This window comes from Elephas maximus, chromosome 4, assembly GCF_024166365.1.
Source record: "Elephas maximus indicus isolate mEleMax1 chromosome 4, mEleMax1 primary haplotype, whole genome shotgun sequence".
NCBI lineage: Eukaryota > Metazoa > Chordata > Mammalia > Proboscidea > Elephantidae > Elephas > Elephas maximus.
The window spans coordinates 76,373,583-76,445,671 of record NC_064822.1 but is presented as its reverse complement, the minus strand read 5'-3'; positions in this window follow the sequence as shown (position 1 = coordinate 76,445,671).

Here is a 72,089-nt window from a genome sequence, read left to right as displayed (position 1 = left end):
CAGGGTAATTACTCTCACAAAATCCCATGGTACTTGCAAACCTTACTTTTTGCCAATTTTTCTTTTCTGGTTTGTAATACAGAGGTGGCCTTTCACTCACAGGAGAGCATTCCATGAATCACTAGAGTGTGTACTCTGCTATGGGAGGGGGACCACAGTCCACGTTTTTTTTTTTTTCTTTTTCAGGGTGGTAAGTGAGAAGAGGGCATGCTGTACATAGCATGTGACTTCCCTTGAACAAATTAGCCCCTGGGAATTGTATAAGGGAACAAATCTAATTTTAGTGAACAAAAGGGCCTGAGAGATGCTGAGTGTAATTTTTATGTAAAAATAGGAAGTCTCCAAAGATATCTTTCTTTAAACAGATGAATGCAAATTACTAAAGTCATCTAAATTGAGAACGGTGATTTATGCATTTTCCATTGTACCCTTCAACAAAAAGAAAGCTTTTTTCTGTTTTCAAATAGCATGCATTTGGGGTAAAGTTTCACTTTATGCACCAACGAAGGCTGAGAGAAGAGAGATCCAAGGCAGTCATGTAGAGAAATTGTTTCTTTCTCTCTCTTTTTATTTTTTTTCAAACAGAGCTTCTGCCAAATAGGCTGTCCAACTGTCTACTGAATCCACATTTAGCTACTTGAATTTTAATCAAAAAGTAAAAATTTCTGTGTCATGTATCAGAATATATGATTAATTTTCCACTGATACCCTATGTCTTCAGCAGAGGGCAGACATGATAAGAAAAAAAAAAAATCAAATTCTGCATGAACATAGACAACAGCTGAATTCCCAAATCAACACCATCTATTTTAGAAGATTTATTCAATGTCCCTCTCATCATCATCAGTGCTTATAGTTTAGATATATCTTTTGGTATATAAATCTCTTAAAACCACTAGTGAATTTTTAGTTACTAACAATATATATGCAAATGATTGTCCTGTTTAAGACAATATACAATTTGTATGGTTTTCTCATATCCTTATTCCTAGAGTTTCTTCTTTTCCCTGCTCTGTTTTCAACATGGGTTCTACTAATACTTTAAAATTTGCACAGTAATCTATAGGCGGCTGGGTGGTGCAAGTGGTTTGTGATCGACTGGTAACTTAAAGGCTGGTAGTTTGAACCCACCTGGAGGATCTGTGAAAAAAATGCTTGGTGAACTGCTTCCATAAAGATTACAGACAAAGAAAATCCTATGGAGCGGGTCTACTTTATCACACGACATCAACATGAGTCAGGCCCCAACTCAAAGGCAGCTGACAACAACATAGTTCTATAACAAGAGTGAAGATGCTTTGATTTCTATTTCTCTGTTTACATATCCTTGAGTGTATGTGTGTGTGTATTTATTCAATTATCCATGGATTTATATATTAATTCAACAAGCATTTACTTAGTGCCAACTACCTGTCAGTTACTATTCTAAGCACTGAAGATATTTCAGATAAAATCTCTTTTCCATAGCTTAAAGACTAGCTGGTTGCATTTGTTATTACTGAAAGAATACTTCTAACTGATTGACTGACACTTTTTCTTGTTTGTCTTTGCTAGCCTTGTGCTGTATTTGCACCTTAAAACCCAGGTTCTAACCATACGCAACTATTTGTTGGGGTCTTCACATAGAACACTCTTTCACATTTTATGCTTTTGTAGTCTCTCCCTTCTGTCTAGATTGCCTTTCCTCCTTTAAGTAAGTAAATATATTGCCTCCAAATTCTCTGTCTAGAGTTACTGTTTTCTTTAATATTCAAATAAAACAGCCTCAGTGTTTAATTACATAGATATGGGACATCTATTGCCCACCCTCTCTCCAAAGGTAACTGTTGTTGTTGTTAGGTCCCATAAATCGGTTCAACTCACACAACAGAAGGAAACACTGCCCACTCCTGCGCTACCCTCACGATCATTGCTATGCGTGAGCCCATTGTTGCAGACACTGTGTCAGTCTATCTCATTGAGGGTTTTCCTCATTTTTGCTGACCCTTTACCAAGTATGATGTCCTTCTCCAAGGACAGGTCCCTCCTGAAAACATGCCCAAAGTATGTGAGATGAAGTCTGATTATCCTTGCTTCTAACTAGCATTCTGGCTGTACTTCTTCCAGGACAGATTTATTTGTTCTTCTTGCAGTCCATGGTATATTCAGTGTTCTTTGCCAACACCCCAATTCAAAGGCATCAATTTTTCTTCCATCTTCCTTATTCATCGTCCAGCTTTCACATGCCTATGAGATGATTGAAAACATCATGGCTTGGGTCAACCACATCTGAGACCTCAAGTTGACGTCTCTGCTTTTTAACACTTTTAAAGAGATCTTTTGGAGCAGATTTGCCCAAGGCAATGTGTCATTTGATTTCTTGACTGCTGCTCCCGTGGACATTGATTGTGGATCCAAGTAAAATGAAATCCTTGGCAACTTCAATATTTTCTCAGTTTATCATAATGTTGCTTGCTGGCCTAGTTGTAAGGATTTTTGTTTTCCTTATGTGGCGGTGTAATCCATGCAGGAAGCTATGGTCTTTGATCCTCATCAGTAAGTATTTCAAATCCTCTTCACTTTCAGCAAGCAAAGTTCTGTCATCTGCATATCCTAGGTTGTTAATGAGTCTTCCTTCAATCCTGATGCCTTGTTCTTCTTCATTTAGTCCAGTTTCTTGGATTATTTGCTCAAAATACAGGTTGAATAAGTATGGTAAGGATACAACCTGACACACACCTTTCCTGACTTTAAACCATGCAGTATCCCCTTGTTCTGTTCGACAACTGCCTCTTGGTCTACGTACACGTTCCTCATGAGCACAATTAAGTGTTCTGGAATTCCCACTCTTTGCAATATTATCCATAATTTGTTATGATCCACACAGTCAAATACCTTTGCATAGCCAATAAAACGTAGGTAAACATTTTTCTGGTATTCTCTGCTTTTAGCCATGATCCATCTGACATCAGCAATGATATCCCTTGTTTCATCTCCTCCTCTGAATCTGGCTTCAATTTCTGGAATTTCCCTATCTATGTACTGGTGCAACTGCTTTTGAATGATCTTCAGCAAAATTTTACTTGTGTGTGATATTAATGATATTGTTTGATAATTTCCACATTCTGTTGAATCACCTTTGTTTGGAATGGGCACAAATATGGATCTCTTCCAGTCAGTTCGCCAGAGAGCTGTCTTCCAAATTTCTTGGCATAGACGAATGAACACTTACAGTGCTGCTTCTAATTGTTGAAACATCTTAATTGGTGTTCCATCAATTCCTGGAGTCTTATTTTTCACCAATACTTTCAGTGCAGCTTGGACTTCTTCCTTCAGTATCATTGGTTCTTGATTATATGCTACCTACTGAAATGTTTGAGTGTCAACCAGTTCTTTTCAGTACCATGATTCCGTGTATTCCTTCCATCTTTTTTTGATGCTTCCTGCCTCGGTTAGTATTTTCCACATAGAATCCTTCAATACTGCAACTCGAGGCTTGAATTTTTTCTTCTTTCAGCTTGAGAAATGCTGGTTTTCTGTATGATGATCTTTTCACATTTCATTATTGTACTTTATCTTCTTCAGCCACCCTTTGAAATCTTTTGTACAGCTCTTTTACTTCATCCTTTTTTCTGTTTGCTTTAGTTACTGTATGTTCAAGAGCAACTTTTGGAGTCTCTTCTGACATCCGTGTTGGTATTTTCTTTCTTTGCTTTCTTTTTACCAACCTTTTGCTTTCTTAATAAATGATGTCCTTGATGTCATTCTGCAGCTCATCTGGTCTTTGGTCATTAGTGTTTTATACATCAAATCTATTCTTGAGATGGTGTCTAAATTCTGGTGGGGTATACTCAAGGTCATACTTTGGCTCTAGTGGTCTTCTAACTTTCTTCAGGTTCAACTCGAACTTGCATACAAGTAATTAATGGTTTGTTCCACAGTCAGCCCCTGGCCTTGGTCTGACTGATGATATTGAGCTTTTCCATCATATCTTTCCACAGATGTAGTTGTTTCGATTCCTGTGTATTTCATCTGTTAAGGCCCACATGTACAGTCACCATTTATGTTGTTGAAGAAAGGTACATGCAATGAAGAAGTCGTTGGTCTTGCAAAATTCTATCATGTGATCTCCGGCCTCGTTTCTATCACCAAGGCCATATTTTCCAACTACCAATCCTTCTTCTTTGTTTCTGACTTTTGCATTCTGATTTCCAGTAATTATCAATGCAACTTGATTGCATGTTCCATCAATTTTAGACTGCAGAAATTGGTAAAAATCTTCAACCGTTTCCTCTTTGGCTTTAGTAGTTGGTGCACAGATATGAAAAATGGCCATATTAACTGGTTGTACTTATAGGCGTGTGGATATTATCCTATCTCTGACAGCATTGTACATCTGGATAGATCTTGAAATGTTCTTTTTGATGATGAATGCAACATCAATCCTCTTCAAGTTGTTATTCTTGGCAAAGTTGACCATATGATTGGCAGATTCAAAATGGCCAATACCGGTCCATTTCATCTCACTAGTGCCTAGGATATCAATGTTTATATGTTCTGTTTCGTTTTTGATGATTTCCAATTTTCCCAGATTCATACTTCATACATTCCACCTTCCTTTATTCCACAACAGCAAATGAAGGTCCTGAAAGCTTGACTCCACCCATGTCATTAAGAGTGACTCTACTTTGAGGAAGCAGCTCTTCACCAGTTGTCTTTTGAGTGCCTTCTAACCTGAGCTGCTCATCTTCTGGCACTGTATCAGACAAAGTTCCATTGCTATTCATAACATGTTCACTGGCTAATTTTTTTTTTTTTTTCAGAAATCGACAGCCAGGTCCTTCTTCCTAGTCTGTCTTAGTCTGAAAGCTGAGCTGAAACCTGTCCACCATGGGTGGCCCTGCTGTTATTTGAATACTGGTGGCACAGCTTCCAGCATCACAATACCACGTAAGCCCCCACCGTATGACAAACTGACAGACAAGTGGAAGTTGAGGTAACGAGAAGCTTAAAGTTCCATGGTCACCTCTTCTTACAAATTTATGTTGCTTCTGGATTCTCAGTGCATATTTTTTAAATAAAATCCTATGGCCACTGTCTTTTGTTCTTCCTCTTCTTTTTTTTTTTTTTAGTATACTCTTGGAATTTATCATTTCTTCCTCTTTATTTTATAAAAGTCATTTCATGTAACATGTTTTTACTAAATTTTGGATATAATGATAAAGGATGACTGCAGCAAAGCGCAATCCAGTTTTCAATTTCATATTCTCAATATTATGCATCAATTTTGCAAAGGCTATGCTATTTCTGCCATGGTGTGGGGTGTGAGGATGTTCTACAGCCCCAGATCATGTTGTTAAGCCTGTTGCCCCTCTTTCCCAAAACCAAATCTTCTTCTCCTCATTTCAAATTATTTTTTTTTTTCCAGTCTTTGATTTAACTCTCAGTTCTCATCCTGACTCATAATGACACTGTAGGATAGATTTGAACTGCCCAATAGTGTTTCCAAGGCTGTAATAATTACAGAAGCAGACTGCCACATCTTTCTCCCATGGAGCCACTGGTGGGCTCAAACCACTGAGCTTTTGGTTAGCAGCCGAGTGCTCAACCACTGCACTAAACTCAGTTTAACATTTATTTTTATGTGTTTTGCTGAACAAAGGGGCGATCTATACTGAATTTTCACTGTTACTCATAGTGCAGGCAGAAGCTAGGAAACATGTTTGTTTGTGCCTTACTTGATCCAGATTAAATTCTAAAATCAGCTTCTGTCTTGCTCAAACAGGAACTGTTGGGAGGGGATCTACTTATAATTCCAGTTCAAATTCATGTACTCTCTCTCTGATTTCTGCTTTCTCCTCCCCAAAGAAGAATGGTTATCTCTCCTACAGCTGAGCTTTGCAAGCTCTTATCACATGTACCTATTTACTTATCACACTGCACTCTGCTTTCTTCTAATGAATTTACCTCCTTTCCCATCCCTAGCATAAATTAGGAGTTCAGTAAACGTTTATTGAATAAAGAAATGAGTAAAAATAAAAGAAGGCGTAAAATCAAAGTAAAGACCTATACATTGATATTAATAATATCTACATTCATAATAGCCAAAAATTGAAACAATTCAATGAGCACCAACTTAAAAGTGGACAAATGAATAGTTCCATATACTGGAATGCCCTTCAGTGGCTGAAAAGTTTGTTGAATGAGCCATCAAATGTTTATTAATTTTCTTCTAGTAGGCACTTTACATTTTTAATTTGCCATGACTGTTTGTAGTTCTATTATAAGTTTTTGAGATTTGGAGGAGGGCTTTATTTAGTTTTCCTCATAAAAAAGGCAAAAAAAAAAAAATAATAAAGGCTTCTGTATGTTTTGATCTGAAGGTATAGAAAGCAATTCCTCGCCTCAACATACCTTCTCCAACACCTTTCGATTTCTCTAAAACTGCACCATGCAAGGCCCATTCCAAGAATCTTCAAGAATTTTAGATCAGGGTATTTTTTGATTACATGAATGCAAACTATTTGGAGTTAAAAATTTAAATACTTAAAACATATTTGAATAATAAATGCCACTGCTTTTTAAGCTTCTTTGGACCTATGTCATTAGAAGGAGAAATGCATTTAAATTCATTCATTAACTTTAATTTACTAACATTATTGAGCTTCCATTTTGTGGCAAGAATTGTGCCAAGTATCTGAAATATAATATGAATAAATATGAAAAAAAATCACAGTTTATGTATCCAAAAAACTTATAGGGAGTAGGGAATTCCATCAGTTATCTTTGGCTACTTAACAAGTCAATAGTATAAAAACCCATTGCTCTTGAGTTGATTCTAACTCATAGCAATCCTATAGGACAGAGTAGAACTGCCCCATAGGGTTTCCAAGGAGCAGCTCGTGGATTAGAACTGCTGAACTTTTGGTTAGCAGCCGTAGCTCTTATGCAGGGTTTCCTCAATAGTATACTGAGTTAAAATAGCAAGAGTCATTTCCTGTATTTCATGATTTCTGTGGATAATAAATTCAGGAATGACTCCACTGGGTGTATCTAGCTTGGGGTCTTCTAAGGTTACAGTCAGATGTTGATTAGGAAGCTTTGAGAGAGAAAGGAGGATTCTCTTCCAAGATGACTCACTCATGGCTGGCAAGTTGGGGATGGCTGTTGGCTGATGACTGCTGTTCCTTTCCATATGAACGTGTCTACTGGGCTGCTTGAGTTTGCTCATGGCATGGCAGCTGGCTTTCTCTACAGCAAGTAATTAAAAAAAAAAAAGGCAGAAGCTTCACTATCTCTTATGACATAGCCTGTAAAGTCAAACGCACTCACTTTCTTTATAAGTACTTTGTCACATGCGGAGCTGTGATTCAGTACAGAAAAGGAATACATGAGATGAGCAATCATACAGTCTTGGAGCTGTATGGTTTCTCAATTAAATCCTATAGCCAAATTGGTGAAATGTTTAGCCCAAGGTTACATTCCCAGTTTGTACAAATAGAATGAGACCAGGTTTCCCTGTTTTCATTCTTATTACTCTTTCAACATTTACTTCTAATGATGATGGCAGCTATCATTTAAATACACATCATTAGGTAAAGAACATAAATGTCAATAAAACATTTTCTATTAAGTAGCAGGCTGATAGCACCATAAAAATGAAAAATTTTCAAGTTGTAAAATATAGTCAAAGTCATAATGGAGTACATTAATAAGTTTGGCAATCTCTCAGTATTCCTTGGTGAACTGAGAAAGAGCTTTAATTAAAAGTGATTTTGATTGCTTCAATTTCATACTGCAAAAAATGTAAATGTTTTCTAGGAAACTATTCTTCACATAAAACTAAGTTAGATAGATGTATAGAACCTCTCAAGTAGATTCCTTCTTTCTTTCTGAATTAAAAAAATATATATATTTTATTGGTATTTGTTTGAATTTATGTCACACATGAAACTTAAGGGCTTGAATTTATATGTGTTCATTAGTGAAACATTAAGCCCACTTCAGGTCCTATGTGTCTGACAGCATTTGCAAAAGGGACATTTTCTATGTTTGGTCCAAGCGTTTGCCAAAGGAGCTGACATAGGAACACAATACCAAGTTTGTGTTTTTACTTCCTATATTGTCTCATCAATAACACTAATATATGATTCTCCAAATTTGCTCACTATCATTCACATTGCATTTTCTATAAGTAAAGATCTTCACAGAATTTTCTTCATTTTTTAAATTCTTATTCATGTGTGCTTTTAACTATATGTTATCCAGAAATAACTAAATTATTAAAAAATAATTGTTGCTACAGACAACTATAACTTCAAAGAAATTTTGTTTGGAATGGAAAAATAAAGCAGATGTTTCAAGTATAAGTCAGGTAGCTTTACTATTCCTAGTCTTGACAAAAGCATTGATTCATCATGAAAAATAGAGATCAGAGTTTATATTAATTTAGGAGACGTTTTTCTTCAATATTCTATAATTCAAGAAATATTCATATTTCAAGGGTATATGACAAAAATAACCTAAAATTAGATGCATAAAAATGAAATATTAAGCTGAATCAATGTACTAGTTTTATGGGACTGCCATAATAAAGCACCACAAACTGAGTGGCTTATAAGAACAAAAATTTACTATCTTACAGTTCTGGAGGCTAGGCGTCTGGAATCAGGGTGTCAGTTGTGTTGATTGCTTTTGAGAGTTCTGAGGGAATATCTGTTCCACATGTTCTCCTAGCTTTTGGTGACAGCCAGCAAGCCTTGGTGTTAGGTGACTTGTAGATACGTCACTCTAAAGTCACATACCTAGTTTCTTTAGCAAACTGTTGTCCAGCCATACCCTTGATGTTCTCTCTGGAGTGTGCTTTCTCAATTTTTACAATATGAACAGATTGAGAGTGTCCCAAAACTTCAAGTTCAGGATACTTTTTACAAGGTCATTCCTCATTTTATCTCTTTGCTCTTGTGTTTTACTCTAAGAAGCAAGGTGAAACCAGGTTGCACCTTCTACACTTTGCATACAGATATCCTCAGCTAAATATCCAAGTTCATTGCTTAAAAGTTCTACATTCCACAAAACCCTGGGACGTAATTCAGCCAAGGTCTCTGCCACTTTACAACAAGAATCACCTTTCCTCTAGGGTCCAAAGACATGTTCCTTATTTCCTTCTAGACTTCACCGGTAGCACCTTTCATGTTCATATTTCTGGCAACATTCTGTTCATGATGATATATGTATTCCTTACAATACAGAAACTTTCTGTACAACTCTTTTCATTTCTTTGAGGCCTCACAAGTATTGCCTTTGATGTCCATCCTTCTACTGACAGTCACTTTAAGATAATGTAGACTTTTTCCAGCATGTGCCTCAAAATTCTTCAGTCTCCAACCATTATCTAATTCTGAAGTCACTTCCACACTTTTTGTTTTTTTGATATAGCAGCACCCCACTTTTCAGTACCAAAAATCTGTATTAGTTCCCTAAGGCTTCCATAACAAAGTACCACATTCTAGATGGCTTATAAGAATAGAAATTTACTATCTCACAGTTTTGGAGGCTAGGAGTCTAAAATCAGGGCGTCAATGATGTTGACTCCTTCTGAGGTAGAGTTTATTCCATGCCTATCTCCTAGCTTCTGGTGATGGCCTGTTATCTTTGGTGGCCCTTGCCTTGTAGATATGTCACTCCAAAACTCTCTTTTCACATTGCTGTCTTCCCTCTGTGTATCTTACTGATTCTTTTTTCCTCTCTTATGAAAATACTACTCATACTGCATTAGGATCTACCCTACTCCAATATGACTTCATGTTAACTAATAGCATCTTGAAAGAGCCTACTCACAAACAAGTTTACATTCAAAGGTACTGGAGGGTTAGGACTTCAACATATCTTTTAGTGGATACATTTATCTATAACAGTTAGTTTGAGAAAAAATTAAAGGCTTTTATGTGCTATTATATCTGAACTTTCGGAAATATTCCTTTATTCTTTTTGCTCTGTGGTGTTGAGCATTAATACAGAATCTTGAGATAACATCACAAGGAAACTAGATGTACCTGCCACTCGTGAAGACCTAGAAATGATAACCTAAAGATATCAGAAACTACCAAAATAACTGTAGCCCTCTAATAAGTAGCTATTATTTTAAAAAAGTGAATGTAGGAGGCACAGAGGACTAATATTTCAATTAAGATGTGTAGATCACAAATTGTCCCTAGGGAATTAACATATTTGAATTCTTGAGCAAAAAGAAAAAATATATACATATATATGTATGTATGTAAGGTCATCATGACTAGTACATTTAATGGACAAAAATCTTGTATTGACATATATTATCAGATAATTTCCATTTATGAACCATTCATCAATCTAATTCTCATTCCATTATAACAAAAAATGAAATTACTGAACTTTAACAAGTCAAAAAATGTGGTTATTAGGTGCCGTCGAGTCGGTTCTGACTCATAACAATCCTATGCACAACAGAATGAAACACTGCCTAGTCCTGCTCCATCCTCACAATCATTGCTATGTTTGAGCCCATTGCTGCAGCCACTGTGTCAATCCATCTTGTTGAGCGTCTTCCTCCTTTTCACTGACCCTCTATCTAACCAAGCATGATGTTGTTCTCCAGGGGCCAGTCCCTCCAGATAACACGTCCAAAGTATGTGAGACGAAATCTCACCATCCTAGCTTCTAAACAGCATTCCTTAGAAGCTTCCTCTTCCAAGAAGCTGTACTTCTTCCAAGATAAATATGCTTGTTCTTCTGGCAGTCCATGGTATATTCAATATTCTTTGCCAAGATAGATCTGACATCAGCAATGATGCCCTGGTTCAATGTCCTCTTCTGAATCTCACTTAATTTTCTGGCAGTTCTCTGTCGATGTACTGCTGCAACCTCACATATCTCCTTCTCCTAAGCCCTTCGTCAGGTTCAAAATACTCAGACTCTATACTCAACCATTCTATTCACTATCATGTGTTTTTTGAATGTTACCTACCCTCTCTGATACTTGGGTTGCTCCATCTGTAAAATGGGAATATAATTAATGTCTAAAGAAAAAGTTCAAAACCATAAACATTTTTATAACACTTCCAAGGTTAATATTTATAATTATATATTTTAAAATTATTATGCAGTGTTACAACCAAGACCGTAATTAGAAATCTTTCTCAAGATGTAAATTTGGTGAGGTGATAATGAAGTAAAAACCACTTAACTATGCTAACTATGATAGATTGTGTTCATCAGTTACATATGAGAAGAATAGAGACAATATATAATATTTATGTAAGGCAAGCCGAGCAAACTTTTTATTTTTATTCCAGCAGAAATAAAATTCCTGTTGCAAATAAGTTATTTTTATACTCAGTAACAAAAAAAGTTGGTATCTCTATTTTGGATATATTTCTTAAATTGAATGAGTCAGGAAAATATTGCAATGTTAGGTGTGTAGTAGTTGGTCGAAATTGCTTATAAAATTGAATTTAAAGACTCTTGAAAGGGTCATATATCTAACATCTCACCCATTCTTGGAATTTCAACTATTACCTCATCACATTGGTATCAAATGGGAGTCCTCATAGGTGATAAGAAGCTTACTACTTCACAAGAAGGGCTGTTACTTTATTAACCAATTCCTGTTGAGTCATTTCTGACTAATGGCGATCCCATGTGCTTCAGAATAGAACTGGGCTCCCTAGGGTTTTCAATGGCTGATTTTTCAGAAGTAAATCACCAGGCCTTTCTTTCGAAGCATCTCTGGTTAGACTCAAACTTCTAAATTTTGGATTAGCAGCTGAGTGTGTTAACCATTTGTACAAGACAGGGCCTCCATTGCGTTATTATACATGTCTAATTATTGATGAATTCTACCTGAAATTGAATTCAAATACTGTGTGTCTTCTAATAGCTTCCACCCCTGAGTTGTATTAACTCCCTGTGGAGAAATAGATAACAGTTACTTCTTTTTCTATACAATACTGCTTTCGATATTTGAAGGTAACTTCCATGTCTCCCTTAAGTTATTCTGTACTTTAAAAAAACAAAGGTTTTAATATGTATTAAATTGGTCTTGGTTATTTTGCAGCCGGGATCAATTTTTAAACTTTATTTTATAGAGAACAGATATATATTGCTAAAGTGATTTATAATTGATGTTGTTAACGAGCAAAGGACTAAGAAAGAGAATAAATCTGAAACTGTGAAAAAACTGCTGGTGTACTCATTAAAATGTGATTAAATGTTTAAACTTCCAGAACATTAACACTGACATTTTGTCTTTTAAACAGTGTCAGGTAATGAAGGTCAATACAAGCAAGAGTTCTGTTTTTGGCCCTTAGTTAGAAGCACACTGTACTTGGACTTCACAGCAGGGAACTGTCAGACACTGTTCTCCTCTGTGCTGCTTCTCTCTGAGTACTAGCTTGCAGCTGGCTCCAGCATATGGCATTGTATGGAGATATTTTCCGGGGTCTACTGCCTCAATCGCTATTAATGATTAATTACTGCAACCTGATGTCAGGGTGAGACAGTCAATGCTTCAGGTAGAAATCTTAACTATTGAAAATGACAGCAGGCAGGGTTTTGAAAGCTGAGTTAACTTTGTATTTCTACTAATGAATTATCTGATTTTTCAATCCGTTTGTAAAGAGGAAGGTGAAAAAAGACAAAATCGTCAAGTAGCGAACACCAACAATGAGAGGGGTGGTATTCAGCAGAATAGTCTCTGATTGTCAGTCACAATAAGAATAGTGCAGATAGATACACAATAAGTAACTCTCTACTGGAAACCAAGCAAACAACTTTCAATTGACATTCTAGGACATAATGGCTCTGAGCTGTGAAAAGAGTCTGACAATGTTCCTGGTAAGCAAATAAGGGTGAGATGTATTTTCTACCAAGAAATAGTTTTTTGAACTATGCGTATACTGAAGAAAGAGAACAATAGTCCTTAGCACGGTTTATACTTAGTTATAAAAGGAATAACCCAGTAAAAGATCCAACCTGATGTTAAATTAAAGTGGTAAATATTTTCATTTTTACTTTGCAATAATTGTATAAAGTTTGGATCACTTATACTGAAAAAAAGTTTAGTTTAAAAAATGAAGCATTAATTTGATAGCTAATCCCACATGAATCATGCAAGCCAAAATACAATCTTTGGATTCTGAGAAATTTAGATCACAATTTAAAATAATCTAGAATTATTCAAATCATCTGTGTACAAAATTAATACATGTTTTTATTCATAAATTTTAATAATTGTTAGTCTTTTACAAAGAAAATTATTTGGCTTATTTTCTAATTCAGTGTCTAATTTTCTTAATTATACTAACTATGAAACAAACTCAAAATATTTGTGGGGAACTAGAAGTATTAAAAAAATTAATTTTATTAAATAACTGTCAGGCAATGGCTTTGATTAATATTTTTTACATGTAACTTGCTAATGGACTAATAAATAATTGGAAATATTTAAATGATTTAAATATTTTAATTTCATTGTATATCACTATTCTTCATTTTTAGGGTCAGTTAGCAAGTTCCTAGAAAGATGAGAAAAAAGGAACTTCGAACTCCAAACTTAGGTTATAAGAATTGGATGATTTGACCTGGTAGGATTTCTAGACTGTTTTGAATTTTCTCACAATGCTGTCATGGTTCAGCTCTGAAATGCTATTACTTGGAACAACCACAAGACACATGCTGGTCCTATGTTAGGCACACAAGAAAATAAAGGTGAGGAAGTAGGTGAAGAAAAGGATTTGGAGCATGCCTGGTGCTCTGTGGCCCTCCACTGTTTTTATCTCTTGTAAGATGTGACCTGAGCAAGGGTGTTACTTCCCACCTTAATCCTCTTTAACATAATCTAATCTTGCCTCATTAACCATAAGCAGAGATTAGGATTTATAACACATAGGAAAATTATATCAATCACAAAATGGAGGACAACCACACAATACTGGGAATCATGGCCTAACCAAGTTGACGCATATTTTGGGGGGACACAATTCAAGCCATGACAGTACCTAACCACAAATATTTTTAAAAAGTTACCAAATTCATTCAGCTCCTTCTAAACCCTGAAATAGGAGTATTCCAATTTCCTTTGGTTGGTCTGGAATATTTATATCCCTAATTTAATGCAGCCTGAAGAGTCAAAGTAAGTAGTGTTATGATCAGTTAACACCACAGCTTTGATTACTCACCATCCAAATAGCAAAATTTCCTAATATCATTTTATGGGACTTAAAAGACATTAAACTAAATATGATTGCTGCTCCATAAAATGCTAGAATAGTTTTCCAGATACTGCATATATGCAAATACAATATCCCATCTCAACCTCCAGTGCCCATAGTAAGTTACCCTTACAGTGTAGATTGAATAACTATTATTGGTTTACATGCCTTTAAATCTTTCTTTTTGTGTAACTAAGACAGAGCTTTCAAAAAATAGAACAATGAGTTATATACAGACCATCTTGTTTAAAAGTTTTCCCCCATTATACGAGGTATCCTTACCCATTTGAAATAAATTAACAATACCTACTGAGGACAATGCATATGGCCTGAAAATTACATAGGAATCTTCCGAATGTCAAATATTTCATATACCTCTCATTGCTTCAGAAAAATACTGGGCTAGGGATGAGAGATTCAGAAGTGAAGGGAATTATAATCTAAAAGTACAAACTTCAGTGAGTATATACTGTAGGGATGTTCGATTTCTAGTTTTTAAGAGCAGCAGTAAATGTATAAATCATTATTTCATCAACCACTCAGGAGTCCCCAGATTACAAAGCTCTCTTAGAGTTATGAACATCAGTATATACACCTCAGAACTGCAGGGAATTCTTGTGAAATTCATTCATTTCCCAAGTGAAAATCTATATTGATCATTTTTTGTTTGTTTTCCCAAAAATTAGTTGTTGTAAACAGAGTTATGTACAGGTAGTTCATGACATGTTCACAAGATAAGGCCCAAAAACGTAGCTAGAAGATATACCCTCAATTACAAGAAATGTCTTCCCCTTCTCCCACCCCTTGTGATATGCTCAGTAAACTTTCCTTTATGGTTTTCTCTACTTTTTTTTCATGGATATGATGACAACCATGACAATCGTATTTTATAGTGCTATGCTCTTTAATGCACTGATGTGTAAAATAGGTTTACTGTACTCAAAGCCACTCTTTACTAAACAGACTATGTCACAATTACTTGACTATAATGATAGCCAAAACTCAAAATAGCCTCACTTTAAATACACAACACAAATTGGGGTACATGTCTGGACTACCTAATTTTGCCAAACTCCTTTCTCCTTTGTCTCCCTAATATAGATTCTCCGGCCAAATTTCTATTATCACTGATGGCAACTAAATTTCTATTTTTCTTGCCAGCCTTTCTCATTATACCTTGACTCTTATTCTTAAGAGGGGATGATATTTATTTTGTATATAAGTAAAATTGAAGACTGTAACTCTCTTTCTGAGTCTGAAAAAGAGCATCGTCCCATACTTAAACTTAACTACATTGGATTATATGGCACACCATCAGAATTTAAAATACTAAATGATCTAGATATCAGATAGAAATTAAGTGTTTAAGGTAGGAGCCAATATGGCGCTATAGACTAAAGCACCATGTCATCCCTTCACAGCAAAGACACAAAAAACTAAGTAAAACAGAGACAAACATCAATCCTGGAAAACTACATGTCCAATGAAGAGATAAGGAACTCAGCCAAGCACTGAATGGAATAAAAAACTGAAAGAACAGAGTGAGGAAAGATACGTGTGGAGGTCGCCTACAGTTAATGCAGCACAGATTCACCATCTTGGACTCCTGTTGGAGATCAGCAGACAGGGAATACAGGAAAACAGCTTCACGGAGCTCTCAGCAGGAGGCAGAACACCCAATAGCCAGCGATATACGCTTTCCACTCCCCATCCTCCTCCCTGCTGCTCATCCTCCACTGCTTCCTTGCTAGCTGCAGTTGCTTGGCCAGCTGGAAAGTGCACGCTCCATGCTGCTTGGATTTACTGTACCCACATTGGAGACCAGTGGACAGGGAGTATGAGAAAGCAGCTTCATGGAGCTCCCAACAGGAGACAGAGCGCTTGGTCTTGCTATATACGCTTTCTCACCCCCTACCCTTTTTCCACCCACTGGGTGTCCACCGCTTCCCGCTGCCTGAAGTCTCTTGGCTGGGAAGAACCAACTCGGGCTCCTTGCCACTTGGATTTGCCCCACTACCCACACTGGCTGGCTGCCTCAGTGCCATTTCTTTGTTGCTGATGTTACCATTTTCCAGTTCTTTTGGTTTCTTCCCTCCCTCTCACCTCCTCCACCTGCTTTCTCTCAAACACCTGGCTCTGTGTGCCATCTCTGCATCTTCTTGAAAGGCTCTGAGGTGCCACTTGGCTGGGGAACTGCTTCCTGGCCCGCACTGCCACATTGGTGGGATCCCCAAGGCCTTTGTTTTGTTCTGTCCTATTCAGTTTTTTTTTTTTCTTTTAACAGCTTGGGAGCCTCTTCTAAGCAAGCTGTACTGCGTACCTTGGGGGGCCATTTCCCTGGCCTGTGAAGCCATGTTGGTGGGATCCCTGGGGGCATTTCTTTCTTTTTTCTTTTTCTTTTTTTTCCTTTTTGTCGTTCTTCATTTCTCAGTTTCTTGTTTCTATGTTTACCTTCTTTTCCTGTCTCCTGAATATCTGGCACTGTGTGACATCTCTGCCCCTTCCACCAGGCTCCATTGTATGGCCTCGGAGCCATTTCCTTGGTACCACAACCACACCAGTGGAATCCCTGCAGACTTTGTTTTTCTTTTTATTTTAAATTTTTATTTATTTTATTTTTTCCATTTTATTTTTCTGCATTTTGCACTTTCTTGCCTCTCCACTGCAATGGCAAGCTCCCTTAGCACTCTTCTTTCTTTCTTTATTTTTTTCTTCTGTTTCTCTCTCTCCTTCCCTATATCCATCTTCACTCCACACATCACAACCTACCCCTTCCTTCTTGCCTACATGCAAGGTGCACTGAACATCACACCTCAGAGCAGCACAGGCAGAGCCTACCGGATACTGCCCTGCACTAACTCCTGGCCTGCCCTGTTGTCCCTAGTATGTGCCACAAAAAAACCCATCCCAGTCCCTTCCCTTCAGCTGGACCTGCCCTGCTGCACCATAGTTGAGAGACTGGCCCTGCCTATTGGACAAGGAGCTGAAAAGTATCATGCCCACAGATAAGCAAACAACAAAGAATGCACAGCCTGCTTGCCCAGATATAACCAACTAAAACAAAAAAAGCAGAATGAAACAAACAAATCTACGATGAATAAAACAAAGAAAATAACTACTGAATGTTCCAAAGACAGCAGGCAATATCAGTACATATTTAAAACAAACGAACAAAAAGGACAGGATTGTTCCAGTAGGCTTCCAAAATGAAACTCCAAATGACTTTCTAATAGAAGAAAAGGCACTAGAACAACCTGATAGGGAATTCAAATCTCCAATATTCAGACCTATCCAAGAGTTGGAAACCCTAGTGGCGTAGTGGTTAAGTGCTATGGCTGCTAATCAAAGGGTCAGCAATTTGAATCCACCAGGCACTCCTTGGAAACTCTGTGGGGCAGTTCTACTCTGTCCTATAGGGTCACTATGAGTTGGAATCGACTCGACGGCACTGGGTTTGGTTTTTGGTTTATTCAAGAGTTGAAGCAAGGAGCAGAGAAAATGAGGAAAAATTAGACAAATTAATGGAAAATACAGACCAAAAAAGGGAAGAATTCAGGAAAATAATACAGGAAAAAAATGCCAAAATAAGGTCGTACAAAAACAATAATTAGAAATCCAAAAGAAAAACAAGATTTCAGAAACGGACAGTGCCATAGAAAGGCTGAGGAGCAAGTCTGAAACAATAGAAGACAGGATCACCAAAATTGAAGACAAATACTTGGATACAACTCTTTTTGAGGAAAAAAATCAGAAAAAAAGAACAAAGAAAAATAAAGAAACCCTGAGAATTATGTAGGAAACAATCAAAAGCAAAATTTTACAAGTGATAGGAGTTCCAGAACGGGGGAGAAAATGGAAAACACATAGAGGATCATTGAAGAATTGATGACAGAACACTTCCCCAATACCATGAAAGATGAAAAGCTGACCATCCAAGAAGCTCAATGAACCCCATATAGGATAGACCTGAAAAGAAAATCACCAAGGTATATCATAATCACACTTGCTAAAACCAAAGACAAAGAAAGAACCCTGAGGTCAGCTCAAGCAAAATGAAGAGTCACTTACAGAGGGGAAACTATAAGTCTAAACTGATTATTTGGCAGAAACCATGAGGCAAGAAGGCAATGTGATGACAAATATAAAACCTTGAAAGAAAGAAAATTGCCAGCCGAGAATAATATATCCTGAAAATTCTCATTCAAATATGATGGTGAAATTATGACATTTCCAGATAAACAGATATTAAGGGAATATGTAAAAACCAAACCAAAAGTAGAAGAATTATTAAAGGGAGTCCTTCAGTTTAAGAACAAACAACATCAGACCACAGCCTGAATCTAGGATGCAAGATTGTACTAGCCAGATAAAAGCCTAGGAAATGAACCTTCAAGGGCTATCCAAAACCAAAAGAATTACAACAGGGAACCAGAGAGGTTAATCTGTAAATGACAGCAACATCAGAACAATAAAAGAGGGAATAAACAGTGTAGGTATAGAACTTTCTAATGGAAAGGAAAGCAAGGCAATACCAAGTAATAATAGACTGGTTGAAACCTAGGAAGATAAGGGTAAATTTCAAGGTAACCTCAAAGAAAGTTAGCAAACCCACTCACCAAAATAAAGAAGAAAAACATTAAGTCTCAGCAAAAACAAAATCTACAAAAATAAAAGAAATAAAAAATCCACAAACAAAAGGAATTCAGCATAGGAAAGTAAGAGGAAAAAAGAAAAAGCACCACAAAAAAGCACTAAAAAATGATAGCAATAAACTCACACCTATCAATAATTACACTGAATGTAAATGGCCTAAATGCACACATAAAGAGACAGAGAGTGACAGAATGGATAAAAAAACAGTATCCATCAATATGCTGTCCACAAGAGACACACCTTAGGAACAAAGAAATAAATTTACTAAAAATGAAAGGATGGAAAAAATATATCAAGCAAACAGCTACCAGAAAAGAGCAGGAGTGGCAATACTAATCTCTGGTAAAATAGACTTTAAAACAAAATTCACCATACAAGACAAAGAAGGGCACTATATAACGACTAATGTGACAACCTATCATAAAGACATAACCATAGTAAACATCTACGCACCCAATGACAGGGCTCCAAAACACATAAAACAAACTCTAACAACACTGAAAAGAGAAATTGACAGCTCCACAATAATAGTAGGAGACTACAATACACCACTCTCGGTCAAAGACAGAACATCTAGAAAGAAACTCAGCAAAGATACAGAAGAGCTAAAGGGCGCAATCAGCCAACTCGAACTCATAGACATACATAGAGCACTCCACCAAAGAGCTGCAAAGTACACATTCTTTTCCAATGCACCTGGAATGTTCGCCAGGATAGACCACATCTTAGGCCACAGAGCAACCCTCAACAAAATCAAAACACTGAGATAATACAAAGTATATCCTCTGACAACGCCACTAAAGTAGAAATTAACAACGGGAAGAACAATGAAAAAAAATCAACTACATAGAAACTGAATAACACCCTGCTTAAAAACCACTGGGTAATAGAAGAAATCAGAGATGGAATAAAAAATTCCTAGAATCAGGGAAAAGAAATCAAATACTTGGAAAATGAACAATACCCTCCTGAAAAAAAGACTGGGTTATAGAAGACATCAAGGAGAGAATAAGGAAATTCATAGAATGCAACGAGAATGAAAATACTTCCTATCAAAACCTCTGGGACACAGCAAAAGCAGTGCTCAGAGGCCAATTTATATCGATAAATGCCCGCATACAAAAAGAGCCAAAAGCAGAGAACTGTCCCTACAACTTGAACAAATAGAAAGTGAGCAACAAAAGAATCCATCAGGCACCAGAAGAAAACAACTCATAAAAATTAGAGCTGAACTAAATGGATTAGAGAACAGAAAACAATTGAAAGAATTAACAAAGCCAAAAGCTGGTTCTTTGAAAAAATTAACAAAATTGATAAACCATTGGCTAGACTGACTAAACAAATACAGGAAAGGAAACAAATAACCCGAATAAGAAACGAGAGGGACCACATCACAACAGAACCAAATGAAATTAAAAGAATCATTTCAGATTATTACAAAAAATTGTACTCTAACAAATTTGAAAGCCTAGAAGAAATGGATGAATTCCTGGAAAAACACTACCTGCCTAAACTAACACAATCAGAAGTAGAACAACTAAATAGACCCATAACAAAAAAAAGAGATTGAAACGGTAATCAAAAAACTCCCAACAAAAAAAAAAGCCCTGGCCCGGACGGCTTCACTGCAGAGTTCTACCAAACTTTCAGAGAAGAGTTAACACCACTACTACTGAAGGTATTTCAAAGCATAGAAAATGACGGAATACTACCCAACTCATTCTATGAAGCCACCATCTCCCTGATACCAAAACCAGGTAAAGACATTACAAAAAAAGAAAATTATAGACCTATATCCCTCATGAACACAGATGCAAAAATCCTCAACAAAATTCTAGCCCATAGAATCCAACAACACATCAAAAAAATAATTCACCATGACAAAGTGGGATTTATACCAGGTATGCAAGGCTGGTTTAATATCAGAAAAACCATTAATGTAATCCATCACATAAATAAAACAAAAGACAAAAACCACATGATCTTATCAATTGATGCAGAAAAGGCATTTGACAAAGTCCAACACCCATTTATGATAAAAACTCTGGGCAAAATAGGAATAGAAGGAAAATTCTTCAACATAATGAAGGGCATCTATGCAAAGCCAACAGCCAATATCACTCTAAATGGAGAGAACCTGAAAGCATTTCCCTTGAGAACGGGAACCAGACAAGGATGCCCTTTATCACCGCTCTTATTCAACATCGTGCTTGAAGTCCCAGCCAGGGCAATTAGGCTAGACAAAGAAATAAAAGGTATCTGGATTGGCAAGGAGGAAGTAAAGTTATCACTATTTGCAGATGACATGATCTTATACACAGAAAACCCTACGGAATCCTCCAGAAAACTACTGAAACTAATAGAAGAGTTTGGCAGAGTCCCAGGTTATAAAATAAATACAAAAATCACTTGGATTTCTCTACATCAACAAAAAGAACACCGAAGAGGAAATAACCAAATCAATACCATTCACAGTAGCCCCCAAGAAGATAAAATACTTAAGAATAAATCTTACCAAGGATGTAAAAGACCTATACAGAGAAAACGACAAAGCTCTACTACAAGAAATTCAAAAGGACATACTTAAGTGGAAAAACATACCTTGCTCATGGATAGGAAGACTTAACATAGTAAAAATGTCTATTCTACCAAAAGCAATCTATACATACAATGCACTTCCGATCCAAATTCCAATGTCATATTTTAAGGTGATAGAGAAACAAATCACCAGTTTCATATGGAAGGGAAAGAAGCCTCAGATAAGCAAAGCATTACTGAAAAAGAAGAAGAAAGTGGGACGCCTCACTCTACCTGATTTCAGAAGCTATTATACAGCCACAGTAGTCAAAACAGCCTGGTACTGGTACAACAACAGGCACATAGACCAATGGAACAGAATTGAGAACCCAGATATAAATCGATCCACGTATGAGCAGCTGATATTTGACAAAGGCCCAGTGTCAGTTAATTGGGGAAAAGATAGTCTTTTTAACAAATGGTGCTGGCATAACTGGATATCCATTTGCAAAAGAATGAAACAGGACCCATACCTCACACCATGCACAAAAACTAACTGCAAATGGATCAAAGACCTAAACATAAAGACTAAAACGATAAAGATCATGGAAGAAAAAATAGGGACAACCCTAGGAGCCCTAACACAAGGCATAAACAGAATACAAAACATTACCAAAAATGATGAAGAGAAACCCGATAACTGGGAGCTCCTAAAAATCAAACACCTATGCTCATCTAAAGACTTCACCAAAAGAGTAAAAAGACCACCTACAGACTGGGAAAGAATTTTCAGCTATGACATCTCCGACCAGCGCCTGATCTCTAAAATCTACATGATTCTGTCAAAACTCAACCACAAAAAGACAAACAACCCAATCAAGAAGTGGGCAAAGGATATGAACACACACTTCACTAAAGAAGATATTCAGGCAGCCAACAGATACATGAGAAAATGCTCTCAATCATTAGCCATTAGAGAAATGCAAATTAAAACTACGATGAGATTCCATCTCACACCAACTAGGCTGGCATTAATCCAAAAAACACAAAATAATCAATGTTGGAGAGGCTGCAGAGAGATTGGAACTCTTATACACTGCTGGTGGGAATGTAAAATGGTACAACCACTTTGGAAATCTATCTGGCGTTATCTTAAACAGTTAGAAATAGAACTACCATACAACCCAGAAATCCCACTCCTCGGAATATACCCTAGAGAAACAAGAGCCTTCACACAAACAGATATATGCACACCCATGTTTATTGCAGCTTTCTTTACAATAGCAAAAAGCTGGAAGCAACCAAGGTGTCCATCAACGGATGAATGGGTAAATAAATTGTGGTATATTCACACATGGAATACTACGCATCGATAAAGAACAGTGACGAATCTGTGAAACATTTCATAACATGGAGGAACCTGGAAGGCATTATGCTGAGCGAAATCAGTCAGAGGCAAAAGGACAAATATTGTATAAGACCACTATTATAAGATCTTGAGAAACAGTAAAAACTGAGAACACATACTTTTGTGGTTATGAGGGGGGAGGGAGGGAGGGTGGGAGAGGGTTTTTTATTGATTAATTAGTAGATAAGAACTGCTTTAGGTGAAGGGAAGGACAACACTCAATACATGGAAGGTCAGCTCAATTGGACTGGACCAAAAGCAAAGAAGTTTCCGGGATAAAATGAATGCTTCAAAGGTCAGCGGAGCAAGGGTGGGGGTCTGGGGACCATGGTTTGAGGAGACTTCTAAGTCAATTGGCAAAATAATTCTATTATGAAAACATTCTGCATCACACTTTGAAATGTGGCATCTGGGGTCTTAAATGCTAACAAGCGGCCATCTAAGATGCATCAATTGGTCTCAACCTACCTGGAGCAAAGGAAAATGAAGAACACCAAGGTCACACAACAACTAAGAGCCCAAGAGACAGAAAGGGCCACATGAACCAGAGACCTACATCATCCTGAGACAAGAAGAACTAGCTGGTGCCCGGCCACAATCGATGACTGCCCTGACAGGGAGCACAACAGACAACTCCTGAGGGAGCAGGAGATCAGTGGGATAAATGCAGACCCCAAATTCTCATAAAAAGACCATACTTAATGGTCTGACTGAGACTAGAGGAATCCCGGCTGCCATGGTCCCCAGACCTTCTGTTGGCACAGGACAGGAACCATCCCTGAAGACAACTCATCAGACATGAAGGGGACTGGTCAGTGGGTGGGAGAGAGATGCTCATGAAGAGTGAGCTAATTATATCAGGTGGACACTTGAGATTGTGTTGGCATCTCTTGTCTGGAGGGGGGATGGGAGGATAGAGAGAGAGGGAAGCTGGCAAAATTGTCACGAAAGGAGAGACTGGAAGGGCTGACTCATTAGGGGGAGAGCAAGTGGGAGTACGGAGTAAGATGTATGTAAACTTATATGTGACAGACTGGATTTGTAAACGTTCACTTGAAGCTTAATAAAAGTCAATAAAAAAAAAAATTCCTAGAATCAAATGAGAATGAAAACATACATCATACCAAAACCTTTGGAATAGAGTAAAGGCAGTCCTCAGAGGTCAATTTACAGCAATACATGCACACATCAAAAAAGAAGAAAGGGAAAAAATCAAAGCATTACCTATATAACTCAAACAAATAGAAAGAGAACAGCAAAAAAAAAAAAAACACAGCCACCAGAAGAAAGGAAATAATAAAGAACAGAACAGAAATAAATGAAATAGAGAACAGAAAAACAAAAGAAAGAACCAACAAAACAAAAACTTGGCTCTTTGAAAGAATCAACAAAATCGACAAACCACTGGCCAAATTGACAAAAGAAAACCAGGAGAGCACACAAATAAACCAAATAAGAAATGAAATGGGGGACATTACAACAGACCTAGCTGAAATAAAAAGGATCATAACAGAGTATTACAAAAAACTATAACAAACCTGAAAACTTAGAGAAAATGGACAAATTTCTAAAAACCCACTACCTATCCAAACTAACAAAAAATGATGTTGAAAATCCAAATAGACTCATAACAAGAGAAGAGATTGAAAAGGCAATTAAAAAAAAAAACTCTCAACAAAAAATAAGCATGGCTCAAATGGCTTCACTGGAAAATTCAACCAAAAATTCAGAGAAGAGCTTACACCAGTACTACTCAAAATATTTCAGAACATAGAAAAGGAAGTAATAGTTCTGAATTCATTCTGTGAAGCCAGCATAATCCTGATACCAAAACCAGGCATAAAAAAAAAACAAAGAAAATTACAGACCAATATCTCTCGTGAATATAGATGCAAAAATTTTCAAAAAAATCCTACCAATAGAATTTAACATCATATCAAAAAAAAAAGAAAGAAAACTACACCACAACTAAGTAGGATTCATGCCAGGTATGCAAGGGTGGGTCAACATTATAAAATCAATCAACCTGATCTACCACATGAATAAAAGGAAAGAAAAAAATCACATGATCATCTCAATCCATGCAGAAAAGGCATTCAACAAAGTCCAGCACCCATTCTTGATAAAAACTCTCAATAAAATAAATATAGAAGGGGAGTTCTCAAAATAATAAAGGACATCTATGCAAAACCAACCAACAGCCAACATCATTCTTAATGGAGAGAAGCTGAAAACATTCCCCATGAGAAAAGGAACAAGACAAGGATGCCCTTTATCACCACTAGTATTTAACATTGTGATGGAAGTTCCAGCTAAAGCAATAAGGCAAGAAAAAGAAATAAAGGGCATCCAAATTGGTAATGAAGAAGTTAAACTGTCCCTATTTGAAGATGATATGATACTATACATAGAAAGCCCAAAGACTCCATGAGGAAAATACTGGAACCAATAGAAAGATTTAGCAGAGAGGCAGGATACAAGATAAATATGGAAAAATCAGTTGTATTCCTATACACCAATAAAGAGAACAACGAAAAAGGAATCCGGAAACCAATGCCATTTATAATAGCCCCTAAAATGATAAAATACTTAGGAATAAATCTAACCAGGGATGTAAAAGACCTATACAAACAAAACCACAAAACGCTACTGCAAGAAACCAAGAGAGAGCTACATAAATGGAAAAACATACAATGTTTATGGATAGGTAGACTCAACATTGTGAAAATGACAATTCTACCCAAAGCAATTTACAAATACAATGCAATGCCCTTCCAAATACCAAGAATATTCTTTAAAGAGATAGAAAAACAATCATTAATTTTATATGGAAAGGGAAGAAGCCCCGGATAAGTAAAGTACTACTGAAGAAGCATAAAGTAGGAAGACTGGCAGTACCTGCCATTAGAATCTACTGTACAGCTTTAGTAGTCAAAACAGCCTGGTACTGGTACAATGACAGATACATTGACTAATGGAACAGAATTAAGAACCCAGATGTAAATCCATCCACCTCCTCTCACCTAATCTTCGACAAGGTCCCAAAGTCCATGAAATAGAAAAAAGAGCCTTTTTAACAAATGATGCTGGTAAAATGGGTATCCATCTGCAAAACAGTGAAACAGGACCCATACCTCACACCATACACAAAAACTAATTCAAAATGGATCAAAGACCTAAATATAAAGCCAAAAAGTATAAAGTTCATAGAAGAAAAAATAGGATCAGTATTAGAGGCCCTAATACATGGCATTAACAGGATACAAACCATAACCAACAATGCACAAACTCCAGAAGATGAGCTAGATAACTGGGATCTTCTAAAAATTAAACATTTTATGCTCATCAAAGTCTTCACCAAAAGAGTAAAAAAAGAACCTACAGACTGGGAAAAAAAAATTTGGTTATTATAAATCAACACCTCTACAACAATAAGACAAATAATCCAATTAAAAAATGGGCAAAGGAAACAGACAGACACTTCTACAAAGAAGACATTCAACCACCCAACAGACACATGAGGAAGTGTTTTCGATCACTAGTCATTTCATTAGAGAAATGAAAATCAAATCCACAATGAGATACCATCTTACCCCGGCATTACTGGCACAACTGAAAAACCAGGAAATAACAAATGTTGGAGAGGCTGAGGGGAGATCAGAGCTCTCATGCAGTGCTGGTAGGAATTCAAAATTATATAACCATTTTTGAACATGCTTCCTTAGAAAGCTAGAAATAGAAATACCATATGATCCAGCAATCCCACTCCTATAAATAGGAATATATCCTAGAAAAATAAGAGTCATCACACAAATAGACATATGCATAGCCATGTTCATTGCAGCTTTGTTCACAATAGCAAAAAAAAAAAAGGAAACAACCTAGATTCCCCTCAACAGATGAATGGATAAACAAACTATGGTACATACACACAATGGAGTATTACACAACGTTAAACAACAATGATGAATCTGGGAAGCATTCTCATAACATGGATGAATCTAGAGGGCATTATGCTGAGTGAAATAAGTCAATCACAAAAGGACAAATATTATATGAGACCACTACTGTAAAAGCTCATGAAAAAATTTACACACACAATCATTGATGGTTATGAAGAAGGGGAGGATGGTTATGAAGATGGAAAAACTCTAAATAGACAATAGATAAGTGGTAACTTTAGTGAAGGGTAAGACAGTGCACAATACTGGGGAAGCCAGCACAACTCATAAGACAAGGTCATGGAAGTTCCACAGACACATCCAAACTCCCTGAGGGGCTGAATTGTTCAGCTGAGTGTTGTGGGGACCATGGTCTTGGGGAATATCTAGCTCAATTAGCATAACATAGTTTATAAAGAAAATGTTCTACATGCTACTTTGGTGACTAGCATCTGGGGTCTTGAAAGCCTGTGAGTGGCCATCTAAGACATTCCATTGGCCTCACACCTTCAGGAGCAAAGTAGAATGAAGAAAAATAAAGATACAAGGGAAATATTAGTCCAAAGAACTAATGGACCACAACCACCACAGTCTCCATCAGACTGAGTCCAGTACAACTAGATGATGCCTGGCTACCACCACTGACTGCTCTGACAGGGATCACAAAACAGGGTCCCAGACAGAGCTGGAGAAAAATATAGAGCAAAATTCTAAAAAAGACCAAAATTCACAAAAAAAGACCAGACTCACTGGTCTGACAGACTGGAGAAACCCCAAGAGTATGGCACCTGGACACCCTTTGAGCCCAGTAATGAAGTTACTTCCGAGGTTCACCCTTCAGCGAAAGATTAGACAGGCCCATGAAACAAAACGAGACTGAAGGGGCACACCAGCCCAGCAGCAAGGACTAGAAGGTGGGAGTGGACAGGAAAGCTGGTAATAGGAACCCAAGGTTGAGAAGGGAGAGTCTTTACATGTCATGGAGCTGTTGATCAATGTCATAAAGCAATATGCGTATTAACTGTTTAATGAGGAACAAGTTTGTTCTGTAAACCTTCAACTAAAGTACAATAAAAAAAAAAAAAGAAATTAAATGTTTAGAAATCTTATCACCAAAATTAAATTAATGGTGCATCAAGTAATGCTAAAAATATTTAATGCTGTAACAAGCAGAGGCTTAAAGAATGGACATTCAACCATGACCTATGCCCTGTAGCTTTATGGTGCTGTAGGAATGAAAGTCAGGGCATTTGTTATTTCAATTTTCCAATAACTTGCTATTTTTAATTTTTTTGACCAGCACAAACATGTACCCTGGTTTTACTCTTTATTTATTGATAGCTAGCCAGGCCAGGAAAAGAGGGTTCCAAATATTACATTGTTTGTCTGAAAATACTTTTATTTTGCCTTTCTTATTAAGATCATTTTTGCTGGGTATCAAATTACAGGTTGGCAATTTATTACTTTTTTCAATCACTTTTCAAATATAATTGTAGCGTCTTTTGGCTTCAATTTTTTTTTTTTGAGAAGTCAGCTTTCATCATTGTCTCTGAAAATTCATTTTTGTCTGAAAATTATTGCTGCCCAATCAGGTCTCTGAAGCCTTAAAAAAAATGCAGTTACATAATTTTCAACATATATAAACACACACATACACATATTTTGGCCATTTTTTTAACTAATTTGAAGTCCTGTGAGGAGAGTGTGGAAACCCTGATGGCATAGTGGTTAAGTGCTATGGCTGCTAACCAAGAGGTCAGCAGTTTAAATCTGCTAGGCACTCCTTGGAAACTCTATGGGGCAGTTCTACTCTGTCCTATAGGGTCGCTATGAGTTGGAATCGACTCGACGGCAATGAATTGGGTGGAGGAGAGTGTTATTGTCTCCACTATTTTGTAAAAGGGAAAACTGACATACAGAGATATTAGGTGGTTTTTCCAGTTTACACATTTGGCAAGGGAAAATCATTCAGTAGACCAAATTTCAGAATCTACAGTCTAGAATTTAGACTGTAGAGCCAGTGGCTTATTAGGAAAAAAACAGAGAAGGTATTTTAAAACTTCAGTTAATAATTTGCTTATATTACACAGTAATGTTAATAAAAATCCAATTTAAGTTATAGTATAAAATGTAAAGGGGTTCTTTATGCTAAATTGTCAAATAAGTAATACACAGCATATATGGAAAAATGAAGAAAGGCAACTAATTATGAGATAAAAAGTTTACTGGCTGCAGTGTTTTATATGTTATCTCTTTAACTGCTTTAACGTCCCATTTTAAATTGTGTGCATTAAATCTTTCCTCAAACAAGCAAATTTGCATTAAGCACTGTAGTTTCTGTAAACTAATTGACTTCAGAGAAAAATAAATGGTACATGGAGATGTGCACTCAGAAATATTTCTGCCCTTGGATTAACACCTTTCAAGTTCAAGTAGATATCAAAATAATTAATTAAGAAATGTAATTTGCACTGGCAAATAAAATAGAAACTGACATAAGACATTAGTTTGTGTGTTACCTAGTTAAGTAGAACAAGTGAAAGTTTGGATCAAATGTATATCAAAACTTAATATAAGGTTCATAATTTTCAGGGCTATCCATAGTTAACTAGTTAAATGGCATTGGGACAATGCTACTAAATTGTTAAAACCCTGACTTTATTTGTTCAATCATAATTTTTAAGATAAAACTGGCTTTAAACTACAATAAGTGAAAAGTATGATTTTGTGCAAATGTTTTTATCACGTTTCAGTTTTTAGAGAAAAAAAGGAAAAACTACAAAGCATTTAGAAACTACAAGCCACCAGCTGCTCCTTGGAAGCCTTAAGGGGCGGTTCTACTCTGTCCTATAGGGTCTTTAGGAGTTGGAATGGAGTAGACAGCAATGGTTTTGGATTTGTTTGTTTGGTTTGAAGAGGACTTCAGGGGATATTTTTGATTTAAGGTTTAAAGATTATCTCAGGGCAATAGCTTCGTGGGTTCATCAAGCCCCTATGGCTCTAGAAAGTCTGGATTCCATGAGAATATGAAATTCTGTTCTTCATTTTTCCCTTTTTTGTTCAGAATTCCTCTGTAAAATCTTTGATCAGAAAGCTCAGTAATAGAGCCAGGCTCCATCCAGTTCTTCTGTTCTCGTGGTAAAAGAGGCAGTTGCACATGAAGGCAATTAGCCATGCATTTCATTTCCTCCCTCTATTCCTGACTCTCCTTCTATTGTTGTACCCTGGATTCTGTTTACAAAGTTTTAAGACCCCAGGCACTACGCAACAAGCTAGGAAGGTAGAACAGGAGCATTAAAAATGATATTAAGCCATTTAACTGGGATATCACATTAACCCATGACCCTAAACCTCCAAACCAAGAAAATAAACCCAAGAGGCCTTTGGTTATATAGAAGCAGCATCAGCAACTGTTCCTTTTTGTTGCTGTTGTTGTAAAAATATGTATCACATATTTGCCAATTCAACTTTTTACAGGTATACAACTTAGTGACATCAATTACATTAATTGGCTGTGCAACCATTACCCTTAATCAATGCAAATTTTTCATCACCATAAACAGTAACTCAGTGTTGCATAAACAATAACTCCCCTCCTCCCTGTCCCTGGTAACTACTTATAAACTTTGGGCTCTATACATTTACCTGTTCTTGTTTTATATAAGTGAGACCATACAATATTTGCCCTTTTGTGATGGACTTATTTCATTCAGCTTTACATCTTCAACCTCCATCCATATTGTACTAGGTGTCAGTACTTCATTTCTCTGTCTGACCTTTCTTACTCTTAAAACTATAAATCTGTACCTAAACAAACTTTCTGCGGTTGCTCTTATAATTTTTCATTCACACCAGTTGTTGCCGAGTCCATCTCCTACAGAGTTTTTTTTTACATCAACAATGCTTTCCTACACTGGGAAAATTGATTAATTTCTACCTCAGTCTTTACATAACTCTCTCTTTGTATATATATAAAGCTGTACATGGCACTTCCTACAGATTAATGGGTCTCTTTCTGTACGTGAGTCCCTTTCTTTCCAACCTATTCTCTTAATTTGTTACCATCAGTCTTAATATTAAGTGCAGTAAATTCTCCATTTATTTTCCTCTTTTTCTCCAAGAATGCTTGACTACTATTGGCCTTTGGAATTTCCAATAACATTTTGAAAGCAGCTTGTGAATTTCTGCAAGAAAAAAAAAATCCTGAAAGGGTGTCAGATTTTGTAAAATGCTTTTTCAGCATCGATTGAGATGATCATCTATTTTTTCTCTTCACTCTTTTAATGTGGTGTATTGTATTGACTGATTTTCACATGTTGAAACAACTTTCTATTCCTGGGATAAATAGCCCTTGATCATTGTGTATAATTCTTTTAATTTGCTTCTGGATATGGTTTGCTAGTATTTTGTTGAGGGTTTCTGCATCTATATCCATTAGGAATATTGTTCTATAGCTTTCTTGTTTTAACTTTCTTATGTTTCCCACTGATACCTTTCTGGTTGGAAAGAATGGAAGTGTGTTGTTATTGCTCGCCATGTAGCATCCATTGACCTCACTTGGAAAGCTGTGAGAGTTGGCCTCCTCCTCTCTGGTAAAATTCCTCACTCTCCACTAGGCCTTTTCCAACAATACCCAAGCAGGTAGGAGGAGGTATTCCTATTAATTTTGAGTGAGGAAGGAAGCCCAGGATCTTCATATAATCTTCATTGATACCTTGGAGGGGAGTGGGGAAGGAAGGAAGGAGCCTTGAAACCACCCAGTGGGAAAGAGTGTGTTAGTTCCCTACAGAGACTTTTCTGACATCTCCCCAGTTAAAGGGCTGGGGAGCTTCATTATAGTTTTGGGGAGGTGAAAGTCTAGGCTTCCCACTTGTGCTTTGATGTCGTGAATAGGGATGGGACCACAGTTACTTCTTTAGCTAGAAGAGAAGAGAGCAATTATTATTTAAAAGTTTGCTGTCATGCTAGACTACAATTTTTCTTGTCTTTTGGATAGAGAGAGTTAGCTTTTGCTGGGGGTTTTTGGTGTACATCCCTTGGCAGTTCTGGGTTACCATTTTCTTCTTCTCCAAGTCTGGAATACATGGGGCTAATGAAAAACAAGGGAACTCACCACAGTAGTGTTCCAAGTCGCTAGCCTGTTTGCTTTCTTCTCTCTACCTTTTCAAGTCTTCTTGTTTTTGTTTTATATGCAATATCCAGGCTTTTTAGTTGTAATTATTGACAAAAATAAAATATGTTGACTCCATCTTCCCTCATCTTTTATTATTACATAGAGACATACTCACTAGTTGTTGCAAGTCTGAACTACTCTGTAAGCTTTCAAGAAGTTGTCCTTCAACTTGCAACTCTTTATACCTCCCATATAGGCAAGGCATACATTTGAGAGATTACATCTAAGCATGATCAAATACACATACACACACACGAAATCATGTAAAAACATATAAGTAACATACTTATTATATGGGTTTGTGGTCCAGGCATCCTATCTATAAGAACCATCATTCAAACCTTGCAATAGCACGTTATCAAGATAGAAACTCAGGAACAATAAAATGATCCAGGTACTAAAAATTAATTAAATATGATCACTTGATTTCAGAAAGTGCTCATATAGAAATATCTCATACGTAAAAACTATAATGTGATGTATGAGCCCAAGGCACGGCAAAACTGTCTCTGAGAATTGGACTAGAATTTTCTGAATCAATAACTCAAGACAAGATTTTCGCAGGTATAGATGAGCCTCCAGTTTCCCAGCTATATCCAAACCAAACCAAACTCATTGCCTTTGAGTCAATTCCAAATCATAGCAACCCTGCAGGACAGAATAAAACTACCTCCACAGGGCTTCCAAGGCTATAAATCCTCATGGAAACTGACTGCCTCATCTTTCTTGGGCAAAGCAGCTGGTGGGTTTGAACCACCAACCTTTCAGTTAGCAGCCAAGGGCTGTAACCACTGCTCCGCCAGGGCTCCAGTTCCCAGCTGCAGGAAGGCAAAAAAGATATTCTGAGTTGAGTCTTCTAAATCTTTGCCAATGTTTCCCACCTACTATCATCACTGTCAAATATGTCTAATAAGTCCAAAACAGTTTTTGTTAGTTGGATTTTGGGCTGGAATGTGAATTGTTTGGTTCTCATAGAGTTGACAAAAATAGGCCATTTAATGAGACTATCCTTTCTCCTTGCAAAGGAACTTTTGTTGCTAAAATGGGAAAATCATTCTGCATGAATTGATAAATTTGGACAATGCATATATATATATATTCTTTTTTTATTAATCAATATAGTCACTGTGCTTGCCCTAGGGTATGAAATGAAAGAAAATAAAAATTGCTGAAATAAATCAGTAGTTATCTATAATTCTTAAAGCATCATCATATGCTTGCATCATTAATAATTTTATCAGGTATTAAAAGTCTGTATTAAAGGTATTGGAAGTGAACATTAATTGTATTCATCAACTAATGGTTATGTTTGAATAATACATGAACATGCTTTCATGCTTTATAATTTTGACTGATTTGATTATTAAATACCCATCACGTATGATACAATTCAAGAATTAAAAAAAAAAATTATCCATATTGAGTTTCAAAAAATTAGAGTAAATGTTTTTATTTTGTAATTTTACTTTTTAACTAAATAAAAGTTGCTGCATCAATTTTAATATCATTTAAAAATATGTCCTTGTACAAGTTGCCATAAATGTCGACATTTTCTGCAGCATAAATTTATAGTGACACTGAATTTTTATTACATTATAAAAGTCCCTACTCATGATGACATCTAGAGCTGCATTTTCAAAGCAATATAAGAATTTGTATCTCGGATGCCTGGCTCCTCCAATCTAATATTTCAAAGAAAGGAAACTGAGGTAACAAATATTTCTGGTCTCCCCAAACAAGTCTAATATGCAAGTCATAGGAATTTCAAGATTCAGTTTCATTTCCTTGATATCTGGCAGCTAAGGAATCTGTGTCTTTTATGTTTATCAATTAGTTGAAGAAGAAGAAGAAAGAAGAGTTTAGCTGGGAACTGGGTGAGTTCATGAATGGAAGCATGACCAGATTTTTACTAGGAGAAATGTGTGACAGGGACAAAAATATTATCATACAAGAATCTAAAGATTTCTGGGTCTGCTGTCTTAATCTGCCTAATCATGAAGACAGTAGAGCTTAAAAATGTTAGAGAAAATGATAGATATTATATATGATTTAAATATTTTCAATAAGTTTGAAATTAAAAAGGAGACAATATTTGTGCTGGGGTAAAAATTCTCAAAATAATTAGTACTTACTGTTCAAGCAAATATTTATATGAAATAGCTTTTACGTTGCCTGCTAACTAAAATCTAAACAAATACTGAGTGGTGGTTATCAAAGAAATGAGTAGAAATATCTAAAACTTAAATTTCCAAAGTCAATGTCCACTGGCTTCAAGCTATCCGGGGGAACAGAAAAATTGTGACTTCTAGGAATAAAATAACTTTTGGCAGGTCACTCATTCTAAAGAAAAAAGTAACTTTACACATCATGAAATATTAATGTGTTAAGAAATCTAACTTTAATTTAGGACCTATAATCAACTCACTGTTAATCAGGAGTCATTTTCTGAAAATCTTCCTAAGTTTGAAGAAAACCTGTGCATAGGAAATATTGATACATATAGACTACACTGGGTGTCACAAATGGTTTGCCCTCCACTACTGACATAAAAGTTGGTAGTTAGAATTCACCCAACAATACAATGTAAGAAAGCCCTGACGATGTGCTTCTGTAGAGAATACAGCCAAGAAAACCTTAAGGAGCACAGTTCTACTCTGTAATACACAGGGGTGCCATGAGTCAGAACTGACTCGACAGCAATGGGTCTGGTTCAGTTTTTTGTTAGTTCTATGAAGCAAATTTAGAGCTAGTTGACCAAAGGTTTATGCAAACGCAAGTTTGAATAACAATTTAATTTCATTAAAAACAAAAAAAAAAAGCAAAGGTGTCTAACGCCAGTAGATTGATAGTAGCGTTGGGATATTCTACAATTCCACCTACAATAAATTATATTACCTTGCCCCTTAGGAAAACCTTCAACAATTTAACTTTAAGAACGTTGTATTATGCTACTGTTTTTTTTTTTTTTTTTTGGTTTTTTTGTATGAGTTGTCCTTTTCCTATTTTTTTGGCTCTTGTTTTTAACATTGTTTCTTAGGATCTTCTGTGAACATTCTAAATTTATATTCCTTATCATAGAACCAATGTTTATTTCCTTCTCATCACTTTGCACTTACTTTTTTGTTTGTGAACTTAACCTTGGTATCTGCCTCACCTGCGATGCTTCATCACCACGCCACTCCTCCCCCCATACTCCATACCGTAGAATGTAGGAAATGACTAACCAAACCTGGAGTAAAAAAGGTTGGTTCTCCTTTTCCTCAAGTGGACCTAACTCTGTGGTTCAACTCACGGTCACTCTGGGATTTAGTTGAAGCTAGTCTTCAGCTGAGATCTCAGTTTTGCTTAACTTTTGTCCCATTCTTCTTTTAACAGTACTCTCTCAACAAGCAATTTAAACATGTGTATTTTTTTTATTATTATTATTAGTTTCTTGGGGTTGTGGTAGCCAAACTGTCACACACTTGATGTCTAAAAATGACAGAAATTTATTCTCTACAGTCCTGGAGGCTAAAAGTCTAAAACCAAGGTGCCGCCAGGCCTGTGCTACTTCCAGAGACTTTAGGGAGTCTCTCCTCCCTTGGCTCCCTTGCCTCTTCCAGCTCTTGTGACTCCAGGCATTCCTTGGCTCGTGGCTGCATGACTCCAATTTGTGCTTCTTTCTTTACAAGGCCATCTCTTCTCTGCACTCGTGTCATCTTCTCTTCTTCATCTTCATAAGAGGACACTTGCCATTGGATTTAGGGCCCACCTGCATATTCCAACATCACCATCTTGAGATCCTTAACTAAATTACATCTATAAAGATGCTTTTTTCCAAATAAAGTCACATTCATATGTTCTGAGATGTAAACATATCTTTTGGAGGGGCACCATAAAACCTACTTCAACATGCATCCCTGTTACAATCTCTGCTTCTAAGAAACTCAGTTTAAGGTAGTTGAAATTGGTGGTTGTCTAAGGCAGAAAATTATATAGAAAGAATTCTTCAATTGGATGACTCACTAGCTGATTATATTGGTAGTTGAGGTGTTGATAGTATTGATAGTGGAGGTGTTGATAGTCCCTAGCATGATATTTGAATGTTGTTTTTAAGAATTTGACTGGTTTGGGAGACTAGAATGTGATATAAGTGGAAGGAAATGACTAGCCCAGAACCAGAACCCAGTGCCGTTAAGTCGATTCCAACTCATAGTGACCCCGTAGGATAGAATAGAACTGCCCCATAGAGTTTCCAAGGAGCGCCTGGTGAATTTGAACTGCCGACCCTTCAGTTAACAGTTGTAGCACTTAACCACTACGCCACCGGGGTTTCCAATATCAAGGGTAGAACTCAGACAACTACTGAGGGCCAAACAGTAAATATTTTAGGCATTGTCAGCCACAGAGTTTATTTCAACTATTTAACTCTGCTTTTGTGGAGAAAAAGCAGCCATAGACAATACGTGAATTAACAGGGTGTGTTGTTATGTTCAAATAAAACTGTATTTACAAAAACTGAGGACAGTCCCAATTTGGCACATAGACCGTAGTTTTTCAACCTCTGGTATACACAACTTAAGAGACACAGGGAAAAGAATTAACTATAAGGACATTGGAATTGGGTAGCTTTTGCCATTTATTGAAGAAAGAAATTACAAGCTCATCTCTTAATCAAAATTTTAAATACAAGTGTCAGTGTCAGAGGGCCTCCAAAACATAACTTAAAGAGACCTATATCTCCTGGAGCAAGAGAACAGGCACAACTGTTGAATAAGCTTATGACTTAATTATAAGAGAAACAGAAAATCGTAGACGTTTAAATTCTCATTCTCACTAAGTCTCCTATACCAAATGGGACCCTGAGACTTGGGAGGGGATATCTGGATTGACGCACTTGAGAACTTTGAATCTCCTGATTTCACTGGACCCACTGAGCATGCTGAAATATCTAAGCCTCATAAGTTTTTTTATGAGGTAGAGCCAAATCTCTTCCGTAGGAGATTATTTAGAGACATCAAATGAACCGAAGACCTTATAAGTAAAAGTTTACCTGCTCTAAGGTAGGCTATCTATTAGGGCCATAACCAGGTTTAACTATTAGCATATCCACACTCAGTAAGTGCTAGGCTTCTAATAAATGAAAAGAATTATAATTCAAGGGAGCTGTAAGACCTAGCTAATATACACCAGTGGGTGCCAAGGAAGGAGATTTGGAGTATATATCTGGATGAATAAACAATCTCTAATGACACATGGTTTAATACTCTGGAAAGGGTACTGGGAGATGTTTCTAATATGCTGCCTGGAAGCTTTGAAACAGCATTTCCAGAACTACTGTAGGCAACTGTGGAAAAAGGAATCAAAAGATTCTGAGAAGTGGGCATGTTAGAATGGGCCTTCTATAGAGGACTGGAAAACCCGCTAGGTGATGATGTTCTTCAGGAAGAAGGAGCGGCATTCTGTTTACAAAGATGCTAAGTGAAGTTCTGGTGTGGAGGTCTTCAGAACTGCTAAAAGCCCAATGGTGGCTGTCCTCTGAGGGTCGAGAGAATGATGGTACAGAACAGGAGTCTCTGGTAGAGTGGGAAAGATTGAACACACACGCACATGCATTTTTTTTTAAGAGATAAAAAATGGATGAGAAGAAGGCTGAGGTCAGCTACCCCAATGGGAAGTCACAATCTCAGTTTTCAGATCTGAATCTGTTTTCAGACTCAGAACGCATCAACTTACTGAGAGGCCAGGTCTCCATGAGGAATGATCTTGCAGCACCACACATACACAAAAAAAAATTACTGTAATGATTCCCCTATGCCTTCCCTAACAAGACATGTGATTGTTAACTTTGTTAGCTATACACTGGTGATAAACAGATCTCTTGAGAATGATTAGATAAAGTGTCAGTGTTCATGCAGAAATCTGGGAATGAAAGCTCCATCTTGTAGCCCACATTACAATAGGGACATATGGGGATCAGGTAGTAAGTTGAATGACAACACAGGACTGTTTCTTTTTTTCTTTTTTACGGTAGCTCTGCTAGGTTCTCTAGAGAAGCAAAACCTGTGAAGCATATATGTGTGTATATATATGTATCTGTACCTGTTGCCATCGAGTCGATTCTGACTCATACTGACCGTATAGGACAGGGTAGAACTACCTCATAGGATTTCCAAGGAGCGCCTGTGAATTCAAATTGCCAACCTTTTGGTTGGCAGCTGAACTCTTATCCACTGTGCCATCAGGGTTCCATATATATCTGTACAGATACATATATGGAAACCCTGGTGGCATAGTGGTTAAGTGCTATGGCTGGTAACCAAAGGGTCAGCAGTTCAAATCCACCAGGCGCTCCTTGGAAACTCTATAGGGCAGTTCTACTCTGTCCTATAGGGTCGCTGTGAGTCAGAATTGACTCAACGGCACTGAGTTTACCTTTTTGTTTTTATATACATATATATGGAGAGAGAGAGAGAAATTTATATCAAGGAAATGGCTCCTGAGTTAGTAGAGGCTAGAAAATCCCAAGTGCATGGGTAAGGTGTCAGGCTAAAGGCTTCCCCTGACTCATGTAGTTGCAGGGGCTGACGAGCCCAAGATTGGCAGGTCAGATGTCAGACTACTGGCTCATAGGCCACGGACGCTGACAAATTCCAATATCAGCAAAAATACAGCAAGCCACTGGCAAGTTCCAAGAACTGGAGGTCAGATTATGATGAGCCAGGTGCAGGATCCAGAGCTAGCAAAAGCTATCAAGCTTTGCCAGAAAAGTCCATATATATTGGATACAGGCCACACTCGCAAGGAAATTCCCTTTCAGCTAATTGGCTGCTCATAGCAGATCTCATCATGGAGGTGATCACAACATTACGTAACTGCGAAACTATATCATAACTGTAAAGCCACTGAGAATCATGGCCCAACCAAATTGATATACAACTTTAACCATCACAGTCCACCCCTTGTCAACTTGACACCTGTACACATCTCCTTAAACCATACATAATTTCTAAATAAAGACAATTGTAAAGTTCTACTTGCACCTGGCATGATACAACTAACACATGCATAACTGCAAATGAACTAGCCCTGTTTACATCTTATATTTTATAAGTGAAAACCAAAACCAAACCAAACTTTTTGCTGTCAAGTCAGTTCTGACTCATAGTGACATTTTATAAGTGAGGAAAACTAAAATATTTGAAGCAAACATACAAGGAAGGAATGCTCATAACAATGCCCTTCAGCTGCTTTGCTTCTTTGCCTGGTGGGGTGACCTAAACCTTCATTCCTGAAGGGTCTGGGCCATTAAGAGTAATGTCTGAATAGGGTTGCTATAATTTTCCATTGACTTTAATCACAGGGCTTGGTAGTACTAAGAAACAGCCTAAGGGATCTCCTGTATTGCAGGCACACTCTTCTTTACCTCCATTATGTAATATCAACGTGATTTCCTTTTGGTAAAAAAAAATAAATAATTAATTAGGACCAATTACACCAGCCAATACAGAAACTCCCATCTTTGTTGATCCAGAGGCATGAGGAGCCCAAAGTGGCCAGATGGAATTCTTAACTTCCAGTTCGATGGGATCAGTGTTATGTCTCCTGGTGGGAGCATTCTTTCCTTCGGAACTAAGACCTCTAGACCTGAAGAGCATTGAATCACCAGTATAAGAAGCAAAAATTTTGCAAGTGGGTCACTAGGGGTAATAGTGAAAGGTGCCACTCTCATTTCCACCCTTTGATTCCCAGACCCTTGAATCCTGGCTATGGGAGAAATAACACCATATATTGGACACTGGTTTAGAGCTTATACAACCTCCTGCACAACTTTCTCCAAACCTACAAGATATTGCCACTTGGTGAGGAAAACTAAAATATTTGAAGCGCACATACAAGGAAGAAATACTCATAGTAATTACAGTGCTTGTTTCCTATGGTGCCATAATTGGGTCTTTAGAAGGCCATTCCACTGTTCTATCAAGCCATCCACTTCAGGATGATGGAAAACGTGGTAAGACCAGTGAATTCCATGAGCATGGGCCCATTGCTGCACTTCATTTGCTGTGAAATGAGTCCCATGATTTGAGACAATGCTGTGTGGAATACTATGACTGTAGATGAGACATTTTGTAAGTCCACAGATAGAAGTTTCAGCAGAAGCATTGTGTGCAGACAAGACAAATCTGTATTCACAGTAAACATCTATTCCAATGAGAACAAAACACTACCCTTTCCATGATGGAAGCATTCCAATGTAACTAACCTGCTAGGCTGTTGTTGAATGGTGCCATACTGGGGACTCAGTATTGGTCTCTACTGCTGGCAGATTGGGCACTCAGCAGTGGCTGTAGCCAAGTCAGCCTTGGTGAGTGGAAGTCCATGTTGCTGAGCCCATACATACCCTCCATCCCTGCCACCATGGCCAGTTTGTTCATGAGCTTATTTGGCAATGGTGGGAGTGGCTGGGGAAAGAGGATGACTGGTTTCCACAGAATGCCACATCCTATATACTTAATTGTTAAAATCCTCCACCATTGAGGTCACCCATTGGTAAGCATTCATGAGTCACAAATATCTTCCCTTCTTTGGTCCATTCAGAGACATCTATCTGTATACCATTTCCCCATACGTCCTTGCCACCAATTTTCCAATCATGTTCCTTCCAAGTCCCTGACTATCTAGCCAAACCATTGACCACAGCCCATTAATCAGTATGCATTTACATATCTGGCCATTTTTCCTTTCAAGCAAAATGAACAAACAGGTGCACTGCTCAAAGTTTTTCCCATTGAGAGAATTTCCCTTTTTTTTACTGTCTTTCAGGGAGGTCCCAGAAAGGGGCTGTAGTGCTGCCTCTGTCCACTTTCAAATGGGCCTGCATATCATGCAGAAGCACCTGTAAACTAGGTAAGAGTTTTATCTTCTTCAGTCAACTGATTATAAGGAACTCCCCACAAGGCCATAGGTGCAGCCTGGGATATGGAAGGTAATCTTACAGGAGTGGAGATCATGGGCATTTGGCCACTTCCTCAAGCAGCTTACTTGTGCCTCTATGTCCTGCTTGGGCACAATCTTGTATATACCACTTGCATTTAATGATGGAGTGATGCTGAGGATGTCTGGCTTTATGGCTCTGTGAGTCAGACAACACCCAGTTCATGATGAGTAGTTCAGGCTGTATAGTGACTTAAAGGTCCATGGTTAAGCATTCAGTCTCTACTAAGGCCCATTAACAAGCCAAAAGCTGTTTCTCAAAAGGAGAGTAGTTATCTTCAGAGGATGGAAGTGCTTTGCTTCAAAATACTAAGGGTCTGTATTGTGATTCACAAATAGGAGCCTCCAAAGACTCCAAATAGCATATCTATGTGTCTCGGACACTTCAAGTACCTACCATTGGATCAGCCAGATCATATGGCCTTGTTGCAGAGCAGGTTTCATGGCAACCTGAACCTGCTACACAGACTTCTTTTGTTCTGATTCCTACTCAGAACAAGCAGTTTTTCTAGTCACTTGATAAATAGGAGTATTAAACCCAAATAGGGATATGTTGCCTTCAACACCAAAGAGGCCCACTAGGTGTCGTGCCTCCTTTTTAGCTGTGGGAGGGGCCAGATGCAATAACTTATCCTTCAATTTAGAAGGATTATCTTGACATGCCCCAGGCCACTTGACCCCTAGAAATTTCACTGAGGTGGAAGGTGCCTGAATTTTTGTCAGACAAATTTCCCACCTTCTAGCACACAAATGGTGGTGCAGTGCTTAAGAGCTATGCTGAGCTATAGCTGCTAATCAAAGGGTTAGCAGTTCAAATTCAGCAGCCACTCCTTGGAAACTATATGGGGCAGCGCTACTCTGTCATATAGGGTCACTGTGAGTCAAAATCAACTCAACAGTAATGGGTTTGGTTTTTGGTTAGCACCAAAAAAACAAACAAAAAAAATAAACCTGTTGCCATTGAGTTGGTCCTGACTTATAGTGAACCTATAGGACAGAATAGAACTGCCCTATAGAGTTTCCAAGGAGCTTCTGGTGGATTAGAACTGCTGACCTTTTGGATAGCACCTGTAGCTCTTAATCACTATGCCACCAGGGTTTCCTTGGTTAGCCTTCAAATATTTTATCAATAAGTCCAGAATCCTTGACACTTCTTCTTTGGTATGGGCAATCAGCATAATTTCCTCAACGTATTGGACCAGTGTGACATCTTGTTGAAAGGGAAGGCAATCAAGTCCTCTGCCGACTAAATTATAAATAGGACTGGAGAGTTAATATACCCTTGAGGTGGGACAGTGAAGGTGTATTGCTGACCTTGCCCACTGAAGAGAGTGTGCTTCTGATGTTCCTTCAAACTGGAATTTTGTAAAAGGCATTGGCCACTCAATAGCTGAATACCAGGTACCAGAAGTTGTATTAATTAGCTCAAACAATGAAACAGCATCTGGAACAACAGCTGCAAGCGAAGCCACCATCTGGTTGAGTTTATGATAATCCGTCGTCATTTTCCCAGATCAATCTGTTTTTTAGCACAGACCAAATAGGCAAGTTAAATGAGTATGTAGCGGGAATCACCAACCCTGCATCCTTCATGTCTTTTAAGGTGGCACCAATTTCTGCAGTTCTCCAGGTATGTGCTTTTGGTTTACTATTTTCCTAGGTAGAGGCAGCTCTAAAGGCTTCCATTTGGCTTTTCCTACCATAAAAGCCCTAATTCAACTTGTCAGAAATCCAATATGGGGGTTCTACCAGTTGCTGAATATGTGTATTTCAATTGTGCGGCCTGTTGTTGTTGTTAGGTGCTCTTTGGTCAGTTCCGATTCATAGTGACCCCGTGCACAACAGAATGAAACACTACAGGGTCCTGCGCCATCCTCACAATTGTTGCTATGCTTGAGCCCATTGTTGCAGCCTCTCTGTCAATCCATCTGGTTTAGGTTCTTCCTCTTTTTTGCTGATCCTCCACTTTACCAAGTATTATGTCCTTCTCCAGGGACTGATCCCTCCTGATAACATGTCCAAAGTATGTGAGACATAGTCTCACCATCCTTGCTTCTAAGGAGCATTCTGGCTGTTCTTCTTCCAAGGCAGATTTGTTCATTCTTTTGGCAGTATGTGATGTATTCAATACTCTTTGTCCACATGACAATTCAAAAGCATCAATTCTTCTTTGGTCTTCCTTATTCATTGTCCAGTTTTCATACACATATGAGATGATTGAAAACACCATGGTTTGGGTCAGGTGCACCTTAGTCCTCGTGGTGACATCTTTGCTTTTCAACACTTTAAAGAGGGCTTTTGCAGCCAATTTCCCCAATGCAATATGTCTTTTGGTTTCTTGACTGCTGCTTCCATGAGTGTTGACTGTGGATCCAAGTAAAATGAAATCCTTGATAATTTCAATCTTTTCTCTATTTATATGATTTTGTTTATTGGTCAGGTCTTGAGGATTTTCGTTTTCTTTATGTTGAGGTGTAATCCATACTGAAGGTTGTGGTCTTTGATTTTCATCAGTAAGTGCTTCAAGTCCTCTTCACTTTCAGCAAGCAAGGTTCTGTCATCTGCATAATGCAGGCTGTTATTGAGTCTTTCTACAATCCTGATGCCCCATTCTTCTTCATATAGTCCAGATTCTTGGATTATTTACTCAGCACACAAATTGAATAGGTATGATGAAAGGATACAACCATGACCCCCATCTTTCCTGAATTTAAACCATGCAGTATCCCCTTGTTCTGTTCAAACAACTGCCTCTTGATCCATGTACAAATACCTCATGAGCATAATTAATTGTTTTGGAATTCTCATCCTCCACAATGTTATCCATAAGTTGTAATGATCCACATTTTGTTATGACTATTGCATAGCCAATAAAACACAGGTAAACCTCTTTCTGGTAATCTGCTTTCAGCCAGAATCCATCTGACACCAGCAATGATATCTCTGGTTCCACATCCTCTTCTAAATTGGGCTTGAATTTCTGGAAGTTCCCTGTCGATATAGTGCTGCAGCTGCTTTTGAATGATCTTCAGCCAAATTTTGCTTGCATGTGATATTAATGATATTGTTCGAGAATTTCTGCATTTGATTGGATGACCTTTCTTCAGAATAGGCATAAATATGGACCTCTTCCAGTCAGTAGTCCAGTTAACTATCTTCCAAATTTCTTGGCACAGAGTAGCGGGCACTTCCGGTTCTGCATCCATTTGTTGAAACATCTCAATTGGTATTACATCAATTCCTTTAGCCTTGTTTTTTACCAATGTCTTCAGTGAGGCTTGGACTTCTTCCTTCAGCACCATCATTTCCTGATCACATGTTACCTCCTGAAATGGTTGAACGTTGACCAATTCTTTTTGGTACAGTGATTCTGTGTATTCTTTCCTTCTTCTTTTCATGCCTTCTGTGTCATTTAATATTTTCCCCATAGAATCCTTAAGTATTGCATCTTGAAGTTTGAATTGTTTCTTCGGTTCTTTCAGCTTGAGAAATGCTGAGCAAGTTCTTCCCTTTTGGTTTTCTATCTCCAGGTCTTTGCACATATCACCATAATACTTTACTTTGTCTTCTCAAGCTGTCCTTTCAAATCTTCTGTTCAGCTCCTTTACTTCATTATTTTTTTCTTTTGCTCTAGCTGCTCGATATTCAAGAGCCATTTTCAGAGTCTCTTCTCACATCCATTTAGGTCTTTTCTTTCTCTCCCATCTTTTTAATGACCTTTTGCTTTCTTCCTGTATGATGTCCTTGATGTCATTTCACAACTCATCTGATCTTTGGTCATTAGTGTTTAGCACATCAAATCTATTCTTGAGATGGTCTCTAAATTCAGGAGTGATATACTCAAGTATAACTACTCTCAGTACCAAAAGTGAGTTCTCTAGAAAAGCAAAACCAGTGAAATGTCTCTCTCTCTCTCTCTCTCTCTATATATATATATATATAATGAGACCCCCACGTGTCCGTCAGTTTGTCTTACTGTGGGGGCTTGCGTGTTGCTATGATGCTGGAAGCTATGCCCCTGGTATTTAGATACCAACAAGATAACCCATGGTGGCCAGGTTTCAGCTGAGCTTCCAGACTAAGACAGACTAGGAAGAAGGAACCAGCAGCCTAATTCTGAAAAGCATTAGCCAGTGAGAACCTTATGAATAGAAGTGGAACATTGATATAGAGCCAGAAGATGCATTGATAATTACTAGTGATTGGAATGGGAAAGAAGAAAGAGCAATAGTTGGAAAATATGGCCTTGGTGATAGAAATGATGCCAGAGATCACATGACAGAATTTTGCAAGACCAATGACTTCTTTGTTGCAAATAGTGTTTTTCACCAACATAACTGGCAACTACACATGTGAACTTCGCCAGGTGGAATACACAGGAATCAAATTAACTACATCTGTGGAAAAAGAGGATGGAAAAGCTTAATATCATCAGTCAGAACAAGGCCATGCACCGACTGCAGAACAAACCATCAGTTGCTCATACGCAAGTTCAAGTTGAAACTGAAGAAAATTGGAACAAGTTTACAAGACCCAAAGTACGAACTGGAGTAAACCAGCCTGAATTTAAAGATCATCTCAAGAATAGATTTGATGAGTTGAACATTGATGACCAAAGCCCAGATGAGTTGTGGAATGACATCTACAACATCATCCATGAAGAAAGGAAAAGGTCATTAAGAAGACAAGAAAGAAAAGACCAAAATTAATGTCAGAAGTGAAAGTGACTCTGAAACTTGTACTTGAACAGCCAGTAGCTAAAGCAAAAGGAAGAAATTACGAAGTAAAAGAACTGAACACAAGGTTTCAAAGGCAGCCCGAGAAGGCAAAGTAAAGTATTGTAATGTCATGTGCAAAGACCTGAAGATAGAAAACCAAAATGGAAGAACAGGTTTGGCATTTCTCGAGCTGAAAGAACTGAAGAAAAAATGCAAGCCTTGAGTTGCAATAATGAAGGATTCCATGGGAAAAATATAAACGACTCAGGAAGCATCAAAAGAAGGTGGAAAGAATACACAGAGTCATTATAGCAAAAAGAAGTGGTTGACTTTCAGCCATTTCAAGAGGTAGCATATGATCAGGAGCTGATGGTACTGAAGGAAGAAGTCCAAGCCTCGCTGAAGTCATTAGCAAAAAAACAAGGGTCCAGAAATTGATGAAATATCAATTGAGATGTTTCAACAAACAGATGCAGTGATGCAAGCGCTCACTTATCTATGCCAGGAGATTTGGAAGACAGCTACCTGGCCAACTGACTGGAAGAGAGCCATATTTATGCCTATTCCCAAGAAAGGTGATTGTACTGAATGCAGGAATTATTGAAAAATATCATTAATATTTTACAGAACATCATTAAATTTTGCTGAAGATCATTCAAATGTGGCTGCAACAGGGCATAAGGTTTGGAGGAAGACTCGTTAACAACCTGCATTATGCAGATGACACAACCTTGCTTGCTGAAAGTGAAGAGGACTTTAAACACTGATAAAGATCAAAGACCACAGTCTTGAATTACATCTCAACATGAAGAAAACAAAAACCCTCACAACTGGACTAATAAGCAACATCATGATAAATGGAGAAAAGATTGAAGTTGTCAAGGATTTCATTTTACTTGGATCCACAATTGACACCCATGGAAGCAGCAGTCAAGAAATCAACAGATGCATTGTGTTGGGCAAATCTGCTGGGAAGGACCTTTTTAAAGTGTTGAAAGGCAAAGATGTAACCCCAAAGGCTAAGGTTAGCTTGACCCAAGCTAGAGTGTCTTCAAACACCTCATATGTATGTGAAAGCTGGACAATGAATACGGACGATTAAAAAGAATCAATGCTTTGAATTGTGGTATTGGTGAAGAATAATGGATGTACCATGAATTGCCAAAAGAATGAACAAATCTGTCTTGGAAGAAGTACAACCAGAATGCTCCTTAGAACCAAGAATGGCAAGACTGTGTCTTACATGCTTTGGACATGTTATCAGGAGTGATTAGTCCCTGGAGAAGGACATCATGCTTGGTAGGGTACAGGGTCAATGAAAAAGTGGAAGAACCTAAACCAGATGGATTGACACAGCGGCTGCAGCAGTGGGCTTAAGCATAACAACGGTTGTGAGTGTGGCGATGGATGGGGCAGTGTTTTGTTCTGTAGTACACAGGGTCGCTATGAGTTGGAACCAACTTGATGGCACCTAACATGAACAGCAACAATATAAGGAGAGAGAAAGAGAGAGAGATTCATATCAAGGAAATGGCTCACATGGTTGTAGAGGCTGGAAAAGCACAACTCCTGTGGGTCAGGAGCACGAGGCTGGAGGCTTCCTGACTCATGTAGCTGCAGGGCCTGATGAACCCAAGATCAGCTGGTCAGACAGCAGGCCTGCAGAGGCTGATGAATCCAAGATCGGCATGCAGTATGGCAAGCCACTGGCCCAAGTCCCAAGAACTAGAGGTCAGATGATGAGGAGCCAGATGCAGGATCCAGAGCAAGAAAAAGCCAGCAAGCTTTGCCAGAAAGTCCAAATATATTGCATGCAAACCACATTCCCAAGGAAACTCCCTTTCAACTGATTGGCTGCTTACCACAGAGATCATCATGGAAGTGATTACATATCAAATCTTATCATGGAGGTGATTACATCATTACATAACTGCCAAACTACATCATAACTGCCAAAGCACTGAGAATCTTGACTCAGCCAAACTGACAAACAACCTTAACTATCACAGTGTACAAACCCATTCAATTAGATTCTCAGCTTTATATTTGGAAAGACATGATTAGTAATTTTCAAAGTCCTTCACATTGGTTCCTTGATAGAGAGAATAGCAGCTGTTGTCCCACAAAAGGCCAAGGAAAAGCCCCTGAAAGAGCTCTTAAAGTGAATGACAGAAATTCACTCATGTACTCTATAAAACCTTCCCATTTACAGCATGGAACATTCAATGCAGTAAGTGATCATGTACTGTCGTTTCTTGTTCCCTGATTATTTCTTCATTAGGTCGTATATGCATGTAGATTATTTCATTATTTTCCTGGTGTAAATCACCTCATTCTTTATTTTCTACTTCTCTTAATTGCAACACCATTCAGCTCAACCCAGAAATATCAGTCTCTTTTGTTCATCATCCACATTTAATTCATCATCAAAAAAAAAAAAATTAATTCATCATAAGGTTCCATTAATTTTATCAGTGAAATGTCACCCAAACATGTTCCTTTTTATCCAATCCTATTGCCTGTGCTCTAATTTAGGTCATTATTATATTTCACTTGGCTAGCTTAAGTGCTCCACATCCTTTCTCTTACTTTTAATTCAGCTTCCATGTTACAGCCAGAATTCTCTTTATAAAGTACAGGCAATTCTCAACAATCATTTCTCCACTTGGAAACTTTAAAAAACTTCCTACTGCCTACAGGATCAAGTATAAACACTACAACATGAATTCAAAGCCCTTTAGAACTTGGCCTGTGTTTAAATTTCCAACTTTATCTTTCACTACGTCTCTTCCAGTCACCCCAATTGTTTGTGCTTTAGTTTCACTCAGCATTATCCAAAATACACTATTCTTTTCCTACTGCCATTTTTATCCTAGTAAATCTTATTCAGATTTCAATGTTCAGAGCTCTGTTATCTCCATTTTAAGAAATTTCTATTTCTCTTTCTTCTTCTTCATTTTTACTCTTCCTGTACTCTCCCTACTTGCCCAAATCCATCTGTCGTTTTTTTCTCCCACACCATACCTTCACACAAAAACAGAAAATCAGTCTTAATTGATTCTGTGAAGTGATTATGAAACAATATCTGGTTTATATGGATCTTGATAATTCTGTGCACTTATTATTTACTACCTGAGTGAGCTTTAGGAAGTTTCTAAGTCTTTGTGTGTGTTAGTTTTCTAATCATCAAAACATAGATTGAAAGTTATCCGCCTTGTAGAGATACTGTGATTAGATCAAGTAGTTTATATTCATGTATAATAACTGTACAGTTTAACTTTTATTTTTGTGTTCCTATATTTTATGCACACATATATATATACTATTTATCATCCTTACATATATTTATGCATACAAAATAGAAAAATAGATAATATTTATCTGCTAGAGGTAGATTTCAAAATTCACTCTTACTACTCCAATTTCTTGAACCATGATTGGGACAAAGGAGGAGCTTAGTAGATACTTGGCAAAAAAAAAAAAATATATATATATATATGTCATTTTCTTTATATCTCACATTATATTTAAGGTATTTTAAATGTTTAGTAGATGTTAGTGTACTTGTTGGCATATACATTGATAACATACATGACTGAGCTCTAATATATTTAAAGTTAACAATAAAATTGGGAGAGGGCAGTCGCACATGTGTATACTGAAACCCTAGTGGCATAGTGGTTAAGTGCTACAGCTGCTAACGGAAAGGTCAGCAGTTCTAATCCACCAGGTGTTCCTTGGAAACTCTATGGGGCAGTTCTGCTCTGTCCTATAAGGTTGCCATGAGTCAGAATCGAGTCTATGGCAACTTTTTTTTGTTTGTTTTTGTTTTTTGGTACTGATTAAGTAAAAGGAACATGAAAACAGAGGCTCTGCTTACAGAAAATGATAAATATAGTACATTATTTCGGATGTATAGAAGTACAGAATAATGGCATTGATACATATGCTATTAAGAAGTATAAGGATACAATATTAATAAAATTGTAATGAAAAAGGAGCATGAAACTTCTCTTGAACTCTTTCCATAATTTTAAGTTCTTGGTTATCATTAACTTGTAAGATATTTTCTAAAACTGAGAAAAAAATAGAAAAAAAGTTTGATTTTTAAATTTTAAATCTGATCCCAAATAGTGATTAGAGGTAAAATATTTTGAATTTTTTTTTTAAGTCTAAATAGCAACACAAATGCTTCCCAATTGTAATGACAAAGGCATCTTTACACTTCTAAGCATCTTAACATTAAAACTCTGATAGAAAGAAGAGACCTGTTATCAGGGGCCTTGGTCTGGGAGTGCATCAAAGTGAACCTTCTCTGAAAGGTCTTGCTGCTGGTCCATCCTCTCTTTTATTCTCATCACATTTGTAAATTGTAACATTGGTCCCCTGATGCCACATTTCTCCTTACCTCCCTCCCATTTTTCTCAAATAGGGGGATCGTTTGGTTCAATATGACTTGTGGTATGTGTATGGTCATAGTACACATTCACGTTTTGTAGATTGAACCAAATTTCAGGTGGGATGGTGCACATATTTAATGAACTTTTCCATAGCAAATACCATATAGCCTGCATCTATAAAATGAGCAGGTAAAATGCATGTATAAATGTGGTATTGATGGGTTTTTACACTGAGAAATCGACTTGTATGGTTTATTGAGGAAATATCTCAAATCGAATATAATTCACATTTTTTTCAAACTTGTTCCAATTCTAGCACATTTTTGTTAAATGTTCAGTATAGCCCCAATAGTGATGAATCATTACAATTTGACTGACATGCATGTATCTAGGTATATATATGTGCATATATATAATATATATTACACACATATGTATACACACATACGTATATCACTTTCAGTAAACTTTTAAATTTATAGTAAGGTTATTATTATTGGCTGCCTCTTTGATATCTTCATTTATAATTAAAATGCAAAAATGTTGCATTAAAAAATCGGGACTGGCAGTAACTCATCTACTATGGTGTACTATTTAAGAATATAATTCTTAAAAAAATTTTAAATGAAAAATTTCCCAGTTAGGTTGAATTGACAGTATATTAGTGACCAAGTGATTCGTTGATGAGCGTGATTCTGGTAGAATAAGTTCACGCTCCTCAGAATGGAGAGCAAAGCTGAGTGGGAAGAAAGAATCAGAAAAAAAAAAAAGATTTACTTGTTCATATTACTCCAAAGATTCAAAAGAAATGAACATAATTAAACCTGGTAAAGATACACTGGAGGTGGTTATAAATCTTTCAGCAGCAGGGCCGTGTAAATTTAGGACTACATTGTATAGTAACACTGTGTGTGTGTGTTATATATAAATTCATTAAAGCTTTAACAATTGCTTTACAAGGTAGGCAATATTTTGAACAGAAGAAGAAACTGAGTCTAGAGAGATTTAGTAGATTGGTCAAAGTAACAAAAAACTAGTAAATTGTGCAGCTGGGTTTTAAATTCAGCCAGTTTGACTAAGAACCTGTACTCTTACCATGATTTTACTGCTATTGGTTGAAAATCCTAGCATTCTTCTATTAGAGGTCGATTTTTTAAAAAGCAAAATAATCAAACTAGGTACCTTTGCTTTCAGATATCACAGTGACAAACATTAGTTGCTAATAATGTAGTATGTTCCAGGAAGGGCAAGAAAGAACCAAATGCTTCTCTCCCCAAGAACAGACAGGAGGATTGCAGGTCACAAAAAGTGATAGGAGATGTTTCTTCACTTTAGGATCATAATGTTTTGTTTCCATGGGGAACGTATGCTTATTGACTGGAGTAATGGTGCTGTTTTACAGGTAATAAAAACTTACTGGAGGGGAGACTAACAGGACTTTGAACACCAATATTCATTCTCTGTGCTAGGTTAGAATCTCTAAGGAGAACATTAAAGGAAGTTCACACAATTCTGAGGGTCTCTTAGAATTTTCAAGACTCAAAAAAAGTATTAAAGGGGGGGAATCTGCTGTGAAGAGAATGGATCATTTATTTGTGTATATGTGTGTGTATCAAAACCCTGGTGGCATAGTGGTTAAGAACTACAGCTGCTAACCAAAAAGTCCGCAGATCGTATCCACCAGGCGGTCCTTGGAAACCCTCTGGGGGCAGTTCTACCCTGTCCTTTAGGGTCGCTATGAGTCAGAATCAACTCGACAGCAATGGGTTTGGTTTGGTTTTTGTTGTATATATGGTTTTTTGGCTTGGTTTTAGTTATATATCTGGCTTTTGTTATAACCCAAACCAAACCAGTGTTGTCGAGTCGAGTTTATATATATATGTATGTATGTATATATGAGCCCTGGTGGCAAAAGCTCAGCTGTTCAACCCACCACCCACCAGCTGCTCTATGGCAGAAAGATGTGGAAATCAGTTTCCATAAAGATTTACAGCCTTGGAAATTATGGGGGGCAGCTTTACTCTGTTCTACAGGGTCATTATGGGTCTGAATCGACATGATGGCAATGGGTTTGGTTTTATATATAGGAGCCCTGGTGGCACAGTGCTTAAGAGCTTGGCTAATACCCAAAAGGTCTGCAGTTCAAATCCACCAGCCACTCCTTGGAAGCCTTATGGGTGCAGTTCTACTCTGTCCTATAGGGTTGCTATGAGTCACAGTTGACTGGACAGCAACGGGCTTGATTTTTGGTATGTGTGTCTATATATATACATACATACACATATAATATATATTATATATACATATAACCCCAAAAACATAATATATATACACACATATAACCCCCAAAACATAATATATTAATATATATGTATATATATATATAACTGGAGAATAGCCTTGGTTCTTGTCTTCAGTGTAAGAAAGAATTCAAACACTGAGACAAATAGCATCAAGCGAGCAGAGGTTTATTAGCTAGCAGAGGGTTAGTTGCAAAAGTACACTTGACTAGGGAATGTCAAGCGGGCTACTCAGAGAGAGAGTCTGAGTGCCCTGATAGTCATTTTCTTAGGGTTTTATACCCCTTTTCTCCTAACTCTCCCTGTTAGCATTTAACAGCCAAGTCAGGGATCCCAGTAGAGACTATTTCCTTGGCTTATCATTTGATTACCAAGTTAGGGACCCTATCAAGTTAGGGCCCCTATAGGGACTATTTCCTTGGCTTAATGTTTAACTACACAGGGACCATCTTATTGAGGAATGTCACCACCCCACCCTGTCTCTTCCTCCTCCCGAGTGCAAGCTCTCCCCCTCTTCCTTACATCTTTCCTGTAGGGACCATTTCCTTGGCTTAATGTTTAACTATTTTTTTGTAGGGATCATCTTACTGAGGAATGTCACCCCCTCGTCTCTTCCTTTTCCCAAGTGCAAGCTCTCTCCCCTCCCTTAGATCTATATATATACGTATAACACACATACATATACATGCATATATATATATTAAAATTTGCCATTCTAACCACTTTTAAATGTACAATTCATTGGCATTAATGACATCGACAATATCGTGCAACTATCACCACTATTTATTTCTAAAATTTAATTACCCCAAAAAGAAACTTAGTACCCATTAGCAATAACTCTCCATTTCCTGCCTCCTCCAGCTCCTGGTAACCACTAATATACTTTTGTCTCTATGCTTTTGCCTAATTTAGATATTTCATATAAGTGGGATCATATATTTGTCCCCTTGTGCTTGACTTATTTTATTCAGCATAGTGTTTTCAAGATTAATCCATGTGTAGCATGTATTAGAAGTTCAACTTTCTTGATCAGGACATTTTTTTGAGGAAGGTTTGTGTGGTCCCTAGACTGATACAATATAGAGATACTGCAAAGGGTTAGGTTAAGAAGAACCAAAAGAGGAAAAGACAAGTCAGATTCTGAAATGAGTACACACAGAGGCTCCCTCCTGTCAAAGGTTGCATCTTCCTTTATGCAGCCTAAGAGAAGGTTTAAATTTTCATGTAAACTTTTAATTATGCTACATGGTGATGCTCCTTTCAGATTTGCCAAGTCTTCATCTTATATCCAACAGCCTGGAGTGTTAGCTCCAGCAGAGGCTGGGGGCAAGAAAACCACTGCATTTGCTTCTGAGCTTGTGCAAAAAAAATGCTAGAAGAGTAATAAGCCCTATACTATGGATTAGGACGCGATGTCAGTTGTCATCTGTCAAAAAAGGTATGACCTAGGAAGGGTTGGAGAAATCCTAGATTCACAAAAGTCAGTAGAACTGAACTTTGTGATTGCTACCTATCTCCACCCTACCCATACCCAACATATGTAGTAGCAGTGATTCCCCTTTAGGACATAAAAGTTTTTTGTTATATCCAGTTCCACTAAAAAAAAAAAAAAAAAAGGTGTTGTAATAGACGATAGATTATCATTTGTTTGGAACAGCCCTGGTGGCACAGGGGTTAGGAACTCGACTGCTAACCAGAAGGTAGGCAGTTTGAATTCACAAGCTGTTCCTTGGAAACCCTGGAGGGCAGTCCTACTCTGTCCTATGGGGTTGCTATGAATTGGAATCCAGTTGATGGCAACAGGTTTGTTGTGTATTAAGTTTGTACGGTCTAACAATCTTTCAATGTCTCATTTAACTCTGTGATTCCATCAGTGTGCAGTAGTTTGCCCAGCAGTAGTTTGCCCCGTATTAACACACCAATAAAAATTAGAAGTTAATACCCCATCTTCTCAATAACACTTTTTCATCGGATTGCAGGTTAATTTAGTAGACTGATGTTCTAGCCTTTTTCAAAGAATAATTCTGAAACATTTGCCATTTTCACACTAATTTAATAATTTCTCTTTAGTTATATATTAATGATTGGGAAAGGTGGTCAGGAGTATTACAGGCTGAGGAAAATCAAGATGAAAGGAGGAACTACCCCCAAGCACTTCCCAAGACAGTTTTCTCTATTTCTCTTACACAACAAAGAAGTTATTTTCATCCTACTATTACATCTTATTTCTGACTAAGGATAAATTTTATAAAGGGAATTGAAAATGAAGCAATTATCAGCACATTTTGTTATTTTACTATTAGTAAAATGTATGTATGTATACATGTGTATTTGGTAGGGAGGTGAGGAATGGAAAGGGTGCAGCAAAGTAGAAGCTGAAATATTTCACAGCACCAAACTGTCAACACAACAAGACTAAACAAATTGCCATTGCCCTATTTTGTTGCACGCCTTTTAACCAGAGAAGCCTTTAAAATAGTAGAGACTATCAGTGAAGTAATTTCCCCCTTAACTCTAGTTTGTCTTTCTGCTAAAGTCTCCTGCAGCAGCTTTCCTTGCAGTCAAATTACAATCCATGTTACAGAGTTCATGTCCAGAGTTATCCCTGCTAGCCCTGACTCAAAAAGTAAACCACCATCTATAGCACAATTAAAAATTAAAAGTCTCTTCATCACAGCACTAACTAGTGAAATATGGACAGCCATAATTACACACCAAAATTGTCTAGGCTCCACTAATTCTAATATTAAGACATTTTCAAAAGAATGTGGCCAAAAAAGTCACATTATTTCTGATTCATTAATTAGCATGTTTTTTTTTTACCCGCTATTATTCATGCCATATTAACATGTGACAGGGGTCAAGACTACATTAAATTTTAGAATAAATTACTATGGTTAACAGTGCCATTTGACAGCTTTATAGGTAACTGCAGCCCTTCAACTTGTTCTGCACAAGTTTTTTTTCCCCCTCTTTACTGAAGTGCATTATTGAAAAAATGGATCAAGCAAGATCTTTTTCACTTTTTTTTTTTTTTAACTCAGAAAAGCTGATCCTACCCAAAGTGATCGCTATGAGTCAGAATCCACTTGACGGTACTGGGTTTGGTTTTTTTTTTTTTGGTACCCAAAGTGAATATAATAGGCCAGCATTGAGTTTGTTAGACTGCATCACCTCGTCCAACTAAGATAATGACAGTTCAAGGGAAAGATTCTAAATAATGGCTGCACCAACTTCCTTGGTTGTAAACAAAATGAGAATTATATAATAGGCTCAACCTCTTTTTCTTTCAGTGAAGACTTTCTAAGTGTAGACCTAGAAGTGTGATCTTTACAGGAGATATAATTATTTCTGTTGTATGGGCGTGTGGTTCAAAGTGAGTCTTAAACTCTTTGTAATATTAAACTAGACACATTCCTGACGTTCAAGGACAGAGTATTACATATGCAATGATAATATTATTTAGAAGAGTTTTACTGTTTAGTTATTTTAATATTTTGTTAGTATAAATTAAAGCTCAAATTGAAATTTAAAATAATAGCATAATTGTGTGCTGCCCTATAGAAATGGGTGTGTTTGTGTACATATATCTATGTCTATATATGTTTATATATAGATATATATAATGGAGAGAGCTATCACTGCTTTAAGAACTTTAAGATACATCCAAGAATTAATACAAAGCTTTGGGTTTTCATTGTTGTTTATCTAGAACACCTGACCATTTTTCCTTTGCCATCATTAACTGAGAACAGCTTTCAACCTTAAAGGTAGCATTTACATACAAAAGCCCATCTCACCAGAATGCACTGAGGTATTCCCCTAAAGGAATAATACAGTATTGCAAATTACTAGAAAAAAGTCATTATTGTATTAAGTTTTTTTTTTTTTAAATCAGGTAGGTATTAGCTTCTGAGTAAGAAAAGTTTGAAATTATCTTTTTCAAGCTTTTCCTAATCTACTAGACTGTAAGACTGCTTTAGAGTCAATTGAAAATTAAAAGATGTGTTCTCTAGGCTTTAAAAACTGTGCATGCTTTTACTGCTACACTTGTACTACAAGGTACTCGACATGGACCCAGTGAGTTAGCAGCAAAGAATCAGGGAATACTCATTTTGGAAAAATCTAATAGATTATTCATTTCAAAAAGGTTTTGAAACCTTTTTTACTTAGGGTATTATTATAATCAAATCTATTTGCTATATTTTTATAGTAATGAGAGACAAACATAACTAATCACAGAGTTATAGAGCAGTAAAATAAAATCTGAGCAATTGTGATTTTATCTAATAATGCTTTCTAATTTCTAACAAATATTCTGTAATCATTACATGCGACCTTACATTTAAATTTCCATTTTCAAGTTTTTTATTAGTTTGATGATTTTTCATGTTATCATGGTAAAATTAAGAAGATTCAACTTTCTTATTTCTATATGCAGTAAATATTTGATAGCTTTTTCAATAATAAGCACACAAAATTTTTCATAGTTGAATGATAAATTTAGAAATTGCATAAAAATGTTGACTATTATGTTTAAAAAAATACAAGGACATTTTAAAAGAAGGCACCATTAATGGAATAGCTGAAAACAACACATTATAGGATTTAGTTTTGATTTCCTAATCTTAAACCGGATGAAAAGCATAAAGCTAATGGTCAGTATTTTTTTGTAATGAACCTATAGTAAATTTAAATAGATTAAGTTTCAATTGCTTTTGTTCATTCAACACATATTTCAGACTCTGAGCTTGGTGTGAGGATCAAGTGATACAGCCCATTCCTGAGAAAAATCTAGTGGACCAGTTACACATAAAAGCCTAGTATTATGGAATCTATGTGACAGGTATCTTATTACACAGGTGCACCTACTACGTTAGGAGTGAGCTCTGGTGGTGCAATGGTTAGTAATCAATTGCTAATCTAAAGGTCGAAGGTTCAAAACCAGCCACTCTGCAGGAGAAAGATGTGGCAGCTGGCTTCTGTAGAGATTTACAGACTTGGAAACCCCATGTGCTCGCTATGACAGAGAGTTGATTCCATGCCAGTGGGTACGGGAATATATACAATGTTATTTACTTCAGAGAGCATAGCAGCAATCTTCAGTGCTATGGTGAATCAATATTGGCAAAAGAGTTTTTTGTTGTTGTTATGATGTGTAACATAAAAATAATGTTGATAACAGGACAAAATCAGCAGTATACTTCAAACTTCTAGTCATCAGCTAAAAGGCATGTTAGAAGACTTAGCGGTTTGTATTAGTTCTAAATATTCAGCGACTTCTCAAGTGGAATGGTAAGGGATATTAAAGGAGTATCGAATAATTTTTAAATAAATAGGGTGATCTAGAGAAAAAAAGTCTTTCCACTCGGCATCTTTGAGAACAGCAATGAATTATTGGGAAATGCTAACACCATTGCATGTCTTAACTATTTAGATTTGAGAAGCTGAGTCTATCACTTCCATGATGATACACTCCTAAACCCTCAACCCCCCGTTTTTTTGCTTACTTTTGCTTTGTACACTTCTTTTCAAAGCTTATTTTAGAGTTTACTATCTATCTATCTATCTATCTATCATCTATCTATCTATCTATCTATCTATCTATCTATCTATCTATCTATCTATCTATCTATCTATCTATCTATCTATCTATCTATCATCTATCTATCTATCTATCATCTACCTATCTATCTATCTATCTATCTATCTATCTATCTATCTATCTATCTATCTATCTATCTATCTATCTATCATCTATCTATCTATCTATCATCTACCTATCTATCTATCTATCTATCTATCTACATGACTTTCAATCAGAAAATTGGGTTGGATTTTAAATGCAAATTTTAGGGTCAAATTAATTTTAAGGAAAATAAAATAAGCTTCAGAAATAGAAGGAACGAATTCAATTTATGACTAAGATTCTGTTTATGTAAGCAGATAAAGTCCTATCTGCTCAATCCTCATAGCCTTCACTGCTTATATTTATCACATTTGATTTGCGGTCAGTGATCTGAAACGTCTTTAATCAACAGGCATCCTACTGGACACAAGCCTATCAAAATATTACTTGTTGACTTTGTGCAAACATATCTAAAGTTCACAAATCTGAAATTCACTTTGGTTGCCTCATTAGCAAAATCTGCAGTTTATGTCTTTCTTGAAAAAAAAAATTATGTTATGGAAGTAATTTTGTTCCTGTCTTTGACTTATATATGCTTCATTGAGTTTTGACTTCTGTGATTTTTCAGATCTGTGATTCTTATGCCATTATTTTCATTATGTAAAGTACATTTATATGTTGGATTGCCCATTAATCTGTTTCAGGTCCGATCTGCATGACCAAACTGAAAGGTTTTGGTGTGTCTGCTCATGGTACAATGTACAATGTAGGCATATAGACATAGCTAATCACAAATATCAAAAAGTCAATATAAATGTAGTGTCTTGACTTGCAGACTCAGCTTCTTATTTAGACATTAGCAGATAGATGAGGCAGGTCGATTCGAGTGTGTGAAAAGTCACCTTGCTATGTCTGCTCTGCCAGAAAAGATATGTACTTACAGATTCCACCAGTTGCCTTCAAATTGTTATTCACCTCATTAACATTTACTTGGCACATGTAGTCAGCTAAACACTGTACTTATCACTTGCCTCAAATAGCTTTAAGTCCATAAGACAAAAGAATTCTAGCAGATACTAGTATCAAGAAATTCCTCATCTTTTTGTCATCATTTTAAATGGCAGGGAATAAGGAAAAAAGGTGTGTGTGTATGTGTGAGTGAGTGTGTAGCAAGAGAGAGAGACAGACCAAGACAGAGAGAGAGAGAGAGAGAGAGAAGAAAAGGCAGAAGAGGAAAGATCAATTTAAGAAGGTCGAGGAGCAACTACCAAATGCAAAACAATTCCCTCTTTACTCTCAACTCCATTTCTTCCCTAATCTCCCACTCTCACCCCTCAAAAAGTGAACTAAAACACTGATTTAAGTGAATAGAAGAGTGCCAGTATTAGAAGTCCTGGAAAAATCAATTCTTTTCTACAGTAACTAAAATCCAAAGAAATTGTATAGGTCAGGAAAAGGTAGTACAAACAGAATAAGGACTAAAAGAGAAAAAGTACACAGTCTATCTTGGCTGGGATGCTTAACGTTTCATTCTCCTTTCTGTGTAAACTCCTGACGTTGTTCAATTTTATAAGGTGCTTAGTTCTACTACCAGTGAGATGTGAACTTAAACACAATGCAACACATCATATGCTTCAAATTGGCCCTATAGTTATGATCTGATGCTCTTGTCCTATTGTCTTCTAATATCAAATATATGATATTAACTTCTGTTATTATACCTTTCTTATTTCAAGTGTTATACACCCATGTACAACCTTATTAATAATATTGTCATTTTCTGATATAAGAATTAGATGTATTTTACAGTTCTGATGAAAATATACATTTCTAAATATGAGAACCATAGTTTAATCGGATACCTTTTTTTTTTTTTTTTCTGGCTCCTTCATCTTTACTTGTTGTTGTTAAGTGCCATTAAATTGATTTTGACTCATAGCGACCCTGTGTACAACAGAATGAAACACTGCCTGGTCCTGTGCCATCCTCACAATTGTTGTTATGCTTAAGCTCATTGTTGCAAACCACTGTGTCAGTCCATCTCGTTGAGGGTCACAGACCCTCAACCAAGCACGACGTCCTTCTCAGGGAGTGATTCCTCCTGAAAACATGTCCAAGTATGTGAGATGTAGTTTCACCATCCTTGCCTCCAAGGAGCATTCTGGTCCCACTTCTTCCAAAACAGATTTGTTTGTTCTTTTGACAGTCCATAGTATATTCAATATTCGTCATCAACACCACAATTCAAAGGCATCAATTCTTCTTTGGCCTTCATTATTCATTGTCCAGCTTTCACATGCATATGAGGCCATCGAAAAGACCATGGCTTGGGTCAGGCGCACCTTAGTCTTCAAGGTGACATCTTTGCTATTCAACACCTTAAAGAGGTCTTTTGCAACAGATTTGCTTAATGCAGTGCATCTTTTGTTTCCCTGACTGCTGCTTCCATGGGTGTTGACTGTAGATTCAAGTAAAATGAAATTCTTGACAACTTCGTTTTTTTCTCTGTTTATCATGTTGCTTATTGGTACAGTTGTGAGGAGTTTTGTTTTCTTTTTGTTGAGGTGGAACCCATACTGAAGGCTGTGGTCTTTGATTTTCATCAGTCCTCTACACTTTGGGCAAGGAAGGCTCTGTCATCTGCATAATGCAGATTGCTAATGAGTCTTTCTCCAAACCTGATGCCCCATTCTTCTTCATATAGTCCAGCTTCTCAGATTATGTGCTCAGCATACAGACGGAATAGGTATGGTGAAAGGATTTAACCCTGATGCACACCTTGCCTGACTTTAAACCACACAGTATCCCCTTGCTCTGTTTCAAATGACTGCTTCTTGATCTATATAAAGGTTCCTCATGAGCACAATTAAGTGTTCTGAAACTCCCATTCTTTGCAATGTTATCCATGATTTGTTATGACCCACACAGTCAAATGCCTTTGCATAGTCAATAAAGCACAGGTAAACCTCTTTCTGGTATTCTCTGTTTTCAGCCAGGATTCATCTGACATGTGCAGTGACACCCTGGTTCCACGTCCTCTTCTGAATTAGGCTTGAATTTCTGGCAATTCCCTGTCAGTATACTGCTACAGCCGCTTTTGAATGATCTTCAGAAAAATTTTACTTGAGTGTAATATTAATAATACTGTTCAATAATTTCCACATTCAGTTGGTCACCTTTCTTAGGGAGTAGGCACAAATGTGAATCTCTCCCAGTCGGTTGGCCAGGTAGCTGTCTTGGCATAGAAAAGTGGGCACTTCCAGTGCTGCATCCATTTGTGAAAACATCTCAATTAATATCCCGTCAATTCCTGGAGCTTTGTTTTATACCAATACTTTCAGTGCAGCTTGGACTTCTTCCTTCAGTACCATCTGTTCCTGATCATGTGCTACCTCCAGAAATGACTGAATGTTGAGCAATTCTGTTTGGTATAGTGACTCTGTGTATTCTTTCCATCTTCTTTTGATGCTTCCTACGTCGCTTAATATTTTCCCCATAGAATCCTTCAGTATTGCAACTCGAGGCTTGAATTTTTCTTCAGTTCTTTCAGTTTGAGAGATAGGGAGCGTGTTCTGTTCTTTTGGTTTTCTATCTCCAGGTCTTTGCACATGTCATTATAATACTTTAATTTCTCTTCTCAAGCCACCCTTTGAAATCTCCTGTTCAGCTCTTTGACTTCATCGTTTCTTCCTTTCTCTTTAGCTACTGGAGGTTTAAGAGCAAATTTCAGAGTCTCTTCTGACATCCATCTTGTTCTTTTCTTCCTTTCCTGTCTTTTTAATGACCTCTTGCTTTCTTCATGTATGATGTCCTTGATGTCATTCCACAGCTTGTCTGGTCTTTGGTCATTAGTGTTCAATGTGTCAAATCTATTCTTGAGATGGTCTCTAAATTCAGGTGGGTTATCCTCAAGGTTGCTCTTTGGCTCTCTTGGACTGGCTCTGATTTTTTTCGGCTTCAAATTGAACTTGCATAAGAACGATTGATGGTCTGTTCCACAGTCTGCCCCGGCCTTGTCCTGACTGATGATGTTGAGCTTTTCCATGGTGTTTTTCCACAGATGTAGTCAATTTGATTTCTGTGTATTCCGTCTGGCTAGGTCCATGTGTATAGTTGCCATTTATGTTGTGAAAAAAGGTATTTACAATGAAGAAGTCATTTGTCTTGCAGAAGTCTGTCATGTGATCTTCAGCATCATTTCTATTGCCAAGGCTATATTCTCCAACTATCAATCCTTCTTCTGTGCTTCCAACTTTCCCATCCCCTTCACTATAAATGCAGAAATCTCTATTAAAAATGCATATTTTTAAGAAAAAAATGAAGTGGCATATTTTTTTAGTGCGCGAGGAAATTTTGTAGTCATTTCTTGTCCTACAAATGATGATACTTCTATGAGTCATAAAGTATAATATAGAAAGTTATTGAATTAAGCAAACTAACATTTATACTTCACATTAATGCATTACCTATATAATGTAAAATACATATATACTAAAATGTATATGACATATAAAGATATATATGCACATGAAAGTACAAACTGGGATTTTGTACTTGGTATGTGTACGACTTTAGCTTGCTACACAAGGCAGCATTTTAGTTATGTCCTCCCTAACTCCCAGAGTTGCTCATGGGTGTACCGTCAGTGAAGTCCTCCTTGATGCTCCTGTGTTGCTGCCAAAGGTCCAAACACTAGCCGTGGTAAGGGTAAATCAGGAACCAACAAACATTTAACATCTGCTTGTTTGCAACCAGTCTAAATGTAAAATAAAAAACATTTAAAAATATCTAAGATGCACTAAAGAAAACTCTATGACAATGTGGTGCTATAACTACATTATTAACGTATTTTGCTTTCTAAGGGCAATATTTTCTCTTTGATTCTTTGTTATCAAAGGTAGAAAGCCAACAGAGATAGTCATATATTTCAGAAAGTAGATTCCTTTTCAGAATGGATGAGGGGAATTACTTCTGATGAAGACAAAAGTTCTTAAACATTCTTAGTCAACACGATAAATTCATATATTTAGAAGGAAAAACAAGAAAAGCTCCTTCTAGATCAACTTGAAAGCAACATCATATTTATTTTTAATTATTTTTACCAAACTTCTCAGGCCATACTAGTACTTCTTCCCAACAATGCCAGAGTTTTCATTCTAAGCTTGAGCTATCCTTAATCTCTAAAGAGTCATTATTGGATAGATCAAAGATACTGCTTAGGTACATAGCATTTAAAATATGACAAAATATTTTCACAAATAATTAACTCAACAAATATTTATTGAGCACTGACGTGAGCCAAGTGCTTTATCAGACACTATATTAAGCCAAAACAGAAAAGATCCGTATTCTCAGAAAACTTAAGTGTATAACTTCATCTGAAGTAAGTTATAATAAGTAATAGGCATTAATCAAATAATCATACAAATGTAATTATTATTTTTTTTATTTAATGTGGCTAAAATCATCTTTAAATATACTACTGATTTGGCTTACATAGAAATTCAAAATATGTCCAGTATGAGAAAAAAATGCCTCTGTCAAAATCCAAGAGAAAATTAAAACAATAAATGGGGAAATATTTGTGACATCTAAGGTAAATTTCTGCTAAGTGTGCAAGAAGAGAGGAACATAGCAGTATAAAAATTTATACTGTGATGTCAGAAAGGCTTGAAGGGTCTTTCCTGAAGAAGTGGCCTGGGCTAAAGTGTGGAAGGAAGAGTTAGAATTGAAGTTAACTGGAGGAAGAGAGGGGCACCCCAGGCAGAGAGAACAGTGTTGAGAAGTGCCGGGGCAGAGGCAAGGGTGCGCAGTGAGCGTGGAATGTTGAAAGAACACTAGCTGGAGTCAAGTCGTCATGGAATAAGATGGTATGAGATAGCTCTAGAGAAGAAATATAGAAAAATTGGGGCTTGTAGGACCTTTAAGCCTTTTAACAAATTTTTCATTTATTCCACAAACCATGGAATGTCTTTGAAGTTTTGATATAGAAGTATGGAATGATTAGGTTGATGTTTTAGGAAGATCACTTATATCACAAGATGAGGAATGGATTGGATGAGGACCTGCACTGATGGAGAGGAAATTATAGGGATTCAAAGAAAAAATGATCAGTGCTTGGATGGTGCCAGTGTTGGTGGAGGGGAAAAGTGAACAGATTTTGAGAGATGTTCAAATACATGATTATAGCAATTACTCTATGAGGTTTTTATTATAATTTTGTAGTTAAAGAAAATGAGTCTAAATAAAAAGAGTCTAAATGATTATTCTGGTGTCATAGAGTCAATAAGCAATAGGGCAAGGTTTACAGTCCAGATCTTGTGACTCCATATTTATCACTTTTTCTATCATTATTAGTGTTCTGAATCTCTTTATGGAGGATCCCAATGTTGAAAGCCAATAAGAGGAGATAATTTTAACTCACTACTATCCTACTCACACTTCTGACGTAGAGATATCTTACTATACTGTATTTTTTGGACAAATTAACTCAGGATTACTCTTTATATCTCAATTAAAGGCTCAAAGTTTACATAGCCCCAAAGAACTGAGCATGGCAGGGAAAGTCACCTGTTAGAAGTGTCTATTTAAAAACATATTATGAGGTGGGGACCAAGATGGCGGACTAGGTAGACGCTACCTCGGATCCCTCTTGCAACAAAGACTCGTAAAAACAAGTGAATCGATCAAGTACATAACAATCTACAAACCCTGAACAACAAACACAGATTTAGAGACGGAAAACGAACAAATACGGGGAAGCAGCGATTGTTTTCGGAGCCTGGAGCCAGCATCCCAGTCAGGTAACCTTTGATGCCCGATTTAGGGCAGAGCCCAGGGGAGCTGACGGTACAAACAAGGGGCCCAGCCCTATCCCCCGAACTCACCCCGGGAGGGGGCCCAACCGGTTCGCTTCCCCCCCCTTTTTTTTTCTTTTGGTCTTTTCCTAACCCACTCTTTCGGCCTGAGACAAGGAACAACAACAACAACAACAAAACCCAGGGGCCAAAAATCCACCCCTAATTGGACTAAAAACACAGAACCAGCTACACCAAGCATATATGATCCAAATCTCAGACTTTCATCCTTACAGGGAATAAGGTGGTGGTTATAATCCAAAGGCAATTCTGATAGGGATCTGACTGCATTTGTTTTTAGCGGATTTTCTGGAAAAACTAGTTTCCCAGTGATGGCTCGGAGACAGCAGTCCATATCAAACCACATAAAGAAGCAGACCATGACAGCTTCTACAACCCCCCAAACAAAAGAATCAAAATCTTTCCCAAATGAAGATACAATCCTGGAATTATCAGATACAGAATATAAAAAACTAATTTACAGAATGCTTCAAGGCATCACAAACGAAATAACGCAAATTGCAGAAAAATCCAAGGAATACACTGATAAAACTGTTGAAGAACACAAAAAGATTATTCAAGAACATAATGGAAAAATTAATAAGTTGCAAGAATACATAGAGAGACAGCATGTAGAAATCCAAAAGATTAACAATAAAATTACAGAATTAGACAACACAATAGGAAGTCAGAGGAGCAGACTCGAGCAATTAGAATGCAGACTGGGACATCTGGAGGACCAGGGAATTAACACCAACATAGCTGAAAAAAATCAGATAAAAGAATTAAAAAAAATGAAGAAACCCTAAGAATCATGTGGGATTCTATCAAGAAGGATAACTTGCACGTGATTGGAGTCCCAGAAAAGGGAGGGAAGACAGAAAACACAGAGAGAATAGTTGAAGAACTCCTGACAGAAAACTTCCCTGACATCATGAAAGACGAAAGGATATCTATCCAAGGTGCTCATCGAACCCCATTTAAGATTGATCCAAAAAGAAAAACACCAAGACATATTATCATCAAACTTGCCAAAACCAAAGATAAAGAGAAAATTTTAAAAGCAGCCAGGGAGAAAAGAAAGGTCTCCTTCAAGGGAGAATCAATAAGAATAAGTTCAGACTACTCAGCAGAAACCATGCAGACAAGAAGGCAATGGGACGACATATACAGAGCACTGAAGGAGAAAAACTGCCAGCCAAGGATCATATATCCAGCAAAACTCTCTCTGAAATATGAAGGCGAAATTAAGATATTTACAGATAAACACAAGTTTAGAGAATTTGCAAAAACCAAACCAAAGCTACAAGAAATACTAAAGGATATTGTTTGGTTAGAAAACCAATAATATCAGATACCAGCACAACACAAGGTCACAGAACAGAACATCCTGATATCAACTCAAATAGGGAAATCACAAAAACAAATAAGATTAATTAAAAAAAAAATACTCATAACGAGGAATCACGGAAGTCAATATGTAAAAGATCACAATAATCAAAAAGTGGGACTAAATATAGGAGGCATAGAACTGCCATATGGAGAGTGATACAAGACGATATAGAACAATACAAGTTAGGTTTTTACTTAGAAAAATAGGGGTAAATAATAAGGTAACCACAAAGAAGTATAACAACTCCATAACTCAAGATAAAAACCAAGAAAAACGTAACGACTCAACAAACATAAAGTCAAACACTACGAAAATGAGGATCTCACAATTTACAAAGAAAAACGTCTCAGCACAAAAAAGTATGTGGAAAAATGAAATTGTCAACAACACACATAAAAAGGCATCAAAATGACAACACTAAACACTTATTTATCTATAATTACACTGAATGTAAATGGACTAAATGCACCAATTAAGAGACAGAGAGTCTCGGACTGGATAAGAAACACGATCCGTCTATATGCTGCCTACAAGAGACACACCTTAGACTTAGAGACACAAACAAACTAAAACTCAAAGGATGGAAAAAAATATATCAAGCAAATAATAAGCAAAAAAGAAGAGGAGTAGCAATATTAATTTCTGACAAAATAGACTTTAGACTTAAATCCTCCACAAAGGATAAAGAAGGACACTACATAATGATAAAAGGGACAATTGATCAGGAAGATATAACCATATTAAATATTTATGCACCCAATGACAGGGCTGCAAGATACATAAATCAAATTTTAACAGAACTGAAAAGTGAGATAGACACCTCCACAATTATAGTAGGAGACTTCAACACACCACTTTTGGAGAAGGACAGGACATCCAGTAAGAAGCTCAATAGAGACACGGAAGACCTACTTACAACAATCAACCAACTTGGCCTCATTGACTTATACAGAACTCTCTCTCCACCCAACTGCTGCAATGTATACTTTTTTTTCTAGCGCACATGGAACATTCTCTAGAATAGACCACATATTAGGTCATAGAACAAACCTTTGCAGAATCCAAAGCATCTTCTCAGACCACAAGGCCATAAAAGTGGAAATCAAAAACAGAAAAATTAGGGAAAAGAAATCAAATACTTGGAAACTGAACAATACCCTGCTCAAAAAAGACTGGGTTATAGAAGACATTAAGGAGGGAATAAGGAAATTCATAGAATGCAACGAGAATGAAAATACTTCCTATCAAAACCTCTGGGACACAGCAAAAGCAGTGCTCAGAGGCCAATTTATATCGATAAATGCCCACATACAAAAAGAAGAGCCAAAATCAGAGAACTGTCCCGACAACTTGAACAAATAGAAAGTGAGCAACAAAAGAACCCATCAGGCACCAGAAGAAAACAAATAATAAAAATGAGAGCTGAACTAAATGAATTAGAGAACAGAAAACAATTGAAAGAATTAACAAAGCCAAAAGCTGGTTCTTTGAAAAAATTAACAAAATTGATAAACCATTGGCTAGACTGACTAAACAAATACAGGAAAGGAAACAAATAACCGGAATAAGAAACGAGAAGGACCACATCACAACAGACCCAAATGAAATTAAAAGAATCATATCAGGTTACTATGAACAATTGTATTCTAACAAATTTGCAAACCTAGAAGAAATGGATGAATTCCTGGAAAAACACTACCTACCTAAACTAACACAATCAGAAGTAGAACAACTAAATAGACCCATAACAAAAAAAGAGATTGAAATGGTAATCAAAAAACTCCCAACAAAAAAAAGCCCTGGCCCGGATGGCTATACTGTAGAGTTCTACCAAACTTTCAGAGAAGAGTTAACACCGCTACTACTGAAGGTATTTCAAAGCATAGAAAATGACGGAATACTACCCAACTCATTCTATGAAGCCACCAACTCCCTGATACCAAAACCAGGTAAAGACATCGCAAAAAAAGAAAATTACAGACTTATATCCCTCATGAACATAGATGCAAAAATCCTCAACAAAATCCTAGCCAATAGAATTCAACAACATATCAAAAAAATAATTCACCACGACCAAGTGGGATTTATACCTGGTATGCAAGGCTGGTTTAATATTAGAAAAACCATTAATGTAATCCACCATATAAATAAAACAAAAGACAAAAACCACATGATCCTATCAATTGATGCAGAAAAGGCATTTGACAAAGTCCAACACCCATTTATGATAAAAACTCTCAGCAACATAGGAATAGAAGGAAAATTCCTCAACATAATAAAGGGCATCTATACAAAGCCAACAGCCAGCATCACTCTAAATGGAGAGAACCTGAAAGCATTTCCCTTGAGAACAGGAACCAGACAAGGATGCCCTTTATCACCGCTCTTATTCAACATTGTGCTAGAAGTCCTAGCCAGAGCAATTAGGCTAAACCAAGAAATAAAGGGCATCTGGATTGGCAAGGAAGAAGTAAAATTATCTCTATTTGCAGATGACATGATCTTATACACAGAAAACCCTAAGGAATCCTCCAGAAAACTACTGAAACTAATACAAGAGTTTGGCAGAGTCTCAGGTTATAAGATAAACATACAAAAATCACTTGGATTCCTCTACATCAACAAAAAGAACATCGAAGAGGAAATCACCAAATCAATACCATTCACAGTAGCCCCCAAGAAGATAAAATACTTAGGAATAAATCTTACCAAAGATGTAAAAGACCTATACAAAGAAAACTACAAAGCACTACCACAAGAAATTCAAAAGGACATACTTAAGCGGAAAAACATACCTTGTTCATGGATAGGAAGACTTAACATAGTAAAAATGTCTATTCTACCAAAAGCCATCTATACATACAATGCACTTCCGATCCAAATTCCAATGTCATTTTTTAATGTGATAGAGAAACAAATCACCAACTTCATATGGAAGGGAAAGAAGCCTCAGATAAGCAAAGCATTACTGAAAAGGAAGAAGAAAGTGGGACGCCTCACTCTACCTGATTTCAGAAGCTATTATACAGCCACAGTAGTCAAAACAGCCTGGTACTGGTACAACAACAGGCACATAGACCAATGGAACAGAATTGAGAACCCAGATATAAATCGATCCACATATGAGCAGCTGATATTTGACAAAGGCCCAGGGTCAGTTAATTGGGGAGAAGATAGTCTTTTTAACAAATGGTGCTGGCATAACTGGATATCCATTTGCAAAAGAATGAAACAGGACCCATACCTCACACCATGCACAAAAACTAACTCCAAGTGGATCAAAGACCTAAACATAAAGACTAAAATGATAAAGATCATGGAAGAAAAAATAGGGACAACCTTAGGAGCCGTAATACAAGGCATAAACAGAATACAAAACAGTACCAAAAATGATGAAGAGAAACCCGATAACTGGGAGCTCCTAAAAATCAAACACCTATGCTCATCTAAAGACTTCACCAAAAGAGTAAAAAGACCACCTACAGACTGGGAAAGAATTTTCAGCTATGACATCTCTGACCAGCACCTGATCTCTAAAATCTATATGATTCTGTCAAAACTGAACCACAAAAAGACAAACAACCCAATCAAGAAGTGGGCAAAGGATATGAACACACACTTCACTAAAGAAGATATTCAGGCAGCTAACAGATACATGAGAAAATGCTCTCAATCATTAACCATTAGAGAAATGCAAATAAAAACCACGATGAGATTCCATCTCACTCCAACAAGGCTGGCATTAATCCAAAAAACACAGAATAATAAATGTTGGAGAGGCTGCGGAGAGATTGGAACTCTTATACACTGCTGGTGGGAATGTAAAATGGTACAACCACTTTGGAAATCTATTTGGCGTTATCTTAAACAGTTAGAAATAGAACTACCATACAACCCAGAAATCCCACTCCTCGGAATATACCCTAGAGAAATAAGAGCCTTCACACGAACAGATATATGCACACCCATGTTTATTGCAGCTCTGTTTACAATAGCAAAAAGCTGGAAGCAACCAAGGTGTCTATCAACAGATGAATGGTTAAATAAATTGTGGTATATTCACACAACGGAATACTACACATCGATAAAGAACAGTGACGAATCTCTGAAACATTTCATAACATGGAGGAACCTGGAAGGCATTATGCTGAGGGAAATCAGTCAGAGGCAAAAGGACAAATATTGTATAAGACCACTATTATAAGATTTTGAGAAATAGTATAAACTGAGAAGAACACATACCTTTGTGGTTACGAGAGTGGGAGGGAAGGAGGGTGGGAGAGGGTTTTTTACTGATTAATTAGTAGATAAGAACTGCTTTAGGTGAAGGGAAGGACAATGCTCAATACATGGAAGGTCAGCTCAACTGGACTGGACTGGACCAAAAGCAAAGAAGTTTCTGGGATAAACTGAATACTTCAAACGTCAGCGGAGCAAGGGCGGGGGTTTGGGGAGTATGGCTTAAGGGGACTTCTAAGTCAATTGGCAAAATAATTCTATTATGAAAACATTCTGCATCCCACTTTGAAATGTGGCATCTGGGGTCTTAAATGCTAACAAACAGCCATCTAAGATGCATCAATTGGTCTCAACCCACCTGGATCAAAGGAGAATGAAGAACACCAAGGTCACAGGATAACTAAGAGCCCAAGAGACAGAAAGGGCCACATGAACTAGAGACTTACATCATCCTGAGACCAGAAGAACTAGATGGTGCCCAGCTACAACCGATGACTGCCCTGGCAGGGAGCACAACAGAGAACCCCTGACGGAGCAGGAGATCAGTGGGATGCAGACCCCGAATTCTGACAAAAAGACCATACTTAATGGTCTGACTGAGACTAAAGGAATCCCGGCAGTCATGGTCCCCAAACCTTCTGTTGGCCCAGGACAGGAACCATTCCCGAAGACAACTCATCAGACATGAAAGGAACTGGACAGTGGGTAGGAGAGAGATGCTGATGAAGAGTGAGCTAATGATATCAGGTGGACACTTGAGACTGTGTTGGCATCTCCTGTCTGGAAGGGGGATGGGAGGATAGAGAGAGTGGGAAGCTGGCAAAATTGTCAGGAAAGGAGAGACTGGAAGGGCTGACTCATTAGGGGGAGAGCAAGTGGGAGAATGGAGTAAGGTGTATATAAACTTACATGTGACAGTCTGACTTGATTTGTAAACGTTCATTTGAAGCTCAATAAAAGTTAATAATAAAAAAAGTTGAATATTTAAAAATTAAATACTACTGAATATTTTAAATGTTATAAAAAAATATTTGGTAAAAAAATGGTATCAGGGAAGAAGGGTTGAAAACAGAACACCATGGGATGAGGAAGACTGCACGAAGAGAAAACAGAAGTTTTTATAACTGTTCTGAATATAAAATTTTATACAGAAAAGGACCTTCAGGTTTTTTGTGTTTGTGTTGTTGTTAGGGATAGATCACTTCACATATACTGCTATTTAAATGTTGTAATTTTTTTTAACTTTCTGTTTTGAAACAGAAGCCCTGGCGGCACAGTGGTTAAGAGTTTGGCTGCTAACCAAAATGTTGGCAGTTCAAATCCACCAGGTGCTCCTTGGAAACCCTGTGGGGCAGTTCTACTCTGCCCCACAGTGTCGCTATGAGTCATAATTGACTTGACAGCAGTGGGTTTGGTTTTTGGTTTTATTCTGAAATACTTTCCAACTTACAAGCAAGGTTCTAGTATGTAAAGATGTGCATGATTTCCAGACAGAAAAGGTCAGGGCTTTGGGTGGAGATTGCGGCTTCTAATCTGATTCCACCAAGAAGACTGGGTAAAAGTGTCTATTAAATGGTCAATGTGCTCAGGTGCTGTTTTCTGTACTGGATGGTAGACTCCCTAAAGGTGGCTAAATTATCCAGTGTGTTGCTTT